Below are 71,563 nucleotides of genomic sequence, written 5' to 3'. Positions count from 1 at the left end.
GATTAGATCCTGATATCAGTAAACAGAAGAGTAAGACATGCTGTACGTTTACAATGGGAGTGAGTGTTTACTGGGAGTGTGTGTTTACTGGGAGTGAGTGTTTACTGGCAGTGTGTGTTTACCTGTCACGGTACAGCGGGCCCCCTACTGGTCACCATATTATCATCTGTCTTACAGATATAAGAATATACTCTAGTGCCCCCATACTCAACACCTGTTGTGGTGTTTTGTGCGTCCCTCAGGTGGGCGGAGCCCGCGATCCGTCTCACCTGAGGGTCGTTTGTTTGCCTATATATGTCTTGTCTTTGTACCAGTTGACCACTGGTCATTATATCCTTTATTTGGATCATGTGTCATGTGCACTTTTCTATTAAACCATCCTTTTTCCCTGAGACTTGGCGTGATCGCTTCCATTTTATTTTACTCACCCTGCCCATCACATTACCCTGCAACAACAGCTCCAGCAGGACAGAGTAGCGTAATGTGTGACCTTATAAACCATTTGTTAAAAAAATTCTGAAAAAAGAGAAAATCTACCAAGAAAAATTGTCAATTGAAGTGGGATTTCAAATCAATACTTGCAGAACACACACTGGAACTCTCTAGTGCTGGAAAATTTGTAAGAAATCCATATGACCATGAAATTAGGAATTATATACAGTGGGGAAAATAAGTATTTAGTCAGTCACCAATTGTGCAAGTTCTCCCACTTAAAAATATGAGAGAGGCCTGTAATTGACATCATAGGTAGACCTCAACTATGAGAGACAAAATGTGAAAAAAAATTGAGAGAATCATTTTGTCTGACTTTTAAAGAATTTATTTGCAAATAATGGTGGAAAATATGTATTTGGTCACCTACAAACAAGCAAGATTCCTGGCTGTCACAGACCTGTAACTTCTTTTTTAAGAGGCTCCTCTTTCCCCCACTCATTACCTGTATTAATGGCACCTGTTTGAAGTCGTTAACAGTATAAAAGACACCTGCCCACAACCTCAAACAGTCACACTCCAAACTCCACTATGGTGAAGACGAAAGAGCTGTCGAAGGACACCAGAAACCAAATTGTAGACCTGCACCAGGCTGGGAAGACTGAATCTGCAATAGGCAAGCAGCTTGGTGTGAAGAAATCTACTGTGGGAGCAATAATCAGAAAATGGAAGACCTACAAGACCACTACTAATCTCCCTCGATCTGGGGCTCCACGCAAGATCTCAGCCCGTGGGGTCAAAATGATCACAAGAACGGTGAGGAAAAATCCCAGAACCACAAGGGGGGATCTAGTGAATGACCTGCAGAAAGCTGGGGCCAACATTACAAAGGCTACCATCAGCAACACACTACGACGCCAGGGACTCAGATCTTGCAGTGCCAGACGTGTCCCCCTGCTTAAGCCAGTCCATATCCAGGCACGTCTGAAGTTTGCTAGAGAGCATTTGGATGTTCCAGAAGAGTATTGGGAGAATGTCATATGGTCAGATGAAACCAAAGTAGAACTATTTGGTAAAAACACAACTCGTCATGTTTGGAGGACAGTGAATGCTGAGTTGCATCCAAGAACACCATACCAACTGTCAAGCATGGGGGTGGCAACATCATGCTTTGGGGCTGTTTCTCTGCAAAGGGACCAGGACGACTGGTCCGTGTACATGAAAGAATGAATGGGGCCATGTATTGTGAGATTTTGGGTGCAAACCTCCTTTCATCAGCAAGGGCAATGAAGATGAAATGTGGCTGGGTCTTTCAGCATGACAATGATCCCAAGCACACTGCCAGGGCAACAAAGGAGTGGCTTCGTAAGAAACATTTCAAAGTCCTGGAGTGGCCTAGCCAGTCTCCTGATCTCAACCCCATCGAAAACCTTTGGAGGGAGTTAAAAGTCCGTGTTGCCCGCCGACAGTCCCAAAACATCACTGCTCTAGAGATCTGCATGGAGGAATGGGCCAACATACCAGCAACAGTGTGTGCCAACCTTGTGAAGACTTACAGAAAACATTTGACCTCTGTCATTGCCAACAGAGGATATACAACAAAGTATTGAGATGAACTTTTGTTATTGACCAAATACTTATTTTCCACCATTATTTGCAAATAAATTCTTTAAAAGTCAGACAAAATGATTTTCTCAAATTTTTTCACATTTTGTCTCTCATAGTTGAGGTCTACCTATGATGTCAATTACCGGCCTCTCTCATCTTTTTAAGTGGGAGAACTTGCACAATTGGTGACTGACTAAATACTTATTTTCCCCACTGTACATCATACAGATTATTCACAGGTAAACCATAATCCATCAGATTGACCCCCATGTCCGTGGTGCTTCTCCTGCTCCGGTGGCTCAGACTGACCTGTATGAGCTCCACCATGCTGGTATGTTTGTTCTCCTCCCACGGCGATGCACTCCTCACGCAGAGCTGAGAAAGAGGAGGCTGTGCAGGTGAGCAGCTTGTAGCAGAAGGGAAGAAGATCTCCTACCATAGCAGAGTGAAAGATGAGCCAGCATACTATTGTAATGAGTGTGATGTGAGTGCTCCAGAGAAACCTGCTCATCACGTTACATCCTTCACTGCCTGGCCTGGTCTGTCCAAGCCACTTCATCCAAGCTCATGCAGAACCTTCAAGTTCACAACAGTCCTGTGAAAATGTCCATAATTTGACTTGGCAAATGTATATTGCGGGCATATGGTCTTAACTTGTGCATGCATGTTTCCCCATTGTAAAGGTGGAGGTCTTCAACCTGCTGTTTGTGACGAGTGAGAACGAAAGCAAAAAGATTTTAGTTTTATTTTAGTCTTTATTTTTTCCTACATTTGCATTTTTAAGTACTACTACTACTGCTAATATTTTTGAACAGCCAATCATAAACCAGTTTACTTAGGATTGTTTACAATACCAATCAGCCAATAAGACTCCAGTTTACTCTCAGCAACCCAACATACCAACCTCTGATTGGAGGGACTTGCAATGAAACGCAGTTTGTGCTGTTATAGTACTGGCAGTAAAATGTATATAAAAATGGCATCTCTGGTGGTGCTATTTTTGATGGTATTTTTTTTTCTCCTTCATTTTATTTCTTGGATCATTCTGTTTCTGTGTTGAATACTGAAATGTGTAAATGCTGTTTGTACTTTTTATTGGTGCTGTTTTTTTATTTATTTATTTTCAAAACTAGAAAAGCCTGGCTATATACCACATTGGCCTTGTGACTTGTATTTAGGGAAGATATAAATGAAAAACACTAATAATAGATATATGAACATTTTTCTAAAGCAATAAGAATAAAAAAATGCATTTGTTTGGAATTGTTCAAAATATACGGGTTTAAAATACTTTTTCAATTTTAGATACTGTCACTGAGAATCATTTTTGTGTTTATGTCATGATATTTCCATGGGAAGAGAGAACCATTGTCATGCCAAAATCATTTTAGGATTGTATTGGGTTTTTTTCCATTAACGTTTCATTCATTTCTGTGAGAATACAATTTGTTATGAATTTGTTTAGAGTTGTGTTTTACCTTTTTGCTTAATTTACAGATTTATTATCTTGTTTTTATTGTACATTTTTATTTAACTTCTTTCTTCTATTTATTCGGTATAAAACCTCTCCCTTGTCTTTTTTAGGGTTATCAGAGATGTCTATGGTTTCTGTTGTTCTTATTGCTCTGTATGGTTTTGTTTTGTTTTTTAAGGAGATTCATAAGAAATTTGTCCCTTAAACTCTCCAACTGGGCTATATATTAGTTCTTTAAATTATATTAACAAGCATTAAACAAAAAAAATGGGGGGCGGTACCTCGGGTCTACACCATGTAACGTTGCGAACTTTATAAGAAGTGGGCCCGAATTCCTTAAACCCCAGCGAAGAAGAGGATGCTTCAAATACATGGTCCTCAAACAAGCAGCCGCTCTCTATACAGGTCCACTTGAGTATCTCGTAGTCTTGATCGAGGTATTGGACCGCGCACGCGCTGGTGCCTATGCCTTTGGACCGTGCGCGAACGTGCTGGAGAGTTGTCGCGATTCCGGACATTATTCCCAGAACTACAGCCTGCGCGGAAGGCACTTAACTCTTTATATCCGTGTAAGAAGGGGACGTCAGATATTTCCAGAATTTGTATTGTTGCATTACACATTTTGGATAAAGCACCAGAAGACCAACATTTTTCTGATAACTTTTATTTCTGCCAATAGCATTTTCATTAGTAAATTATTAGTGTCATGGGAAACTGGAACTCTGGAACAGCAGGGCATAGATCCCATAATTTCAGTTAATAATGTAATCTTAAAAGTTGCAGAACTGTCTTATCCAGAGGAAGGAACTCTGGGTTCAACTTAGAGCCAAGCAAAGCCACTGGAACACACACACACACACACACACACACACACACACACACACACACACACACGTTGAACTAAAATACAGTGTTTCATTAATAAAGTCAATTAGATATGAACATAAAAGTACCTGCAGAATATCCAGCTCAATCTTCCCTGTGTTGTTCTTATCAAACGTCTGGAACATTTCTGAGCAAAGTAGAAAAAATAAGTAGATAAGAAATCTGACTACTTATAAAATCTGAAAAAACCTGCCAAGTCTGTAAGCACTGACTCCTGCTCACTGACACTCAGTGCAGAATTGTGGTAATCGGGAGACATAATTTCAGTCTACTAATGGGTAAGGTTTCAGGAATATAACACTCGGGCTGCCTGCCTAATCCCTGGTTAGTTTGCTTGAATCAACTCATGGAAGAGCATCTCCAGACGGATCAGGCAGCCCACGAAGCAGTCAAAGTCGATGGCACTCTGCTGGTCAGCATAGTGTGAGATGATCACCTGGAGTACAGGAGTGTTTATTTGGAAACCTGAGAAAGCACAAATATTTAATAAGGTTATCAACAAGTTATCAACTTACAGTCAACAGGTATTACTATAATACAACAATCAAAACTATCTTGTTAACAAGGGACTCCAGTTGCTATCAGGAAACTATGAAGTTCTTTAGTAGGTATTTCAGAGTAGGGCTGAAGGCTGAGCTGACGTTGGAGAACTGTGCTCTAAACCAGGGGCGGATCTACGGGCGGGCCTGGGTGGGCCAGGCCCACCCTGATTGGCAGCTGGGCCCACCTAATCACAAGGTCAGAATACAGTTTTCCGTATGAAAATAAACTATAATTGCTGCAGGATGGCGCCTATAGCGCGCGAGTCATTTAATGACCATGCACCCCGCCCACCCCGAACAACTTTCGTTCGCCACCCCCCACCCCCCACCCCACCCCCAAACAACAAATTACGTTCGCCAACCCCCCCACCCCCCCCCCGTCAACAACATGCTTGCCCACCCCAATTACACTTTGGCCCGTCCAAAAATTGCCGGCTGCATCCGCCACTGCTCTAAACACTCCTTACCTGCTTCAGCCAGTGCTTCTCGCATCTCATGGGAGCTCATAGTGCCCGAACGGTCTGTATCGCGGTGATTAAAGATCTCCTGATGAGGTAACGAGAGCATATGTACCACACAGCTATGAAGCTCATAGCTAATTCGGCAAAATCAACCAGTGCCTATGACTGAAACTCCTTGGCCCTTGGCCCGGGGTAAGGTATTTTGCTTAGGGGGTGCTGAAAGGGGGGGGGGGGGTAGTGTTGCGCTTTACAACGTCACAGCAAATATGCAAATACAAGCCCTACACTCTGAGTTTGACAGCAAGTACAGCACACAAGATACATATACACCAGCTATTTAACAGAGAAATGCACTCTGCACAGCGGCAGGACAAACCACTGTCCTACCTCAGGGTTGCCAACTCTCACGCATTTGACCGTCTTCACACGCTCTCACGTCACACTTCCGATATCTCACGCCGAAAAAAAAATCTAGTTTATTTACCTCTGATCCATATCTATGATTCAATGAGTTACTAGTTCGCTCTGGCGCCAACCACCAGCGATCGATAGATCGCGATATAACACTTAATTTGTGTCCATTTTACGTTCACCCCCCCCCCCCCCCCCCCCCCCGTCGACAACTTACGTTCGCCACCCCCCCCCCCCCCACCCCACCCCTCAAAAATTTACACTCGCCACCGCCTACAGGTTCAAATCTCACTCCAAGCGAACGTTCTCTCAGATGAAGCGGCTGAGACAGGAAGGCTGAGGCAAAGCTTTATAAAGTTTTCAGCTTGTTGGAAAACACTTCGTGTTTGAGGATGGAGCTTAGATATGCTTGTTGCTATGTCCTGCACGCTGTTGCACTGTGAACCTTGAATGACATCATCAAGCATTTTTAATTGAAGTTCCAGGCGCACTCGGTCACCATTTAGCTGCTGTGGATGAAGAAAGGACTGTAACCAGATTATTATTATTATTAGAAGTAGTAGTAGTAGTAACAATTTGATTTTTTTTTTTATTTGTTTTATTCATTTTTATTTTTTGGTATCTATCGTTTTTCTTTAGTTACAGATGTTTGAAGTTATACTCGTAGTGCCCACAGGGGGTGCTGCAGCACCCCCAGCACCCCTACTTCCCGCGGTTATGCCTTGGACACTGCAGGAGAGACAGTTTAACCCCCAGAGCAATGGAGGGTTCTCCTGGTTCTTAGACTACTATAGCACCAATGCCAAACTCATGGGAAAAGCCAAACTGGGAATTGCTGTAGCTCTACAGGAAGTGCCTGCTGTAATGTGTGTGCATGTACCAGGTATTTCTGCAGCTTCATCCAGAGGGTGTGAAACTCCAGGAGTCCAAGTCTTCCACTGCCGCCTTTCTGGGTGCTGTCAAGGCCAAAACCTCTACGCCTGACTGAGCACATGTTACTGGCCAAATTGAGCACATGTTACTGATGCAAATTTTCAAGTGAGTTACTGATGCATATTTGTTCCCATGTGCAGATTTTTGCATAGTCCTACCACCTCCTCCACCAATGTACATCAAAGCACAACCACAAAATTATATTGAGAATATTGTATTGCTGTGGGACTCTTATCTAAAGCCACTAAAGCAGGGCTAGAAATTTTGAGGCTGGTGGTCTAGCTCAGCCTTGCACATGGTTCCAGTGGTAGACTGAAGTTGACTGGGAAATCAGGGTATCTGCACATTTTAAAATCGCAAATTCAATGACTTAAGACCTTTTTAATACCTCTCACAAGAAAAAACAATACTATTACAGTGGTAAAAAAAGACAAACTAGGTAATAGTATACAAAACGTTTTACTGAACTGAAATAAATAATACCATCCACCTTAGGGAACAAAAAAATAATTTAAAATAACTATCAAATAAATATAATAGTGCACTGTTAAGAGAACTCAGCAAAACAGCTTTTACAGCCTTAAAGGGAACCCCGGCTGATAACATATGTAAGCCTTAATATTGTGTAATTACTCTAAATTATTAAGACACGTAAAAAATCACAAAAAGTAGCAGATTTATTAGATTTTCGGTAAATTCCCGCTGCACGTAGGTCGCCATTTTTATAACTGCTGACGGGCGCGCCGCGCAGCAGGTAGTGCCGTCAAATGGTTGCAGTGACTGGCCATAACTTTACATTCTTTTTATAGTCTTTTCAAAGGCTTATATATTATATTATATTATATTACATGATATAATATTACATTACTATATTTACTGTATTACACTTTGAAAGGTTTAAACGTTAGCGGTAAACGAGGGAGAAGCAGTAAACGTTAGCGGTAAACGTTGTTGCCGGGACGCCAGGAGAGAATCCAGTGCATGTTTATGTTCACGTTTCTTTGTGTGGTTCTCGCTCCACATTCTGGGGCTTTTGGACTTTCTGTGTGGGAAAACTGTGGGCACTGCACTGTGTTTTAGTCTACGTTTAAAACCAACAGCATCCGTCAACTCTCTCACCAGTCAGGCTCTACTGAATGACTCAAACGCATCGGGACTGAAGAGAGCAAAACCGCGGGTCTTTTGGTAGCTGTGTTCGTCCACACGCTGCTTCACAAATTTTTATCTTTGGGAAAACTGTGAAGACTAATATCAGTCTTCCCACTGCCTTTTGACTGGAAATAACATCCAACGGCAACACAGTGTGGCATGGTTTTCTTTAAGGTAGCTGAGCTAACTAACATTAACTCCTTCCAACCGCAGTCAAGTTTAGCGCACTGGACCTTTTGAGCGCGGGGCGTGCCAAGATGGACAAGTGAGCACACGCTTTCACCGAGCGCTGCAAAGTTTCAGTCTTTATTAACAGTGGAGTTATAGTTTGCTCTTTAATAAACTGTCACTGCCTTGACACTCTTATACCACGGATAGAGAAGAGAATTTGAACATGTCTGTAAAACGCAATAGGAGCCGAACTTTGGAAGGTTCAAAAGCCTCGCCGCCTGGAGCTAATGCTAATGCTGGCAATATGCTAATCGATAGCCTGTATAGCTACGCTGCTCCTGTGATTCTTCCTGTAGTTGAGGACGATCTGGAAGACTTCCCTTCCTTTCCTGTCACTCCGAGCAAATCGCCAGCCCCAAAGAAGGTGATGTATACTCGTGATAACTCCAATCAAGCCAACGCTGATGACATAGTTGCCTCGCTGTCTGCACTAATAAATACCAGGTCTGACAACATTGAGAAAATGGTCGGTACAAATGTGTTGAAAATTGAAGGCTTAAAGAAGACCATTGATTTTGCCTGTGCTGAAATTAAGGACATAAAAGAAAAAGTATTTACACTTGAAAAGCGAGTTTCTCACGAGGAAAGACTGGTAGAGGACAGTCGGCTAAGGATTTCTGAACTGGAAAGATACTCACGGAAATGGAACTTACGACTTTATGGAGTAAAAGAGCTGGAGAAGGAAGATGTACGGCAGAAGACAGTTGAGATTTGTCTGGATGTCCTCCCAGAATGGAAGACCAAGCTCGCTGATGCAATCGATACAGTGCATCGTCTCGGCGCCAAGCGACCAACTGGCTCCAAGCCTAGAGGAATAATCCTACAGTTCTCTTCACGAGTCTGCAGAGATGCTGTATGGAAAGCTGCTAAGACATCCCATTTTTTACGAGACAAGGGCCTGAGATTTGCAGAGGATCTCACTAAAGAGGACAGAGATCGCAGGAACAAATTGTGGCCCCTAGTCGAGAAGGCCAGAAAAGAGGGTAAAACAGCACATTTTGTTGGAGGTCGGGCCTTCATTAATGGATCAGAGATTAATCCCCCTTCCTGAAGACTTTGGTAACAGCTGTAGCTTAGCTCTGATTTGTGTTTCTTTCACCTCATTCTCATCTTTAACAATGTGACTAAAAAACAACAACAACAAAAAACACAACTGTCTGATGCTGGCCTGTATAGGCAATGTGTTCAGTTGACCTGTTGTTTGGTTTAACTCTGCTAGCATTTCTTGTTAATAATGCAGCTCTCGGTTCCCTTTAAGTGATATTTGTATGGAGCAGTTAGTTTTCATTAGATAGTTTTTTTTTCCTTTTTCTATTCACTTTGTCTTTATAGTTTCTCTTAATGCCAGGGGTTTAAGACATACCTTTCAAGTTTTGTATTTAAAAATACGGGACATTTCTCGTATATGACGTCATCGCCTAATTTCCATAATCAGTTATTTGCATATAGCTGCAATCGAGGCTGTAGGAGAAACGAAAACATCTTTGGAGTGGCAAAAAGTGAAGAAAAAACACCCCAAATATGTTTTGAACTACAAATGAATAAAAAAATTAATTTTCTAGTGGTATTTCTAGCTACAAATGGGGACATCTCGCGTTTGTGCTTGGCAGATTGTGAAGAAAAAAAAGTGAAGAAAAAACACCCCAAATATGTTTTGAACTACAAATGAATAAAAAAATTAATTTTCTAGTGGTATTTCTAGCTACAAATGGGGACATCTCGCGTTTGTGCTTGGCAGATTGTTCGTGCTGTCGGACATCGTTCCTTCCCTCATGAGAGGCACTAAAATCACAGCTACATATCTTACAGAATAAGTAGCTATGCCCCTTCATGCTCCACTTTAGGAAAGTAAATTCCCTGTCCCATTCGTCAAGGTATTCACACGTACGCTAAGCTTTTTAGGCAGGACTGCCTTCTCTTGTTAAATCCATCTCTGATTTGTTGTTCCAGGTTTGCTCCCACTGTCGACACTAAACCCGCAAGTTTTAATTATTATTATTTTTTTTAAAGCATTCATGTGTCGCTCCAAACAGAATTCTGTCACTAGCCTCGCGAGAACTGTCATCTGCAGTAGTCTGGGTGGCAGTTCTCGCGAGGCTAGTGACAGAATTCTGTTTGGAGCGGCCCATGAATGCTTTAAAAAAATAAAAATTGAAAACTGAAAATACGGGACAAATACGGGAAAATAAAAATACGGGACGACGCCGGGACAGAGCGGTAAAATACGGGACTGTCCCGGCCAAAACGGGACACTTGACAGGTATGGTTTAAGACAGAACTACAAACGTAAAGCTTTATTTCTGTTTGCCAAACAACTTAATACAGATTTCCATTCCTTATCTGATGATGCCTTACTCAGGGCATCATCACGTTGATCTCTAAGTCTGACAAGGATGTACTTTTAATTGATAACTGGAGACCCATTTCTCTCCTCAATAATGATTACAAGATCTTTGCCAATATGCTTGCTAAGAGACTTAAAGTAGTCTTGGACACAGTTATTGGCGAAACACAGTCAGGCTTTATGAGAAATCGTCACATCTCAACATCAGACTTGTACTGGATGTGCTTGATTACTCTGACTTGATAGCTGATAACAGCTTCATTCTCTTCCTGGATTTCTATAAGGCCTTTGACACAATAGAACATCAATTTATCTTTCGTTCTCTAGAAAAGTTTGGCTTTGGTACTTACTTTGGTAAGGCCATTCAAACCCTGTATGCTAACAGCAATAGCTCTATCAAATTAAAACATGGTATGACCCCCAGATTCAACCTCAAACGAGGTATCCGGCAAGGATGTCCACTTTCTCCCTATCTATTTTTACTTTCTACACAAATTCTCGCAACTCATATTATTAACAGTAATATTCAAGGAATCTCCATAGCTGGCAGGGATATTTTTATTAGTCAATTGGCCGATGATACTACACTCTTTCTAAAAGATGTAAATCAAATACCCATTGCTCTCAATATCATCAAAGGCTTCTGGTTTATGTTTAAATATTAAAAAATGTGAACTGCTACCAGTCAAAAACTGTGATGTTCAGTTTATCTGCAATATTATGGTAAGAGAGGAGATTAAATATTTGGGCCTTGTGATCACCAAGAATCAAAAATTAGGATCTTCCTTAAATTTTACTCCAATCATTCAGAAAACTTAAAAGAAGCTTAATCAGTGGTTACAGAGGGATTTGTCTTTGTGGGGCAGAATATTATTAACTAAAGCAGAGGGACTTTCCAGACTATCTTATGCTGCAGTTTCACTACAGCTAGATGGTAAAATTAGTACAACTATCGATCAAATGCTCTTCAACTTCCTTTGGAGGAATTGTACACATTATATAAGGAAAAGTGTTGTAATGAATAGATATGAATCTGGAGGACTTATTTTTTTGGACTTTACTACCATGAATAACACATTTAAAATTAATTGGGCTAGAAATTTCATTAAAAATCCTACATCAATTTGGAACTTTATTCCCCTCTACATTTTTTCCCGTTTTGGTGGCCTACACTTCCTTCTGAGGTGTAACTATAATGTAGATAAACTTCCTGCCAAACTGTCAGTGTTCCATAAACAGGTTCTCCTGGCCTGGAATTTGGTTTATAAGCACAATTATTTCTCACCACATTGTTATATTATATGGAATAATAGAGACATTATCTCTAAAAAATAAATCACTTTTTCTTGAATCTTGGTTTCAGAATGAGATTTAGTTGGTGAGTCAGTTATTTAATGAGGAGGGGTCACTTCTCTGTGTAAGGGTAAGGGTGGCTCTTTAGAAGTTATCAGGAGATATTGACTGAGCGCCCTTGATCTATGGTTCTTTTCAAGGAGGAGGATATGTACCAGTTAGTAAAGGTGGAAAAACATTGCCGGTGTTTATTTTAATAAGAACAAGTGAGAAAACGATTGTCTATTTCAATAGGAAAGGAAAAAAAAACATCAGAGCTCTGAATAAAATGAAACGAAATAAATAAAGTCCATCAATGTTCATCTACCCGGGTAGTTTGGTTTTATGTGTCCCACGTGACCGCGGTCAAGCTATCCGCGCTTTTGCGATTAATCCGTGCTTTAAATCTTATTGCGCCTATATGCTTGATTTTACGGTATTTCGCTGCTCACCGCATACTAAGGCTGTCTAAGCACCGAGAAACACTTTGCTATTATTTAAAGAGCTTTCTCTACATTCATAAATACTTTACTTGATTTAACTAATTTATTTGCAACATTAAACACAATTAGTAATGTATTTCAATTGCTTAATAAACACTGAACAAAATAGTTTTAATGTTTGTATTTAGTCTATTGTAGGGCTCCACTACCAGCAATAATGGACTATTGCAATGCTGCAAATGTTCAGGGCAGGGGGTTACTCCATGACTATACATGTTTTTAATAAATCTAGTCCTTATATTTGTAATGATGTTTAAATGTTTGTTTATTTCTGAGACTGTGGTTTCCTATTTGTCTGAATATTCCCATAATGCCAAAAAAATCCTACTACCACCCAAGAGTGGGTAGCCTTTGCTTATCCCCGGTGCAAATATAGACAGATTCTGCTGTACCATTTTTCAAAAATCCACATTGAAGTCTTAAATGTTGTTAGGGCTTGGAGATAAACTTAAATGACAAGATTTAAAGCACTCATGTCAAATAGGCTCAATTTCTCGGAAATCTCCCATAATGCCAACACAATTCCACTGCTGCATGAGAGTATACACCCTTATCTATCATCACAGTAAGTATGAACAGGTTTCACTGTACCATTTCTTTATAAATCCATTTTAGGTTCACAATGCATTTCGGCGAATTAAAGCACTCATGTCAAATAGGCTGAATTAGGACATCAATTTCTCGGAAATCACCCATAATGCCAACACAATTCCACTGCTGAATGAGAGTATGAACCCTTACCTATCATCACAGTAAGTATTAACAGGTTTCACTGTATCATTTCTTTATAAATCCATTTTAGGTTCACAATGCATTTCGGCGAATTAAAGCACTCATGTCAAATAGGCTGAATTAGGACATCAATTTCTCGGAAATCTCCCATAATGCCAACACAATTCCACTGCTGCATGAGAGTATACACCCTTATCTATCATCACAGTAAGTATGAACAGGTTTCACTGTACCATTTCTTTATAAATCCATTTTAGGTTCACAATGCATTTCGGCGAATTAAAGCACTCATGTCAAATAGGCTGAATTAGGACATCAATTTCTCGGAAATCACCCATAATGCCAACACAATTACACTGCTGAATGAGAGTATGAACCCTTACCTATCATCACAGTAAGTATTAACAGGTTTCACTGTATCATTTCCTCATAAATCCATTTTAGGTTCACAATGCATTTAGGCGAATTAAAGCACTCATGTCAAATAGGCTGAATTAGGACATCAATTTCTCATAATGCCAAAACAATTCCACTGCTGCATGAGAGTATGAACCCTTTTCTATGACCACAGTAAGTATGAACAGGTTTCACTGTACCATTTCTTCATAAATCCATTTTAGGTTCACAATGCATTTAGTCGAATTAAAGCGCTCATGTAAAATAGGCTGAATTAGGACATCAGTTTTTCAGAAATCTCCCATAATGTCAAAACAATTCAAATCAAATAAAATCAAATCAAATTTTATTTATATAGCGCTTTTTACAACAGTTGTTGTCACAAAGCAGCTTTACAAGTGCCGAGTCCTAGCCCCCAGTGAGCAAGCCAAAGGCGACAGTGGCAAGGAAAAACTCCCTAGTTTTTGCATGAGGAAGAAACCTTGAGAGGAACCAAGACTCAGGGGGGGAGCCCATCCTCCTCTGGCCGACACCGGTCACCATGACAACAACAACAATATAGACAGAATGTAGACAGAATGTAAAAGATGCAATAATGTCCATTTAGACAGAATATAAAAGATGTAATAATGTCCATCATGGTGTAGGCATCCGGTTAGGCAGGAGGTGGCCGGCCCAGGATGGATCGCTTGTCTCTCCTCATCTCATTATTCCTCAAGCAGGCGGGCAGCCATGTGGAGAAATGAAACAGGGAAAATTAGCTCTGTATGAGGACATGTACAGGACAGGTAAAATTATAAACATTTCTGGAGTGTGGCAGCAACTCCGGCACTAAGTTAAATTATTACAGCCTAGCTAAAAAAGGCAGGACCAGAAGGTAACATAGGCTTGGGGGCATTCTGAGACAATGGCATCCGTCCACTGCACCGTCAACAAACTTGAGTGACCACGAGCAGTGACAGGATGACAGCACCAGCACCCCAGTCTACCATAAAACCCTTCGTCTATGAACCCCTGGATCTGTACCTTTATCTAAGGGGGATATTAATTATCAAACGCTAGACTAAATAAGTGGGTTTTCAACCTAGATTTAAAGATTGTGACTGTGTCAGAGTCCCGGACACATTTAGGAAGATTATTCCAAAGCTGGGGGGCCTTATAAGAAAAGGCTCTTCCCCCTGCTGTTACCTTGTTAATTTGTGGAACTAATAACAGACCAGCACCCTGTGATCTTAGTTGACGTGGGGGTTCATAGTAGGAAATAAGTTCCTGGAGGTATTCAGGAGCAAGCCCGTGTAGTGCTTTATATGCTAATAATAGAATTTTAAAATCAATACGAAATTTAACTGGGAGCCAATGCAGGGCTGATAGGACTGGTCTAATATGCTGAAATTTTCTAGTTCTGGTCAGAACTCTAGCTGCGGCATTTTGAACTATTTGAAGTTTATTTAGATTCCTATTTGAACATCCTGACAGTAGTGAATTGCAGTAGTCTAGTCTAGAGCTAACAAAGGCGTGCACCAATTTTTCTGCATCATCCTGTGATAATGCATTTCTTAATTTGGCAATATTGCGGAGATGTAGAAAAGCTATCCTAGTAGTATTATCTATATATTTATCAAATGATAGGTCGGAGTCGAGTATGATGCCTAGGTTTTTGGCTACTGTGCCAGGTGTAATGGGATAGTCTGCAAGATTAAGCATTAAATTTGGAATTTTCTGTCTTGCGGCCTTAGGGCCCACAAGGAGAACTTCTGTTTTGTCCTCATTTAATTGTAGGAAGTTTAGAGACATCCAGCATTTAATATCTCTTACACAGGCCTCAATTTTTCCTAAACTGAGTTTGTCATCGGGTTTGTCATCATTCCACTGCTGGATGAGAGTATGTACCCTTACCTATCATCACATTAAGTTTGGACAGATTTCACTGTACCATATTTTCATAAATCCATTTTAGGTTCATAATGCATTTAGGTGAATTAAAGCACTCATGTCAAATAGCCACTAACTAAATAGCCAATAAACTAGCCACTAGGGTGCACACACCAGTGTATTTTAGTGCTGGTCCCAAGCCCGGATAAATAGGGAGGGTTGCGCCAGGAAGGGCTTCCGGTGTAAAAACTGCGGCAAATCAAATGATGCGGATCAAAAATAGAAATTCCATACCGGATCGGTCGAGGCCCGGGTTAACAACGACCTCCACTGGTGCTGTTGTCCAACAGGGCATTAGTGGAAATTGGACTACTGTTGGGACAAGGAGGAGGAGGAGAGGAGGGAAGAGGGTTCTGAAGCTGAAGGAGAGGAGGCAGAGCAGGAGGGTGGAGGTTAGAGTTGGTATGTTGAATGTGGGCTCTATGACAAAAGGAGAGAGCTAGCTGATGCGATGGAGAGGAGGAAGATAGATATACTGTGTGTACAGGAGACCAAGTGGAAGGGGAGCAAGGCCAGGAGCATTGGTGGTGGCTTCAAACTCTTCTATCATGGTGTAGACAGGAAGAGACATGGAGTAGGGGTAATCCTGAAGGATGAGTTTAGTAAGAGTGTAGTGGAGGTAAAGAGAGTAAGTGACAGGGTGATCTGTGTAAAGTTAGCGATTGATTGGGTGATGATGAATGTCATCAGTGGTTATGCTCCTCAGGTAGGTTGTGATGTGGAGGAGAAAGAAGAATTCTGGAGAGAGTTAGATGAAGGTTCCTAAAGAAGAGAGAGTGGTTATTGGAGCAGATTTAAATGGACATGTTGGTGGAGGGAACAGTGGTGATGAGGAGGTGTTGGGTAGATATGGTGTTAATGAAAGGAATACGGAAGGACAAATGGTGGTAGATTTTGCTAAAAGGATAAAGATGGCTGTAGTTAAAACTTAATTTAAGATAAAGGAAGATCACAGGGTAACGTATAAGAGTGGGGGAAGATGCACACAGGTCGACTATATCCTCTGTGGGAGACAAAACCTGAAAGAAGTTAGTGATTGCAAGGTGTTACCAGGGGAGAGTGTAGCTAAACAGCATAGGATGGTGATATGTAGGATGGTTTTGGAGGTGAAGAAGAGGAAGAGAGTGAGAGTGGAACCTAAAATCAGGTGGTGGAAGTTAAAGGATGAGGACTGTGGTGTAAAATTCAGGGATGAGGTGAGGCAGGTACTGGGTAATTGAAGGAATATTATGTCTTTTTATACTCATGATTAACTCAAGACCTTGTGAACATTGTGTCCTTTCTTATGTTCTCTGTGACCCCTGTCACCTTATTTCACCCCCTGTCACATTGTATGTGAAAGGTCCCTTCACCCTGTATGTGAAAGGTCTTTATATGTCAAAGCAGGCTTATCATTTCCTCTCAGGTATTGTGCTTCCTGTCCACTATGCGACATGCAGATGAATTATGCTCAGTCTGCACAAAATGCTTGCATGAGAAGACTGTGATATTTCCATATAGGGTAGGATTTATTACCTATGTTAGAATAGCAATATTGAGCCCACCCTGCTGCTTGCGTGCAAAGGGATGGTCTGTGTATGTATAAATGAGAGGAGCGCCCTCTCATCTTTGAACATTTCAGATACAGCCTGCCTGTGCGAATAAACTCCTCCTGTTTACAAGAGAGTTGTTTGTTCCTCAATTGTTCCGGGAGCTCCCTGCCACACACTTCTCTGCAGAGTGTTACGCTCAATTGAAGATTAGTACCAGGTGATCCTCCGTGACCCTCCGCTCATTGCTGAACACAAGAAGGTGCTTTCTACTGAGAAAGAAACATACCTTTACAGTAATGGTGGTGGTGTTCTGGATACCTGGGATGAGACTTCAAATGCAGTAAGGGATGTGGCTAGGAAGGTACTTGGTGTGACCTCAAGTCAGAGGAAGATAGACAAGGAGTTGTGGTGGTGGAATGAGGAAGTTCAGGAAAGTTTGAGAGGAAAGCGGTTGGCTAAAAAGAATTGGGATTTTCAGCGAGATGAGGAAAGTAGACAGAGGTACAAGGAGATGTGTCGTAAGGCAAAGAGAGCAGTGGCAGAAGCTAAAGAGAAGGCATATAGCAAGCTGTATGAGAAGTTGGACACTAAGGAAGGGGCAAAGGGTCTGTACAGATTGGCCAGACAGAGAAACCGTGATGGGCAGGATGTGCAGCAGGTTATGATGATAAAGGATAAAGGTGGAAATGTGTTGTGTGGTGAGGAGAGTGTCTTGGGAAGGTGGAAGGAGTATTTTGAGGAACTGATGAATCAAGAGAATGAAAGGGAAAGAAGGTTAGAAGAGGTAGAGGTTGTGAATTAGGAAGTGCCCCAGGTGAGCAAGGAGGAAGTAAGGGCTACAATTCGGAGAATGAAGTGTGGTAAGGCAGTTGGACCGGATGATATTCCAGTGGAGGTATGGAAATGTTTGGGAGAGACAGCAGTGGAGTTTTTGACTGGGTTATTTAACAGAATCTTGGAAGTTCAGAAGATGCCTGAGGAGTGCAGACGAAGCATAATGTTGCCAATTTTCAAGAATAAGGGCGACGTTCAGAGCTCTAGTAATTGCAGGGGAATAAGGTTGATCAGTCAACAGTGGGAAAGAGTATTGGAAGCTAGGCTTAGAGGAGAGGTAGAGATCTGTGAGCAGCAGTATGGTTTCATGCCAGCTAAGTGCACCACAGATGCTATGTTTGTTTTGAGAGTTAATGGAGAAGTATAGGGAAGGACAGAAGGAGTTACATTGTGTGTTTGTTGACTTAGAGAAAGCTTATGATAGAGTACCAAGACAGGAGCTGTGGTATTGTATGAGGAAGTCAGGAGTAGAAGAAAAGTATGTGAGGGTGGTGCAGGATATGTATGAGAACAGTGTGATAGCAGTGCGATGTGCGGTAGGAATGACAGACGGGTTTAAAGTGGGGGTAGGACTACATCAGGGATCAGCCCTGAGTCCCTTCCTGTTCACAATTGTCATGGACAGACTGACGAACGAGGTTAGGCAGGAGTCCCCTTGGACTATGACGTTTGCTGATGACATTGTGATCTGTAGTGAGAGTAGGGAGCAGGTGGAGGTGAGCTTGGAAAGATGGAGATATGCTTTGGAGAGCAGGGGAATGAAAGTGAGCAGGAGTAAAACAGAGTACATGTGTGTGAATGATAGGGCAGACGGTGGACAGGTCCAGTTACAAGGAGTTGATTTGGTGAAGGTTGACGAGTTTACCTATTTAGGGTCGAGGGTACAGAGTAATGGAGGAAGTGAAAGAGAGGTAAAGAAGAGAGTGCAGGCAGGGTAGTGTAGAGTGTCTGGGGTGATCTGTGATAGAAGGGTGTCGGCTAGAATGAAAGGAAAGATCTATAGGACAGTAGTGAGACCTGCTATGTTGTATGGACTGGAGACAGTGGCACTGACAAAGAGACAGGTGAGGGAGATGGAGGTGTCTGAGATGAAGATGTTGAGATTCTCATTTGGAGTGACGAGGAAGGATAGGATCAGAAATGATTTTATTAGAGGATCAGCACATGTAGCATGTTTTGAAGATAAAGTTAGAGAAGCGAGATTGAGATGGTTTGGACATGTACAGAGGAGGGAGGAGAGGTATATTCGTAGGAGAGTCTTGAGGATGGAACTTCCAGGCAAGAGGAGGAGAGGTAGAACTAAGAGGAGGTTTATGGATGCAGTGGTAGAGGATATGAGAGTGGCTGGTGTGTCAGTGGAGGACACTCAAGACAGGGCCAGATGGAGGAGTTTGACCCGCTGTGGCAACCCCTAAACAGGAATGGCCGAAAGACGAAGAAGAAGAAGAAGAAGAAGAAGAAAAAGTTAAAATTACAAGAAGTCAAGAGATTACCCCTGACCATTCCACCCCAGTGGAATTGTTTTGGCATTATGGGAGATTTTTGAGAAACTGATTTCCTAATTCAGCCTATCTGACATGAGTGCTTTAATTCACCTAAATGCAGAATGAACCTAAAATGGATTTATGAGGAAATGGTACAGTGAAATCTGTCCACACTTACTGTGATGATAGTTAAAGATTCATACTATCATGCAGCAGTGGAATTGTTTTGGCATTATGGAAGATTTCTGAGAAATTGATGTCCTAATTCAGCCTATTTGACATGAGTGCTTTAATTGGCCTAAAAGTGGTATGAAGATAAAATGGATTTATGAAGAAATGGTACAGTGAAACCTGTCCATACTTACTGTGATGATAGATAAGGGTGTATACTCTCATGCAGCAGTGGAATTGTGTTGGCATTATGGGAGATTTCCGAGAAATTGATGTCCTAATTCAGCCTATTTGACACGAGTGCTTTAATTCGCCTAAATGCATTGTGAACCTAAAATGGATTTATAAAGAAATGGTACAGTGAAACCTGTTCATATTTACTGTGGTCATAGTAAAGGGTTCATACTCTCATGCAGCAGTGGAATTGTTTTGGCATTATGAGAAATTGATGTCCTAATTCAGCCTATTTGACATGAGTGCTTTAATTCGCCTAAATGCATTGTGAACCTAAAATGGATTTATGAGGAAATGATACAGTGAAACCTGTTAATACTTACTGTGATGATAGGTAAGGGTTCATACTCTCATTCAGCAGTGTAATTGTGTTGGCATTATGGGTGATTTCCGAGAAATTGATGTCCTAATTCAGCCTATTTGACATGAGTGCTTTAATTCGCCTAAATGCATTGTGAACCTAAAATGGATTTATAAAGAAATGGTACAGTGAAACCTGTTCATACTTACTGTGGTCATAGTAAAGGGTTCATACTCTCATGCAGCAGTGGAATTGTTTTGGCATTATGGGAAATTGATGTCCTAATTCAGCCTATTTGACATGAGTGCTTAAATGTGGTATGAAGATAAAATGGATTTATGAGGAAATGGTACAGTGAAACCTGTTCATACTTACTGTGATGATGGATAAGGGTGTATTCTCTCATGCAGCAGTGGAATTGTGTTGGCATTATGGGTGATTTCTGAGAAATTGATGTCCTAATTCAGCCTATTTGACATGAGTGCTTTAATTCGCCTAAATGTGGTATGAAGATAAAATGGATTTATGAGGAAATGGTACAGTGAAACCTGTTCATACTTACTGTGATGATAGTTAAGGGTGTATACTCTCATGCAGCAGTGGAATTGTGTTGGCATTATGGCAGATTTCTGAGAAATTGATGTCCTAATTCAGCATATTTTACATGAGTGCTTTAATTCACCTAAATGCATTATGAACCTAAAATGGATTTATGAAGAAATGGTACAGTGAAACCTGTCCATACTTACTGTGATGATAGATAAGGGTGTATACTCTCATGCAGCAGTGGAATTGTGTTGGCATTATGGGTGATTTCTGAGAAATTGATGTCCTATTTCAGCCTATTTGACATGAGTGCTTCAATTCGCCTAAATATGGTATGAAGATAAAATTGATTTATGAAGAAATGGTACAGTGAAACCTGTCCATACTTACTGTGATGATAGATAAGGGTGTATACTCTCATGCAGCAGTGGAATTGTGTTGGCATTATGGGAGATTTCCGAAAAATTGATGTCCTAATTCAGCCTATTTGACATGAGTGCTTTAATTCGCCTAAATGCATTGTGAACCTAAAATGGATTTATGAGGAAATGATACAGTGAAACCTGTTAATACTTACTGTGATGATAGGTAAGGGTTCATACTCTCATTCAGCAGTGGAATTGTGTTGGCATTATGGGTGATTTCCGAGAAATTGATGTCCTAATTCAGCCTATTTGACATGAGTGCTTTAATTCGCCTAAATGCATTGTGAACCTAAAATGGATTTATAAAGAAATGGTACAGTGAAACCTGTTCATACTTACTGTGGTCATAGTAAAGGGTTCATACTCTCATGCAGCAGTGGAATTGTTTTGGCATTATGGGAAATTGATGTCCTAATTCAGCCTATTTGACATGAGTGCTTAAATTCGCCTAAATGTGGTATGAAGATAAAATGGATTTATGAGGAAATGGTACAGTGAAACCTGTTCATACTTACTGTGATGATGGATAAGGGTGTATTCTCTCATGCAGCAGTGGAATTGTGTTGGCATTATGGGTGATTTCTGAGAAACTGATGTCCTAATTCAGCCTATTTGACATGAGTGCTTTAATTCGCCTAAATGTGGTATGAAGATAAAATAGATTTATGAGGAAATGGTACAGTGAAACCTGTTCATACTTACTGTGATGATAGATAAGGGTGTATACTCTCATGCAGCAGTGGAATTGTTTTGGCATTATGGCAGATTTCTGAGAAATTGATGTCCTAATTCAGCCTATTTTACATAAGTGCTTTAATTTGCCTAAATGCTTTATGAACCTAAAATGGATTTATGAAGAAATAGTACAGTGAAACCTGTTCATACTTACTGTGATGATAGATAAGGGTGTATACTCTCATGCAGCAGTGGAATTGTGTTGGCATTATGGGTGATTTCTGAGAAATTGATGTCCTAATTCAGCCTATTTGACATGAGTGCTTTAATTCGCCTAAATGCATTGTGAACCTAAAATGGATTTATGAGGAAATGATACAGTGAAACCTGTTAATACTTACTGTGATGATAGGTAAGGGTGTATACTCTCATGCAGCAGTGGAATTGTGTTGGCATTATGGGAGATTTCCGAGAAATTGAGCCTATTTACATGAGTGCTTTAAATCTTGTCATTTAAGTTTATCTCCAAGCCCTAACAACATTTAAGACTTCAATGTGGATTTTTTAAAAATGGTACAGCAGAATCTGTCTATATTTGCACCGGGGATAAGCAAAGGCTACCCATTCTTGGGTGGTAGTAGGATTTTTTTGGCATTATGGGAATATTCAGACAAATAGGAAACCACAGTCTCAGAATTAAACAAACATTTAAACATCATTACAAATATAAGGACTAGATTTATTAAAAACATGTATAGTCATGGAGTAACCCCCTGCCCTGAACATTTGCAGCATTGCAATAGTCCATTATTGCTGGTAGTGGAGCCCTACAATAGACTAAATACAAACATTAAAACTATTTTGTTCAGTGTTTATTAAGCAATTGAAATACATTACTAATTGTGTTTAATGTTGCAAGTAAATTAGTTAAATCAAGTAAAGTATTTATGAATGTAGAGAAAGCTCTTTAAATAATAGCAAAGTGTTTCTCGGTGCTTAGACAGCCTTAGTATGCGGTGAGCAGCGAAATACCGTAAAATCAAGCATATAGGCGCAATAAGATTTAAAGCACGGATGAATCGCAAAAGCGCGGATAGCTTGACCGCGGTGAAATGTGGCATGTTCCGGCTTGTTCGGCATGTTCTGGCCAGAGCCGTATAGAGAGAGAGTCGCGACAACGGAAGTTCAAAACGCTTGATGGTCACGTGATTCACGGAGACTTCCGATAGTTCCAGGAAGTTCAATTTGAGCGCATAAACACATAGACAGAACTGCGATTTGAGGATTATTGTGAACATATGGCGACCAACTTTAGGCTAATTTTAGAGCACATTGCTGTTTAATGCTTTGATTGTTTTATAATTGTTATATATTACGTTCATTTATATATTTAAAGGGACAGGAAGGGGTGAGAAATTCAGATTAGATTAATCTGTAATCCCATGGTATTGGTGACCTAAGTAATCTAAATGACTAATGTACATTTTCTGACAGAAGGAAAATTTTCTTTGACTTCATTGTGCAGAAATATGCTTTAAAAGGGTACATTAAAACACATTACATTTACATCCAGACAGTATATGACATATACATTGATAAATTATATATATCTTGTCTTTTTAATACACACTTATTTACAGCAATTAATTAATTAAATCTCTAATAATCTCAAATATTAATATCATGTCAAGCAGTTTTTCTGTTTCCTTTCCTCTGTGTTGTTTGTGTAGTGTCCACCATGGTTTGCTGTGTTGCATGGGGATGCTCCAATCGAGCAAAAATGTATGGTTTCCCCACTGATACTGAGAGGAGAAAAAAATGGTTGTCTCAACTAAGCAGGAGCAATCTTACCCTCACTAAAGATTACAACAGCAAATATATATGTGAGGTAATCATCAAACACTGCATTTGCACTTTTCACAATAAACACACTATTGGAAAGCTTAATGCCTGATTTATTAAAATACAGAATAGTGAACAAAAAAAATCAAAGACTCCAGACAGACTCGGGTGCAGGGTGAGGGTGCTATCTAGTTGCAGGCTCCATTGAATCCCCTATGGTTCTTTGGCTTAAAGAGAGAGAGGAGAAAAAGACAGGAGAAAATGATTATTATGAGTATTGATGTGATATGAATATGAACTTGTTGCACATCCTTGGTTGTTTTTTATACGTGTAATGAGTGTATACGTATCCAGTAAGTGTTCTCTAATACTGTGTATTCACCCACTGTGGGATATGTATATGGGTAGACAAAACTGAGTTGTCATGTGTGAGGAGTAAACTCACATCACTCTGCAGGCACATTTTGAGGCAGACCAGTTCATCAAAACCAAACAGGGCAAGACTAGGCTGAGAACAGATGCTGTTCCCACCATTTTTGTACATCGCCCCGCACTCAGAAAGAGGAAGCCCCCTGCACTACGATGCACCACTGGACCTGTAAAGACAGGGCCCATAGCTGCTGATCACAGCTATAGTGTTGACACAGGTATAATAAGTATGAACTCCTAATAATTATATTATTTCTTTAAGTGATAGAATATTTAAAACTTAATCACACTAAATAGTATACGTATTTTATATCCAGCAGTTTCAAAAACTGAGGAAATACGTTAATAAAATAAAATAAAAATAAATAAAACGAAATAAAAAGGAAAATAAAATAAATAAAAGGATAGATAAATAAAATAAAAGGAAATAAAACGTTAGCCGGTACTCCAAAATGGATATCTTCATTTTACCTCCTCGACCCAACACACTCTACAATCACACTCAAATGTTATATTTAACCAATACTAGCTACCCCGCAAAAACATCGCGTTTAGGTGAAATGGCATTAAGAGAGGAATTTACAATTAATAGGCTGTCGGTCGTTAATGTGAAATCTCGCTAACCGTATTCGCGTTGTCTTAGCATAGATTTAGTTCCCTAAATCTGCTTATTAATAGGTGGATAATTCACTAAAATGCTTTAATTCACATTTTAATGCACATGCTAATTTGATTCCGATGTCCTTATAATACACAATCTGATTTTTTAAGCGTACTAACCTGTAAAAGTGTATCACAGATGGTCCACTGCTCCAGTTTGACTGCGCTGCTCGTATTTGCTGCTAACTTCCGGGAACTATTGACAGGCTCCACGATCCGCCATTGCTGTAAAAAAACTGGTCCATTGGAGTGAACGGAGTTGACGCGACTCTCTCTCTATAGGGCTCTGGTTCTGGCATTCTCTGGCATGCTCTGGCAGGGCTGGCCCTTCCATTAGGCAATATTGGCAAATGCTAGGGGCGCCGTCTGTCTAGGGGGGCGCTCGCGTGCATGCATTTTTTTTTTTTTTTTTTTTTTTACAAATGAACAATTAAAAAATGTGAAAACAAGCAAAGTCCACATAATCATAATTTCATTGTTTAATAATATTAGTTAAATTAATAATTATTATAATAACAACACACAACACCTATCACCCGTGCGCCAACCCACCCTCCCCCGCGTGCTCTGCACACCTCGTTACTGTTTCTCTGTGGGGGGAAAAGACACCACAGAGTGAGTGACATCTCCCCAGGGCCAGATTATGGGGGGTCTGGGCCCCGGGGCCAGGAGTTTGCAAAGGGCCCCCCCAACACTCCAACCCCCCCACCCCCGCGCCAACCTACCGTACCTAAGGATTCTACAAAAGTTTCTTTCTGCTCTTCCTTCTTGCAAAGTCGTCCACTAACTCATCAAAGTTGAGCTGTCTAACAAACTCTGATTCTATTGCAAGAAGGGAGAGTGAATTCAACCGATTTTGGCACATTTTCATCCTGAGCTCATTTTTAATTCGAGCCAGTCTGGAGAATGACTGTTCCTCTTCAGTTTGTTATTGGCAAAGTCAAAAAAAAGTCTGAGTGCTATGTAAACATTTGGAAAGTGGACTGTAAATCCAAATTTATCATGGTCTTTAGCATTGTTTTTGGGCATTTTTGTTCTTCTGAAATGAATGATTTGTAATAACTGAACAAGTTCGTCTGCCAAGCTCATGATCAGATCAGTGGGATAAGCTGCAGCAAGAGATTTGGCCCTTAACGTGAGCTCAATGTTGTGTGGTAGGGCTGGACTGTTTGCGAGCTTTTAATCTGTTAATGGAGTTGTCCCACGGCAATTTAATTCTATTTAATATATTCCACAATTTTAATAATATCTATCACGTGATCTGGTGGTGAGGTTAAATGGCCCAGGTGCGAGCGTGTGTGATGTCTGTTTCTGGTCTCCAGGAGTGTCGTGTTTGAATATAGTGTATTACGGAAACCGGTCTCCAGCCGGATTATTTGCGAGTGGCTGCGGTAGACACCTTGAGCATAATTTCCGTCGAATAGAAGGCCACTCCGGTCCGGACGGCTCTCCAACCATTGTGATTTGCTTATAGGCGTTGAGCGTAGCATCCCGATGCTAATATGTAGATTTGTTTCACTATTCGGGAGTTGTGGGGACCAGTCAACCTCACGGTCTAGAGCATGTGAAGCGCAGTGGAATAGCGACGTACCTGGACCACCTCAACAGGCCAAGCGTGCACCTTTCCCAGGTGTTTTAATTGGTAGGTTTTCTGTTTTATGTGTTTTCTTAAACGGGTTACTTGTATTGTTCATGTAAGGATACCTTACTCTCGTAGTGTTTGTTCCTAGAGAAAATAATTCAATTTTCTTCTCTTGTATAAAGGACCAAGGCCGGGCTTGTGCAGGCCACTGTTTTTTTCCCACCATTGTCTTTAAACGCGAACACTAGAGTAGGAGGAACTATTTGTATCTGCTTGAGTAGCATTCATTTTTTAAATATTTTTCTTAATTGTTTTCTGTGTAGTAATACTCAGCTGTTATCCACGGGCACGCGGCATCAGATTACAATACCCTATTGTCAGTCATAGGTGTTTTTATTGCCCAGCTGTGCGTGTTATAAGTTATATGAAGCCTGCAATTTATGCTAGCTTTGGTTTTTCTTTGGTTTGAGTGTTTCACATTGGTTTTTACTGTGTTATCTTTTATTTTGGCTCTAAGCTTTGGTGTTGTGACATTTTTGTGTGTGCACAACTAGTGCAGTAAGCTCATATAGCTACATCATAGGCAAAGCAATTCTATCGACATTACTGACTAGAAATCGGTGGATTTATTTAAATTGCCCACGCATCGGTGTATAATTTTTAGTTCTATGCTTTGTCTTATCTTAGTATTTTAATACTTGTTACTAAATAAAATTATTGACGTGTAGAACAGCTTGCCTAACCCATTTATTTGGGTATTTGTGGTGTGGGAACCTCCACCCGGTCACAATTGGCGCTGCAAGCAGGATAATCGTTATTGGAAGCTGTTCCACTTTTGTACTGTTTTTAGTAAGCGGATCAGGTGGTGTTCCTCAGTATTTTAAGTGTGGTGGGAAAAACAGTGGCCAGCACAGGTTGAAGATATTATTGGAGCCATCGGGACCTACAGAGACGACTGCAAACTTCCAGGAGGGGGCTGCAACTATTTTATTTGTGTTTTTTTGTAAATTAGTATATATTCTGTGTATACTGTGTTGTTGTGTATATTAAGTATTTTTTGTGTGCTTAAGAGTTCTAAATTTTTCTCCTTCTCTTCTGATATTTCCAACATGGCCGATGAAAATATAGCAGAGCAGCTGAGGGCACTTACTGAACTGGTCCAACAACTTCGGGCAGAGAACAGTAAGCTCAGGGAGGAAGCAACTCACCAGCCCACAGCTAGAGAGGTAGGTCATTTAGGAAAAGGTAGCTCTTCAGTGCAGTTCCCCAACCCAAGTGGTGGTCTCGAAAATCAGTCTGTCTCTAATGGGGTAGCAGAGCGCTATGTGTATATGCCCAGGGAAAGGAGATGTCCCCGGTTTTCTGGGGATGTTTCGGTGGACTCTCTATCTGTAGAGGACTGGGTAGAGAAGGTTCGTCGGTCCTTGGTTTTACGTCCCGTGCCTCGTTCCGAGCAAGCTTTGATAGTGTTTGACTTACTAGAGGGAGAAGCAAGAGCTGAGGTTAAGTTCCGTCCTCTCTCTGAAAGGGATGAGGCAGAGAAAAATTTTAGTATTTTATTCAGCATGTATGGGTGTGCTCAGTCCTCCATTAGCCTTCAAACCCAATTCTTCCAACGGCGACAGCGTGAGGGAGAGTCCTTGAGAGTATATTCCCATGCTCTCATGTCCCTAATGGAAGCTGTAAAATGTCGTGACTCTACCTGTTTTGCTAACTCTGATTCTGTTTTACGTGACCAGTTTATTGAGCATGTGCGTGATGGTTTGCTGAGGAGGGAGCTACGGCGTCAGGTTCGTTCACACCTCACTATAGCTTTCTTGGATATCCGCAGTGAAGCTTTTCGCTGGGTAGAAGAAGGTGAAACAGTTGGTAGTCATCGGCCACATGTGCGCTCCTGTAACACTTATGCCGTAACAGAGTGCGAGGCAGGATCCAGTGCTGTTTGTGCACCGGCGTCAGATGAATTGGCAGAGTTAAAGGAAAGTCTTCGACGACAACAGACCCAATTGGATGCTATTCTGAAACGGTTAGAGGCCCCTGTAGTGCCTAATAATTCTAGGGGTGGTCCTTCAAATAGTGACTCACGATACCGGTTCCAAGCCGATGGGAGACCTATATGTTTACGCTGTAGTCAACCTGGTCATATTGCCCGTTTCTGTAGAGCTGAGTTGGGAACTGACACTGGCAGTAGAGGGGCGTCAAACCACACAATCTCTCAGCAGCAGGAAAACTAGATCCCCCCCGACACATGAGCCCAAGTGTCGGGAGGGGAGGGTTTGGGCGTTGATTCAGCCAGTGCAGTCCAACTGATTGGGAAGTGTCCGGTAGTGGAGGTTACGATTGGGGGTGTGGTTTTGCTGTGTTTATTGGACACAGGCTCTATGGTGAGCACTGTAACCTCCCAGTTCTTTGAAGAACACCTTCAAGGCCAACTTCAGCACACTATTCAGTCTTGCCCTTGGTTATGGTTAAAAGTTGCTAACGGTTTAGATATACCCTACTTGGGCTATTTAGAAGTGGATGTATGTATTCTGGGGAGGATTATGCCCAAAATGGGCATATTGATCACCAAGAGCTCTAGTGGTGCTGACACTCACACTCATAACTCTACACCTGGTTTGGTGGGGATGAATATCATTAGCCAATGTTACAATGAGCTTTTTGTACAACATGGGAATGCACTTTTCCACTCTTTAAAGACCCAGCCTGCAGGGCAGGTGTGGCAACGCGTATTCTCTGAATGCCAGCAGTTGGGGCAGACTTTACAGGATGGTAAAGTAGGCATGGGCAGAGTGCAGCGGGGTCCAGCGGTACGAGTACCGGCAAGTACCATGAAAATAGTGTCTGCATCATGTTGTGAGGGGTTGGGATCTGCTCTTTCTTCAGGGTTGTTGGAACCAGTGTCTTTTATGGAGGGAAAGCTGCCTAGTGACCTCCTCATTCCATCTGCTTTTGTATCTGTGGTGCATGGGGTTGTACAGGTACCAGTGGTCAATGTTGGCCCACAAGATAGGTGGCTCCAGCCCAAGGTCGTGCTAGGGGAACTTCATGTGGTCCCGTCTTTTTATAATGGTAGTACCGTACAGGTCTGCAGAGACGAGCAACATCAGGTTGCCACTATCCAGCCTGTTCAGAGGGAAGAGAATGGTCCCAGTGATTTTTCCCAGCTTAGTTTGCCTTCTCTGTCAGCTGAGGAACAGGAGACAGCTTGTGCCCTCTTGGAGAAACACAAGACCGTTTTTAGTCAGTATGATGGAGATCTAGGTTGTACCACGTTGGTCCAACATACCATTCCACTCTTAGACTCTGCCCCAGTGAGGCAGAGATATCGGCGGCTCCCCCCTTCACAATACAATTTGGTTAAAGCTCATATCCAGGAGCTGGTAGACAATAAAATTGAGTCTCAGCACTAGCCCTTATGCTTCCCCTATAGTGGTTGTTCAAAAGAAAGACGGGTCCATACACTTGTGTGTTGATTATCGCCAATTTAATGCCAAGACCCGTAAAGATGCATTCCCCCTGCCTAGGATAGAGGAGTCACTGGATGCCTTGAATGGAGCAAAGTGGTTTAGCACCTTAGATTTAGCCAGCAGCTATAATCAGGTCCCTGTAGCAGAGCAGGACAGGGAAAAGACTGCGTTTTGTACGCCCTTCGGCCTGTTCGAGTTCCACCGGATGCCGTTTGGGTTATGTAATGCGCCCGGCACATTCCAGAGGCTAATGGAACGCATATTTGGGGATCAGAGTTTCCATGCACTACTATTGTACTTGGATGATGTAGTAATTTTCTCCCAGACGTTCCAGCAACACATCCAGTGGTTAGAGATGGTCCTGGGTCGCCTACGGGACTACAACTTGAAATTAAAATTGCAGAAGTGTAATTCCTTTCAAACTAAAGTTAACTATTTGGGTCATGTGATTTCTGCCGCTGGCGTATCCACTGATCCAGAAAAGATTCGGGCAGTTGCTGAGTGGAATCGACCATCCACAGTCAAAGAACTAAGGTCCTTTTTAGGCTTTGCATCATATTACCGGCGGTTTGTGGAAGGGTTTGCTTCCTTGGCAGCACCCCTGCATAAACTAGTGGGTACCCTAGAGGGTTCCCGGAAGCGACCTAGGCTTGGGGGACAGGGCCGTATAGATCACCACTGGGACGAAGCTTGTGAGAGAGGGTTTCTGGCTTTGAAGGGCAGGTTGGTCAGTGCTCCCGTGTTGGGGTATGCTGACTTTACTCTGCCCTTTGTAGTAGAGATTGATGCTAGCCACGCAGGTTTGGGGGCTGTTCTATCCCAGGAACAAGAGGGGCAGCTGCGACCTATTGCGTTTGCTAGTCGTGGCTTGCGACCTAGTGAACGTAACATGTCGAATTACAGCTCCATGAAACTGGAGTTGTTGGCTCTTAAGTGGGCTGTTACGGAGAAGTTTAGAGAGTATCTTTTAGGTCACAAGTTTACAGTCTACACTGACAACAACCCGTTGAGTTACTTGCAGTCGGCAAAGTTGGGTGCGGTGGAGCAGAGGTGGGTGTCCCAGTTAGCTTTGTTTGATTACGATATCAAGTATCGTCCTGGGACAGCCAACCGCAATGCGGATGCCCTGTCACGGCTTCCTACTGTTACAAACTCCTCTTTTGTCGAAGGCATGGCAGGGATCTCCATTCCCTGTGAGTTTCCCACAGCTGGGCCTGTTGCAGAAGGGGACATGCCATGTGTGGCATCTCAGGCTATACATGCTATTCCCATCCGTAGTAAGGCTGACTTAAATGTCCTACAGGCAGCAGATCCATGTATTGCTGCATTTTCAGTGTATTGGAAAAGAGGTCGGGTGCCAACTGCGCTGGAAATAAAGAAAGAAGTGCCAGGGGTGAGGGAGTTGGTAAAGCAATGGAATAGGATTGTGGAGAAGGAAGGAGTCCTGTATAGGAAGTTTCAGCTACCATCAGCCAAAGACGCAATCCTGCAGGTATTGCTGCCAGCAGCCTTACAAGCTGAGATTCTTACAGGGCTGCATGACAACCATGGCCACCAGGGGGTGGATCATACCACTGATCTTGTTCAGCAGAGGTGCTACTGGCCAAAGATGTGGCATGACGTCTGGCAGTGGTGTAGTGAGTGTGTGCGGTGCTCTGTGGCAAAAGCTAACCAACCTAAGGTGAGAACTTTTATGGGTAGCTTGTTGGCTACTAGGCCCCTGGAAATCCTTGCCATCGATTTCACGGTTATGGAACGGGCCAGTAATGGACTGGAGAATGTACTAGTCGTTACGGACATGTTTTCCAAGTTCACCCAAGCTTACCCAGTGGCTGATCAAAAGGCCACTACAATGGTAAAAATACTCACTGAGAAATGATTCTATGTGTATGGGGTTCCGAGAAGGATCCACTCAGATCAGGGCCGTAACTTTGAGGGGGAACTATTAAAAAGCCTTTGAGACCTATGGGGTTGAGAAAAGCAGAACCACGCCCTACCACCCAGAAGGTAATGGTCAGTGCGAAAGATTTAATAGAGCGTGTGCTCATCGGCAATACGTCTCTGGTGGATCGTGAAAGACCTTCAGCAGATGCATTCCAGACCCATCTGGTTGCGTCATGATCGCGCCTGCATCTCGGAGACGCTTATGAGATCTCTCCTAGACTATTTAATACAGTGTTTATTCATCTGCAGTACATCTTTTAAACGTCAGGCTTGGATGCCAAAATGACGTTCATACGCTGCAATCCAGACTCATATGCAGAGCCGGAGTGGCTAATCGGGAGATTCGGGAGGATTCCCGATGGGCCGGCTCATGTCAATCTCTAGTTTGGGCCGATTGGGAGGGAAAAATAATTTTGGGCCGAATTTGGACATGAATCTCCCGGGCTGAAAAAGTGACCCACTCAGACCCTGCTCATATGTACAGTATAGCTAAAATGCAGCATCTGAAAATACCTGAATGCGGCATTTAAAATCAAACCTTCTTAGATTAAATTACATTTAAAGCTAGATTTTATATTCTTCTTCCTCCCCAAGTTAAAGCTATGAAATACATAAACAGCGAGATCGTATGAGCCATTAAGAAGCCTAAAGACTCAAACAGAAATCTACACTGGAAAAATTGATATATTATTTTATGTAACTAATTAATATTATTATTACCCCAAAACAAAATTAAGTCAAAGGGATTTTCCTTTAACATGTTTATTTAACAGAAAATCAACAATAAAAAATGAAAAAATCTATCCTATCGGTCAAACTGACCTACCAGATGTACTGCGCATGCGCATGAAAAATTACGTCATTGTCCAGAGCACGGCGGTAGGACGAATTTACAGATATATCTGTGGATTTGTGCTACCGTAAAAATTTGTCCTACCGTTTCGAAATACTCAACCACAGCGCGTATATACGTTATAATACATTATATGTTACTTTATAAATCCTGTAATTATAACGTGCTTTCGGCGATAATGTAGATGCTCAACCACAGCGCGTATATATGTTAAAATACATTATATATTACTTTATAAATCCTGTAATTATACCGTGCTTTCGACAATCATGTAGGTAGGACTATTTTACCTGTTGTGTAACCTTACTAGTACGTGCTTATAGTGATGATAATGTAGGTAGGATGATTTTACCTGTTGTGTAACCTTACCAGTACGTGCTTATAGTGATGATAATGTAGGTAGGATAATTTTACCTGTTGTCTAACCTTACCAGAACGTGCTTATAGTGAAAATGTAGGTAGGATGATTTTACCTGTTGTGTAACCTTACTAGTACGTAACATGAGACACACTTCATAACATAGCATTATGTTTTGCATTTAGTAATCAGGGTTCTTATTTAAAATCAGTTAATATCTTATTTATTGTATTGACTTAAAGTAAGTGATTAGAAGATTTTTACTAATAATATAAAACTGTATACAATCTTGGCTAAAATATTTGCACTTCTTTTTAGAAAATGTTTAGATATTGACAGATATTCTGCAGAGATATAGAGATAGATAGCTAGATAGAGATAGATAGCTAGCTAGCTAGTCAGTCAAGTCAAATTTATTTATATAGCGCTTTTTACAAAACATGTCACAAAGCAGCTTTACAATCGTATGGGTCCAGTTCCCTAAATAGCAAGCCAAAAGTGACAAGGAAAAACTCCATATGATGGTGGGGATTAGGAAGAAACCTCGGGAGGACCAAGACTCAAAAGGTAATGCATTCTCCATTGGGCGGCCCGTTAGCACAAGTCCATATTTGTGGAGACAGAGAGTTGGTGGTAGCTAGATTTGATTTACAGTTTTTCTCAGTCAATATTCTGTGGTATATCAAATTAAATACTACGTTACACACAAAATACAAAGAACACAAAAGTTACACATGTGGGAGACTGATAGAAAGAAATTGGCCTGGAATCAAGTTTGTATAGCAATATTGTTTGACTGTATTGTTTGCACTGCAATTTGTTGACAAAAACAAATCTGATTGAAACTCAGAAAAGACAGACAGCTGACTGGAAAAACTGCAAAATTAGAAACTTACTCTACACATTCAAAACAACCTGAGCACATACAACCTCCAGAGAAAATACAGAAAATGGAACCTCTGCCACCCCTATGAGCTCATTTTTATGTCCTATATGGTATAAGAATGCAAAAATGCAATACACAAAATTTTATAATGTCAGAATTACTGTAATGTCAGTGTGCAGCATTACAGCAGAATGCACATTTCTGAATTTACATACATTTTCTCTATGAAATGTTTGAACGATTGAACACAGACACAGTTGTTCTTCCAATATTCAGCTGCACCCAGCGACCAGCTTCAGCCATTGTGAGACCATGACTTACATGTAAAACATGGTCCACAATTGTTGCCCTTATTTTACTGTTTTGTCCCTTCAGCCTTACACCACATAGTCTTCGTCCTCTTCTTGGCTGTTCACCCTGTACATGGCCTCGTGTTTCCATTATGAGACTTTGTGATACTGCAATGTTTAGCATCTAAAAATGTTTGCCAATTACAGTAACAGTTCATGAGACGCACCTCTGGCCTGTGGTTGAAATCAAATCAAATCAAATATATTTGTATAGCACTTTTCACAACATATGTTGTCACAAAGCGCTTTACAGGATTTACAAGGTTAACAATACTATGGGTCCAAATCCCAAAAACCATTGAAACTATTGGTTGATCTAAACCTTCACAAATTCCCTTTCTTACTGTAACTGAATGTTCACATGTGAATCATTTAATCAAGTTAGGATAAAATTACCAAAATGTAACAACAAAAAAAAGTAAAATGATGCCTTAGAGATTATGACAACATGTTCAGCACTTTTGCATGCAATGACCAAGGCGATGACCTAAAGACTAAATGTTTTGGAGAGTAAGACAATCCAAACAGACAATCCGTACAATACATTTTAATAAACATAACATAAGCAATTGATAATGTAAAAAACAGACAATTGTCCATGTCCATTTGCAAAATGTACAAAAACATTTGCAAAATGTGAAACACAATGAGAAATGCAATTATGATGTGCACAAGTGATTAGGTGATGTGGAGACTGAATGAACAGTTTTGAGAATTTCAATTCTGATCTGAGAAATGAACCAAATCGACTGAGAAAAACTGTAATGGGAAATCATCTATAAATGAAGTTACCATCCTCTGCTTCAGCCCATTGTCTAACAGTCTTTTCTCTAAATCTTCTAGGGCCTCCATTGAATTTAGTGGAAAAACTTTAATTTCCTCCTCATCCTGGACCTGTTGTGGGGGCAAAATTCGCCAGCCACCCACAAGAAACTCAACAAGTGATGTGAGGTAAGTAATCTTCAGGTCCATCTCTCTCACTGCCTCTAACACTGTTCTGTCTACAGCTGCAAAAATAAGATAGAAGTTATCCTTTTACTCATTGTAAGCAATTTATAAACTACTTTGTCTTAAAGACCAAACTTACATGTGCACTGATTATTGATGAACCGCCTTGAGGGTCCCTGTTGTGCAGTGTGTGCTGTTTACAGTACAAGGTTTATTTAAACATTAATTTTAGTAATCTAAGAAGTGATTGTAAATATGAGTGTTTATTTATACATACTGACAAATATCTATAAAAACTATAACATGCTCCAAAATGGAGCTGATAAAATAGACAGTATACATAGATACAAGGAGGTGCATGTGTGTATATGGCTTGTAAAGTTTTAGGTAAACTCACCATTTGTATGATGAAGAACATCCTGGCCTTGTCTTGTGTCCTGAGATGGCCATGTGTACGTATTGGGCATGTTCCACCTTGTTTGCCCTTGTTGTGGTGTAGGTGCTGTTAACATGGAAATGAGAGAGAGATAGAGATAGACAGAGATATAGAGACATAGAGATATAGAGAGATAGAGATATAGATAGATAGGACACAATGGTTATAGATAGAAAGAGAGATGTAGGTAGATTAATAGGTAGATAGATGGTTAGAGTTGTAGATAGGTTGGTAGATAGGGAATAATTAAGTTAAGCACGTAGTCGTCTGTAACTGCACCAGCCTCAATTTGTCCAATTAGACTGTTTATTTCCTTTTATTCTGTCGTGAAAAGACATTTCTGCTGCTTTCAAGTCCAACTATGAGCGATTGCTTCTGACTGGAGTCTAAGCCCCGCCCCAAATTCAGGCGAGCGTTCCTATTGGACTGTGATTAGATTTCATTCTGGCATGAATACAGCTTCGCAGAGACACACAATAGAATACAATGACGTTCAGTCCATTGTATTTCAGGGTGGCTTCTGGCACGAATTCAGCGTTTCTTTCTTTAAATACAAATCCTGGAGCTTTTACTTTTCATTGTGGCATGTTTTCATCACATCAGTGTTTAAATCAATCTCGTGATCATTACATTTAAAGGAGACATTTATGTCAGAAATACCGTACGGTGAAAAGCAATACCTCGGTGCCGTGATTACATTTCGAGCTGTATTATATTCAATTCTGGCACAAATTCAGCGTTTTGGTTTTGAATGGTAATTCTTGTGTATTGTTTTTCAATAAAGAGATAAAGTGCATTGAAACGTAATGTAATAGTGCTTTTGCATTTCATTGTGGCACGTATTCTGCATGTTTGTATGGAAAAGCAATGCATTTTGTGGATTGCATTTCCATTTTTGCCTAGTAGCGATTACTTTTCGAATAGGCACTGAATTCTCTCCATAAAATATTACGGAGCCCGTAAGGTGACATTATGTAAAAAATATAATAACGCGTGGCCACGACTTACTAACGCATGCGAACAAGATAATTAAGTATTACTTTATATAAAGCCAGGTTTACTTTCCTTGGGCAGTCAGTTCGCGAACATCCCTGGGATCTGCTTGCTTTGCTGTGAAAAAATAAACTTTGTTGCCGCGTGGGTAAGGCGACATTAGTATCTCGTTCCCACGCGTTAGTAAGTCGTGGCCACGCGTTATTATTTTTTTTATACATGATGTCACCTTACGGGCTCCGTAAAATATAGTAAAATCCATTACATTTTTTTTGACTGTCTTGTCAATGGATTTAATGTATGGAGCCAGATCCTTAAGCCTGGTTTATACTTGCGGCGAAAATGACGTAATCGCTGTGGCTCCGCCCGTGCGCGAGGTCGTGCACCTCTTGAAATTTGTAACTTCGTGCGCGCGCCGCGCTTCAGCGCGATGGACAAAGTCATGTTTGCCGGGTTCATACACCTTTACAAGGTGGAATTAAAGCACTTGTTCGTCACTTTAAAGGTCCATTTCAATATTTCCCAGCACGTTAAACTTAATTCAGTTAAATATTTATACATATACTCGAAATGAATCGAAATAATTCGCTTTTTTATCACATTATTTAATGGTTGTTTATTTTCAAAACGCCCAATCTTAACGTCTTCACGTTCTCTCATGTTTCGTCCTGGAATTACAAGAGGCTCGTATTTGTTAACGTATCGTTTCAGACAACACTGCAAAGCCATATTTACGTTTGATGCCTGATGTGTATATATATACGGTCTCTGGTCAGGTAAAAATGTTCTTTCACCGGTTTTGCAGGGGTTTTTTATTCTCCACTGCCACCTATCGTTTCGGAGAACAACGTCTACACCGCTCGTGCAGGGTTGCGCGAGGTGGGCGGAGTCGCGCGCTACGGTCGCTCGCAAAAGTATAAACCAGGCTTTAAATGCGAGAGACCGTTTTCGCCATTCCAGATGGCTCAGTCAAAACCATTACGCCTTAATGAACCAATAAATACATCAGCAGCGAAAATGAGTGTAAAAATACCAGGGTTCACGTGTTTTTATTTTCTAACATGGGCTAAAGCACAGGGTAGACTCAAACGACAAGCGTTTAAGTTGAAGTTTCAAGTTTATTTGTCATTTGCACTCCATGGGACATGTGTACATTGAAATTCTTATGGTGAGAGTTAGGGATACACTCTACAATAATGAAGCTTAATAATATAATAGTGAAAAGAGAGAAGAAAGATAACATAGAGAATCAAATTTGTACAATATATATACAGACATATTATATGCAATTATATACACATCAGTACACAAAACAAAACTAAAATTGCACAAGATGTATTAAAGTGACTGTGATCTTTTAAAGTGACTGTTGCATTGATAGAGGTAGTGGCTCAGTGAGTGAAAAAAAAAGTTCGTAAGACGATTGCAGTGCAGAATTTATATTAATTATTGTCTTTATTTGCCCACTTTGTTTAGAAGCCTGATAGCCTGTGGGTAGAAACTGTTTATTGACAGCGTCGTTTTGGCCTGAATGCTGCGGTACCTCCTGTCTGATGGCAGTAAGGTGAACAGTCCATGTGCTGGGTGAGTGCTGTCCTTCTGGATTCTGTGGATCTTCCTTGAACAGCGAGACTGGTGTATGGCAGGTAGTTTATTCCCGATAATGTGTTCTGCTGTCCTCACCACCCTCTTCAGCACCTACCAGTGCTTAGAGTCAGAGTAGAGGAGAAGCTGTTTCCTACTCTCACCACCTGGGGTCTGCTCGTCAGGAAGTCCAGTATCCAGTTACATAGCTGTGTGCTGATACCCAGTTCTATGAGTTTGGCTGGAATGATGGTGTTGAACGCTGAGCTGTAATCTATGAACAGCATTCTAACATATGTGTTCTTTTTGTCCAGGTGTGTGAGAGCGTTGTGGACAGTCAGTGAAATGACGTTGTCTGTGGATCTGTTGGGTCGGTAAGCGAACTGTTGAGGGTCTATGGTGGAGGGAAGAATAGAGCAGATGTGTGATTTTATGAGCCGTTCGAAGCACTTCATGGCTGCTGATGTAAGTGCGACAGGACGGTAGTCGTTTAGACAGGTGACGGCTGGTTTCTTTGGAACTGGGACAATCGTTGTTTTCTTGAAGCATGTGGGAATCACTGACAGACTTAGGGAGAGGTTAAAGATGTTGGTGAAGACCCCAGCAAGCTGGCTGGCACATGCTCTGAGAACTCGGCTGTGGACGCCATCAGGACCCGGAGCTTTGCGTGGGTTTAAGGACATAAAGGATCTGGCCACCTCGGACACATAGATGGTAAAAGGGTGGTTCTCCTGATCGAGTTTGGCAGCAGGGGAGGTGTTGTCTGCCTCAAAGCGAGCATAATGGGGTCATTATCATTATAAAGTGCCTTTCAAGGTCCCAGTCAGAATCACACATTTATTTTCCATTTAATGTAAAATAATGATGTTTTGAGTTTTTATTACGAATGTATAATCATTAACACATATATATCTATACTATATTTACCATCTTGGGAGTTATTTTTTATTAATTTGTACTATTTTCTTTAAGTATGTGTAGGCAATTTTGCCATGTCCCTCTCACAATAGTGGGAGCAGCTATGAGTATAATAAGTCATTAAATTAAACAAAATTAAAATAATTTTTTTGTGGTCTTATTATTATTGACAAGAACTTTCATGAATGGGTAATTCTAGTAGTTTCCAACAGATATTTAATATAAATATTAAGTATTTAATGCATGTCCCTCAAATCAGTGTCCACCCTGTCATTATGTTGTAACTGGCCCTTTAATGCGGTAGCTGATGTCATCTGTGACATCACGACCACCAATTTGATGATCTTCAGTGATGGCTGACACATATGACCCCTTATCAGTAAGTATTTACACCTTAATTTCACAATTTTCTTCATATTGTCTTTCTTGTTGCATGGTGTCGAGCTTAACATGTCCACCCTATCATGGAGAAATATTTAAAAATATTATTTTTCAAAATTTTTAAATATTGTCATATTTATTTTGAGGTCACCTTCACTACTGCTAACTCTGCTAGCTGAGGGGCCCCCATGTGCTTAGCAATTGCAAATTTTAGCTGAAAATGTCCACCCTATCGTTGTCCACCCTGTCATTAATACTTCCCTGATAGGGTGGACATGATGCATGACAGGGGGGACAGGTGGATAGTTTTGTGACAATAATGACAATAATAACGTAATAAAATAACATTATACACACCTCTTGTTAACAATAACAATTAAAGTCAGACTGCTGGTTTAAGGGTGTCCTGCATCTGTTTTAGTTATAAGTCAAAGAGGAGCTGAAATAGCAAAACGTCAGACGTGATGCTGACCCTGACAGAAGAAGACAGTATCTTGAAAAAGAGAGGGCCAGGTGGAAGAAGGACAGAGACACTAGAAAGAAAAAGGGCAAAAAGAAAGAAGTGGAGAGAGGCAAAAAAAAGCAGCCAGAGCAAAGTCCAGGGCCATAGTTTTGCTTTTGTCAGAGACACCACCCAGCACTCCTGAAACTCAGCCCCAGCCAGGGCCCTCCAGGTTAGAAGTTGTTAAGTTAGTAAGAGATTAAGGATTTTTCATTACATCTCAAATATAATGAGAGGAAGGTGGGAGGGGAGAGTACAGAAGGGAACAGGTGCAGAGATGGAAAACTGGCTCCTTGGCCAATGCTGCGTGTGGGCAACTTGTGTGAACATTTGCCCAAAAGTGGGTGTAAGGCACATTAACTCTTATGGCGCATTTCCATTAGGGCCTGCTTGGCGCGGTACGGTTCGATACAGGTCGATTCGCAACGGAACGGTACGGTCGCGTTGTGTTTCCATTACAATGGTGGACCACCACAATGTGGGTGGAGTCGCTGTTGGCGCGCGGGTTGTAGTGTCGTGACATCATTTGTATGCGACCACAACACCGGTCGATGCCCCTTAACACATAGCATTATTGTATCTTATTTATCTTTATCTTCATTATTGTATGTGGTTGCTCTAATTATTGATAATAATTTGGTATTACTCAAACAGGCTGAACACACCCTGCATAAAAAGCATCAGTCATACAATCAAATGAAATCAAACTTTATTATGAAATATAGATATTTAAAGTACAACATATGTAAATAATATAGTTATAGCTAAAAAAAGTGCAAAAAGCAAATATATACGTATAGCTTTATATGAAATAAATATTTATAGTACTACAAGCAACATTTTGTGTGCTTTTACTGGCGTCTGTCTTGCATGGTGTTCACAAGTTCGCCAAGCACCCCGAGGAAAGCCCGGTTAAAGGAAACATTTTCCGCCAACTCCGCTCGCCTCGTCAGTGGAAGGGGAATCTTGAACGTAAAAAATAACAAATATTAAACACAAGCATTCCCGTGAAAGCAACAACAATATAGCGTAACTGCACAAAATGTGTAGCACGTCATCGCTGCTCATGCTGTGTTTATGGCTACAGCTAAATAGCAACTAGCAAGGCTAAGAGCTAGCTATTGTACAGTAGTGACTGTGGTGGTAACATTAACTACAAACAGCTCTAAACGCGCCCTACCGTATTCAGGGCCTCCCTCGGGAGCGACGCCCTCGGGACCACAGCCGGTCCCCCCCCAAACACACATTTAAGGGGAGGAGCATGCGTGGAATTACACATTTAACAGTTGACAACACGCTAGGACAAAACATGCACACAAAGACTAGACAAACAGAACTTAGTGTGCAGACACTGAACGAACGGGACCGATACTTGTGTGCACTACACATAAACGACAGTGACGCGCCGCTCAGAGTCGCAGTCGCTCCCCACATAAAACACACGACACACGGGGAGCGAGGCGACAGTGACGAGCGGCGACCGCGTCACACACACAAAACACTTAACATATAACAAACGCGCACGCACACAGATCCTCACGTCCGTTCACCTGGACACACTAACACCACACAAGACGAAGAGCTTACCAGGGAGACTGCCCTGGTCCTCGCCGTGCCACAAACACAACACGAGCACGGCGGAGCTCTTCCAACAAACAAACGACAAACACGAAGAGTTTTCCCAGGGCAGACAGCCCTGGTCCTCGCCGTGCCACAAACACAACACATAAGCACGACGGAACACTTCACAAAACACCACGCAGACAAACACTTACCACGAGACATGACCACGAACGAAGGAGAAAGAAAAAGAGACTGGCGGCTTCCGAAGGGTGGCTGGTCATTCTGTGACGGGCAGGGGTGAGCAACTAAAAGGAAGCGATCACACCAAGTCTCAGGGGAAAAAGGATGGTTTAATAGAAAGTGTGCAAACCAAAACCCGTGCAAAAGATCCAAATTAAGGATATAATGACCAGCGGTCAACTGGTACAAAGACAAGACATATATAGGCAAACAAACGACCCTCAGGTAAGACGGATCACGGGCTCCGCCCACCTGAGGGACGCACATGACGTCACCAAACAACAACAACAGCCGCTGTGGACGGAGGCGGCCAGTAGGGGGCACACCTCACTGTGACATCTACATGTCTGTGGTGGGGCTGGGGGTCTTGGGGCAGAAGGAATTTGTTTTTTCATAGGTGGCATTTCATCTTTGTCCGATGAAGAGTATACTTTTCTTCTACAAGTAAAAGTATGTTAATAACTGGTTCTATCACAGAATTGTTTTAAAACATTAATTGTATAGAATGCACAGCTTACTTGCTGACTCTCTTTCCTAGAACCTCTGTGTCAGAGTTAACATCTGATGTATAGCACGACTTTTTCCATTTAGAAAAAAACCTTATCAAATGATTCTGGGGGGAAATAATGACAGCCATGAAAAAGAACCATCTGTCATGCTATGATAAGGTCCTAATAATATTTTGTATTGTATATGTTAACATATGCATGTCTTTATTACCTGATTCATAAAGGATTCGCACACTGTGTTTTTTCCACCCTTTATCTGGCTGGGGAACCTCAGCTTTTTTAACACTTTTTAAAAAGTCGGCTTTGATCTTTATAGGGAGGCCACCAGGAGAACCCATCCATGTACCAGGACTTTGCCACTGGTCCAGTTTGCCCCTCCTTAATAAACTCCACTATGAGGTACTAGGGGTGGGCGATATAATATCGTTCACAAAAATACCGGTACATTTCTTTATTCGATAGGATTTCGCAATATCGCGACATTATGACGCAAGGACGCAGGTTGTGCGTGCAGCGCGCAAAATAAACATGGCCAACAGCGGAGAGAGCAGCAGTGCTCACACTGTGAATGATTTAGTTCCTAAACGAGGAGCTACATCAGTAGTGTGGAAGTATTTCATGAACAGTTCACGTTCAAAGTTCACAATTTTAATTATGAAATAGTTCAAAGTTCAGTTAATTTTACTTTTTTTCGTGAGATATTCAAATACTTTTTTCACGATTTGGCTGTTGCGCAATCAAGGGGCGGACACAAATGCGAAGCAGATAGTACAATCTCATTAGATTTTATTTCACATCTTACAGTTGCAGACGACACGCGAGTGGACCACGAATGACGTGGCATGATGAATAGAGAAATAACGCTTAATACACTGAAAGGCAGCGGAAATGACAAGGGCACAAAACTAGACCAAACACAAGAGTACAACTAATTGTTACATACACTGACATGAACAAACACACGGGAAGCAAGTAACGGCCATACATGAACACGAAGTCTAACAGAACATACATGTATTGCCAGGCACGATATCACGTTAGAGAACACGGAGACCAAACATGAACTGAAAACCTAAAACACTACGAACCTGAAAATGGAACAGAGACTTTAACCATACACAAACACGAAGCTAATCAAAACCACGAATCACAGATAAGGCGTGAATACCGTGCACATCCAACTAGGAAATAAAGAAACGACAATGATCCCCGAAGGTATAGTCTGGACATAGGCTATATATACACACCAACTAGGAGCTAAAGAAACGACAATGATCCCTGAAGGTATAGTCTGGACATATACACACCAACTAGGAGCTAAAGAAACGACAATGATCCCTGAAGGTATAGTCTGGACATATACACACCAACTAGGAGCTAAAGAAACGACAATGATCCCTCAAGGTATAGTCTGGACATAGGCAATACACACACACACACACTTGTAAAACTAAGACAAGCTAACACGGAACAGCTGAAACAGAGGGGCGTAACAAGAACAAGGAAAACATAAAAACGACAAGACTAGAAGGGGGCGGAGCCAGACGTGACAACTACAAGCTAGAAATCACTATACGTTCTTATAAGTGCTATGCCTACCCCGCTCTGCTGCAATTCATCACGGGTAAGGTCGTGCGGAAGCCAGTATGTTATTAACTAGCCAGTATGTTAACTATTCTCATGCGGACACTACGTTGCCCACAATGCATTGCGCACACAACGTCAAAACCATTTCTGTCTGGTGATGCATGATTTAAGCGGCACCAGCGAGAATACAGAAGGGAGGAACTTTCTCTCGTTGCGTTTCAAAAGAAAAAACAGATGTCACTCAGTTTTCAATGGAAACAAATTCCAACGTTCATTTACAGTGATGTCTACCGTTCATGACACAATGTGAACTAATTCACATTCAAGTTATTTAAAAATGTGTTTCGTTCAGTTCAACGTTCACGAAAAAATGAGCGTGTTCAATGAATGCGTTCTTTTGAACTCGGTCACGCACAACACTGTGAATAGTGAATTTACTTGAGTTTCTCTTTTAACAACTTCCGCCCTGTCCTGCCTCTCTTCTTCGCGCAACTCATTTGGGACGTAGATTTGACTTATTACTGCCTCTTTGTTATTACCTTTTGGGAAGAAAAAATATCGAGATATATATCGTATATCGCCATTCAGCTAAAAAATATCGAGATATTATTTTTGCTCCATATCGCCCAGCCTTATGAGGTACATTGTAAGCTGTACTGTGAAGCCAGACCCCAGACCCGAAAATTAAATGTGTTCTGTCGGATAATACCTAAATAAATAATCTTCCATCTAGACAGCCATTCAAAAGCTTGAAATCAATGTTTTCATTAAAAAAATGGATGTTATAGATAATCATTATTCTTGATGCTCTACATCTCACGGTATGGGCCCTCTGTACCATGACATGTAGCGCATCAAGAATAATGATTATCTATAACATCAATTTTTCATTATCAGATATTGCGGCATAAAATTAGGTAATACGAAAATTAGATTTATGATCTAATAAATTATTTTTGATCTCATTGTTGATCACAAAATATTAAAAGTATATTACTATTTTAGAACATATCCGAACCTTTTGATGTGTAGCTTGCAGTACTATCTACAAATAACCTTAAAAAAATATATATGGCTGTTGGCTTGGTCAAGTTTGATAGTGAAGAGTGAGGTTGCCAGTTCTTTGTACTGTGTTGCACCACAGGAAGGTGGTGAAAGAGGACCAGAGGTATGTTCTTTTGTCACCCTTGTCTTTTTCTCCATGCTGTCACTCCATGGTTTCTGGGATAGTCTCTTTACAATCTGACTCAGAGGACAGCTAGGTTTCCTAATGAGCTTTTTAATTTTATTCAGGTTGTTTTCATATTGGAAAGCACTGAAGCTGTCGAGAGCACCATGTTTTTTACATCTTGTGCAAGATGCACTAAATTGTGAACATTGTAGAAGACAAATTTAGGGCCATACAGCTCTCCAAAATGAGACACAAAAAGACCCTATATGTAATTGGCGTAGCCCAAGTAGTCCTCGATCAGGCTATTATTGCTAAGTATGAAATTTCCCACAAACAGAAGCAGAAAATGTTCATACACTGCGGTGTGCAGTACATCTTTGAGCAGAACAGGACCCGTGTACAATAAAAATTGCCTAAATTCTGTGGCTTTCCATCTGTCAATTTCTCTGAGAGACCTTGGTCTACGTGCAAACTCTAGAGGCACGCAGCTCTGAGCACCCAGCAGTCGTTCTGTTAATAGATTTTGCTGAAACCCAGACAGCCTGCAAGTGAGAGGACCTAACTTAATACACAAGGTGGACCTAATACACAAGGTGCTTATAATCAAGAGGGAACCCAGATACCATTCCTGAAGATGTTCTTTCTAAAGGTGAAATGCCAAGGTGGTGATCTGAATCTGTCTTATTTTTGAAACTTTCATCGGTTCTGAGTGGCATGTCCGTTCTTGGATATGTCATTCTGTTGTCCATGTAAACTTCGTCCTGTGTGCATTTCTCACACCCATGGTACCCTGTGTGACCTTTTACACACTTAACAAAAGCACGTGCCGGTGCATCGCAAACCACAGAGGAGACCTTTAAGCATAGCCTGATTCCCTCAAAGTCAAACCCATCTTCCAGTTTAACTATCTCTGATACGAGGTCATCCAGAAACTCACTTGCAGAATCAGGCTTTCTTGCACCACAGAACAGTCCAATTGTGACAGGCTCATGGTGTGGTAAGTTTACAACAGTTACAAGAATCGGCCATAGTTGTGTTGGTGAACTTTTGAAAAGTGGCAGCCCATCAATGTTGATTTGAAGTTTCAAATGTTTGGTAACCTCTTGTTTTTTTTGTAGAATGTGCAAGATTGAGTGAAGCACACCAAAGTAGCAGTACTGACCACCAGCTTTCTCCTGAATTGCAAACTCACCTGACCTCACTGTACCTAATAGTGTCCTAGCATCTCTAGGTAAAGTTGGGTGATGCTTGCCAAGGACAGATAGCAGGGCATTTACGGCATTGTGCGTAATGTGGTGCTCAGCTGCCCATTTCGCAAGTTCATCCTGTAAAAAGTCACACTCCGTTTCAGAGTCAGATCCAGAATTAAACTCAGATAAATCATTAGTACAGGAACCATAGTCACTGTCTCACACACAGTACTTTGGCAGTCCATGAATTCCATGTTATCATCGCCATCTAGACCTATTGTATTGTTTTCTTTTTCTAAATTTTGCTCTGCCCCCACTCTGTTGCCTGAATTGACTGTATGTCTCTATCAACCCATTCTTTCGCTCTTCGTTTAATTGTCCAATAAGATGGTTTTCTGCAAGACATACTACACAATAAAGCAACATACAAAACATTGTCATATTCAGTCTGTTTTGTCATAACCATTTAAAGGAACTTTTGCATTTTCAATTCATACCTTTTTTGGATGAAGGCGGCACCTGTCTTGCAAGTCAACCTGCACAAAAAGAGACAATTATTGAGTGTTAGAAAAAAGTACTTTGGGACTTGTAGTTAATAATCTTGCCATGTTAGACTTGGTGATTACTTTAACTTTGACAAAGAAATAATAGGTTTTATGCATCTTGATCTTCATTCTGAACATTGTTAGTCACTATACCATGAAATGTTTGGAGTCAATTGTCATATGCTACTTGTGATAATCTTGTTTATAGCTGTATTTTGAGAGGGATCCAGAATATTTATGGGAGAGACATAAACTATATATATTTGATCATATACTTTTGTCATATCAGTTTGTCTGCCTCAAGATTTAATATATGGCATTCTAGATAATGAACTTTTATATATTTAATCATCTTTGATTGTTGACTACCTGACTGGCAAACCAAAGTATGTACGTCTGCAACACTGTGTGTCAGACAGAGTGGTCAGCAACACGGGAGCCCCACAAAGAACTGTTCTGTTTCCCTTCCTCTTCACTCTCTACACCACTGACTTCAACTACTGCACAGAGACCTGCCACCTCCAGAAGTTTTCTGATGATTCTCCACTAGTTGGATGTATCAGCAGGGGTGATGAAGATGAGTACAGGGCGACGGTGAACGACTTTGTTACATGGTGTGAGCTGAACCATCTACAGCTCAACGTGACGAAGACAAAGGAGCTGGTGGTAGACCTGAGGAGGGACAAAATGCAGGTGACCCCTGTTTCCATCAGAGGGGTCAGTGTGGACATTGTGGAGGACTATAAATATCTGGGCGTACACATCGACAACAGACTGGACTGGACTAAGAACACCGACGCCCTCTACAAGAAGGGCCAAAGTTGTCTCTATTTTCTGAGGCGGCTGAGGTCCTTCAATATCTGCAGGACCATGCTGAGGATCTTTTATGAGCCTGTAGTGGCCAGTACCATCCTATACATGGTGGCATGCTGGGGCAGCAGGCTGAGGGTGGCAGATGCCAATAGACTCAAGAAACTGATCCGAAGAGCCAGTGATGTTGTGGGTGTGGAGCTAGACTCTCTGACGGCAGTGTCTGAGAGGAGGACACTGTCCAAGCTGCGGACCATCATGAACAATGGCTTCCACCCTCTTCATCACACAGTGATGAGCCATAGGAGCACATTCAGTGCAAGACTCATTCAGCCTAGATGCACTACAGAACGCCACAGGAGGTCTTTCCTACCAGTGGCTATCAGACTTTACAATTCCTCTATTATCACATGACACCGCCCACATGTACAGTCATATTTTATTGTATAATATAATTTTATATATTATATTTTGCTTTGTATTATAAGTCCTTGTATCTTTAGATATGCATATTGCAATTTTCTTTATTGCTGTAAATTATTTCTTGGGAGTGCTTATACCTATATAGGTTGCTGCTGTAACAAGTGCAATTTCCCCCTGGGATCAATAGAGTATTTCTGATTCTGATTTATACTTGCTGGATTGTTTTAGGTCATCTGCATTGCTGTTCATTATTGTGAATACATGAGCTGCAATGCAGATTACCTAAAACCCAAAAAGTTGTGTAAAGATTAAATATATAATAGTTCATTAAAGACATGACATAAATGACCCTGTCGGGGTCGCTATAGTACCCAAAAACCTAAATTATAAAAACTCATGCTGCAATCCTGTTGTGCAGAATACAGACAAGTAATGGGTCTTGTATGATTGAGATCAATGAGGTCAATAACTTTCCAATTACATCTCATAACAAAAAGTGCACTGCCTGACTAGAAATGAACCTTTTCATTCACTAAAATGTCTTTTGTCACTATAATATCTGTATGGTAATACTTGGCCTCCATCTACTGGCAAACTGACTGAAAACCTTACATGAAAGAACGAGGCTGAAGTTGGTTCCTTATTCGCCGGTGTCTTATTCACACTTTCCATTCCAAATAATGGTGGAAAATAAGTATTTGGTCACCTACAAACAAGCAAGATTTCTGGCTGTCACAGATCTGTAACTTCTTTTTTAAGAGGCTCCTCTTTCCCCCACTCATTACCTGTATTAATGGCACCTTTTTGAAGTTGTTAACAGTATACAGAATGCTGAGTTGCATCCAAAGAACACCATACCAACTGTGAACCATGGGGGTGGCAACATCATGCTTTGGGGCTTCAACCTTGTGAAGACCTACAGAAAACGTTTGACCTCTGTCATTACCAACAGAGGATATACAACAAAGTATTGAGATGAACTTTTGTTATTGACCAAATACTTATTTTCCACCATTATTTGCAAATAAATTCTTTAAAAGTCAGACAAAATGATTTTCTCAATTTTTTTTCCACATTTTGTCTCTCATAGTCTGCCTATGATGTCAATTATCGGCCTCTCATCTTTTAAAGTGGGAGAACTTGCACAATTGGTGACTGACTAAATACTTAATTTCCCCACTGTACCGCCATTAACCTGAACGGAACTGTAAAGTTAGAGTGAGGCGGAGCTAAGAAAAAAAAAACAAAAAAAAAACACGAATATTCGAATACCAAAATTAAAAACCGAATACCTACTCAATGACCGAATATCCGGGTCCAGCCCTAGTCACTTATGTGGTCAACTAAACCTGCTTGTCAGATCTCTGAGACGATGTAAGAATCAGGAGATACAGCCATACAAACTAAGACCAATGCACTATATGCACAGTACATTCTATCGCCTGACATGCCAACTTCACAGGTCAATAAAAAAATATATTCTACAGTAAAAAACCTTCTTCTTCTGGATTTATACAGTCACTTATGTGGTCAACTAAACCTGCTTGTCAGATCTCTGAGATGATGTAAGAATCAGGAGATACAGCCATAGAAACTAAGACCAATGCACTGTATGCACATTACATTCTATCGCCTGACATGCCAATTTCACGGGATGATTGTAAAAATATTCTACAGTAAAAAACCTTCTTCTTCTGGATTTATACAGTCACTTATGTGGTCAACCAAACCAGCTTGTCAGATCCCGGAGACGATGTAAGAATCAGGAGATACAGCCATAGAAATGTACAATACATTCTATCGCGGCGACATAATGAAACTACCGCATTATTTTTTAAGGTGGGAAAGTGCGAATAAGACACTGGCGAATAAGGAACAAATTTCAGCCTCGTCATGAAAGACCACACACACAAAGCTAATCTCAGCATGTGATTTAGTTCTATGATCTAAATCATTTTGCCAATACAATTAATTTTGATCATTTTGGCCCTTTAGTGCCTCAATTGATTCTGCATATTTGTATTCACGGCTGTTCAAACTTATTCACAACAGGCCAAGACAAGCCAAGTGTGTTTCCTAGCGTTAGCCAAAGCTAAAATGAGGCTAGGTTAATGGCTAGCCGGCGATAACCATTCTTAAGGCAATATGCTAACAGTGACGCTAACGTTGTTAGCGGTAAACGGCAGCCAGTTAATGCTAAATTAATAATATAATTGTATTTGTTAGTATGAATTGACAAGTTTCTAGCTATGAATATAAAAAAACTGCTCCTAAAAACGAACGGTAGTGTTCTTCAGGAAATTTGGCCACAGACAGTAAATGTTAGCCAGTTAGCAAAGTTACTTACTTTTGTAAACGGTGAACAGGTCAGGAGTAGTCGGTGTCATCGGCTATAGCTCACAAAACAGTTGAGTGTCCGTTAATTGGTTAGCTCGCGCTAGCTCTTTAAACTCGCCACGGAGATTCCAACAATCTTGTTGAGGTGTTTCGCTGCTACAATACGAAAGTAGGCGGCGTGGTTAAATTGGTTAAATTCAAAATGGAACACGATGTTACGACCTTTTCCAGATGTATTGGAGATGTAAGTGTGCTAGCTGTCAAATTGCAGATCAGGTGAAGATGTAAGGAAGACGTATATGCGTAGACGTCTGCAACACGATGATAATAAGACCAATGTAAGATCAATCCAAATGGAACAGACGCATTTAAGATGTTACGACCTTTTCCAGACGTATTGGAGACGTATATGTGCTATCAGGGATTCCACGACAGGACCGACTGTTAACTTGAGAACATGGTTTGAATTTAACTTACCTTTAACTATAAAATTTTCAGAGACACGACGAATTTCGCGTCGCATATTTTTATCACAACTCGGTTTGAATAAACCGTGGGAGATATACTCCTTTAACTCGCCATAAAATCTAAAATCCTTCATTTTTTCACAATGACACACTCCGTTTACTACTTCGCATCCAGTAGTGTCGTAAAGTGTTAACGCATGCGCAAAATATCTGCCCGTGTCGTTAACGCATGCGCAAAATATCTGCCCGATACGTCCCTGGGCCAATCGCACATGTTCTCGCGCATGCTCGGTACGGATCGGGCAGAGTGTACGGATCGGGGAGTCACGTACGGTCTCTGGTTACTAAGTAACGCGTTACTGACAACACTGGTGACGTCACAGTCAAAGTGACTATAAAAGGAGCGGCCGCTGTTTAAAACGACGGACGACGTTTTTGATGATTGCGGAGCAATGTTTCATGGGATATACGTAATCAATTGGGCCGTGAGGAAACTGATGAGCGTAAGTTCAAATTCGTTTGAGATGGTACCTTAATTCCTAGCTCCTCGGTTACATTTTAACTATTTATAGTAGGTCTAATTACAATTCAGGTTGTTGCAAAATAGAATGTGTAAATGATTTATCCAAAATGACTATCATGAAGTAAGCGGCACTGTTTTACGTCAGGGGCGGAGACAGGTAATTTTATGGGGAATATGTCTTTAGCTTTTGTCTTTGACCTCCCCAGGCCACCGCGCAGGTGAACCCGGCTCCCCGTGACGCCACGCGGGCAAACCCGGCTCGCCATGACATGGCCGCACGTACCGCCGCCGCCCGTGACGAGGCCGGTGACGAGGCCGGTGACGTGGCCCGTGACGCATCCGCACGTGACGCAGCCGCCCATGCCCACCGCCCGCGGCTGCACCCCGTGTCCCCGGGGCCGCCACCCATGGTCCGGAGGACGCCCTCGTTACAATTGCATCTGATGACCGTAAGTTCAAGTTCCTTTGAGATGGTATCCTAGCTCCTCGGTTATATTTTAACTATTTATAGTAGGTCTAATTACAATTCAGGTTGTTGCTAAATAGACTGTGTAAATGATTTTTCCAAAATGACTATCATGAAGTAAGCTGCACTGTTTTACGTCAGGGGCAGAGACAGGTCTATGACCCGGCCCGTGACGCAGCCGCCCGTAACGCGGCCCGTGCCTTTGTCGCCCTTCACGAATGCTTCGATTTCCTCCAGTACGGGTGGTCGCCCCGTGTCCAGAGGGTGCCGGTCATGATATTACAAATGCGTCTGGAGCGCGTAAGTTCAAGTTCCTTTGAGATGGTATCCTAGCTCCTCGGTTACATTTTAACTATTTATAGTAGGTCTAATTACAATTCAGGTTGTTGCAAAATAGAATGTGTAAATGATTTATCCAAAATGACTATCATGAAGTAAGCGGCACTGTTTTACGTCAGGGGCGGAGACAGGTAATTTTATGGGGAATATGTCTTTACCTTTTGTCTTTGACCTCCCCAGGCCGCCGCGCGGGTGAACCCGGCTCGCCATGACATCGCTGCACGTACCGCCGCCGTGGTCCGGAGGACGCCCTCGTTACAATTGCATCTGATGACCGTAAGTTCAAGTTCCTTTGAGATGGTATCCTAGCTCTTCGGTTACATTTTAACTATTTGTAGTAGGGGCGGAGACAGGTAATTTTATGGGGAATATGTCTTTAGCTTTTGTGTTCGACCTCCCCAGGCCGCCACGCAGGTGAACCCGGCTCCCCGTGATGCCACGCGGGCAAACCCGGCTCGCCGTGACCTCGCCACCCCTGATGACGCTGCACGTGCCACCGCTGCACGTGCTGCCGCTGCTGCACGTGCCGCCGCTGCACGTGCCGGCGTTGCACGTGCCGCCGCTGCCGGCTATGAAGCCGCCGCCGCCCGTGAAGCCGCCGCCCGTGAAGCCGCCGCCCGTGAAGCCGCCGCCCGTGAAGCCGCCGCCCGTGAAGCCGCCGCCCGTGAAGCCGCCGCACATGCCGCGTCTCGTGCCGCGGCCCGAGACGCGGCCCGAGACGCGGCCCGAGACGCGGCCCGAGACGCGGCCCGAGACGCCGCCCGAGACGCCGCCCGAGACGCCGCCCGAGACGCCGCCCGAGACGCCGCCCGAGACGCCGCCCGAGACGCCGCCGCCCGTCCCTCAGACGCCGGTGACACCCGAACACTGCCCCCAGTGTTCCCGAGGCCGCCGCCCCCGTAGTGGCCGCCCGTGGCCACCGCCCCGTGCCGCCCATGACGGCGACCCTGGCTTCCATGACAAAGTACGTGACAACGCGTGAATTTACTTTGAAATTCATATTAAAAGCACAATATAGGCCTCTCTAACATAATTATCTGTAATTTCTGAAGTGATGTGTCAGATTGTCTGCTGAGTGATTTTAAACTATTGTGTGGTCATTTCTGTTCAGAAAGCGAAGACACGGTCGTGAAAGGACTGGGTTTGTGCCACGTCGTGCCTTACACGGGTGCTGGTCTGAAGAATGTTTGAGTGTGCAGCTGTGTTCTGCACATGCATCTTCATCCACAATATCTGCTCTGCACAGTGACCAGTGACTGTATATATAATGGACAGTACGTCGCCGTTGACTCCCATTGTGAACTTTTGAAGCCACCAAGATGGCCGCCGGACACATATAAAATATAATTGCTCAAAAAACTTATTTTACGTGTAATAAAAATTCAAAGTTTCTTGTCCGGCCCGTTCACTTACATGGGAATGGGCGGGGTTAAAAGTTGTACTGCAGCCAGCCACTAGAGGGCAGCTGACTCACGGAGGCTTCACTTTTCACTCGTGTCGTCCAGTCCACTGTATCTGATAGTGACGCACAGGCAGCGGACGTGGGGCTCGAGTGTCTTAAGGAAGAAAATGGATGAGGCTATTAATAGTATCGAAAAGTCATTTTTGCCAGGTAAATTAAAGTTATGGTGTTTGCAGTTTGGATTGTTGCCTCGTCTAAAGTGGCCACTAACAGTGTATGATATTCTGATGACTAAAGTTGAGAGGCTAGAAAGGATTGTTAATAAGGCTGTAAGTAAATGGCTTGGGGTTCCACATTGTCTTAGTAGTGTGGCATGGTTTGGGAGAGGAGTGCTAGAACTGCCACTAACAAGCTTAGTTGAGGAGTTTAAATGTGCCAAGGTAGGCCAAGAAATTTTTTTTAATTTTATTTAACCTTTATTTAACCAGGAATTCCCATTGAGATTCAAAATCTTTTACAAGAGAGACCTGGCCAAGGTAGCAGCCAAACCACAGATACAATATAAAAATACAAAATACAATATAAAAATACAAAAGGTCTCAAGAAGAACAAGCACAAGTCTCCATCATTACATTCTTTAAGGCAGCTTTAAATCTATTTAAGGACATGAGTGTTTCTATTTTAAGCACTTTTTGTAGATTATTCCATCCCCAATTTTCCTAATTCAGTTGACACTCGTGGTACATTAAAAAGCAACCACTTGTTAGAGTGAAGCTGATATGGACCAGAGCTAACAGACAGAAGATTACAAAGGTATATTGGAAGTTTGCCAAGTATTGCTTTATAGATAAAGATATACCAATGTTGTTGTCTACGAATGTTGTTAATAGAGTCGAAAGATGCACTGATCAAAGCAGCGGCACCAGTGACTCATACAGGAAGAAAGTGGAATTCCCAAGAGGCAACTCAGGCAGCAAAGAGGGCATTGGAGCATAGAGATGTTGTAGAGCAGGTGCAAAATGAGAGGGAAGGACTAGGGTCAGGTGATACATGGAGGGCATTCAGCAAGGCCACATCACCTAAGAGAAGGCGAATGGTGACTGGTTTATTCGAGAGCAGGAGGAGGAAGTAAGACGGGCAAAAGCTGCAGGACAGTGGATGAAATGGGACAGTGTGGAGAAGAGAATCACCTGGGGAGAGTTATGGGCATTGGATGCAAGCCGTATAAAATTTCTTGTGGGAGCTACCTATGATGTGCTTCCAACTCCACAAAACCTTGGGCAGTGGTTAGGTGAGGATCCAACTTGTAAGCTATGTGCAGGAAGTGGTACATTGAAGCACATCCTGTCGGCATGTAAGGTGAGTTTGTCACAGGGACGTTACACATGGAGGCATAATCAGGTACTCAAATCATTGGCAGGTGCACTGGATAAGAAGCGGTTGGAAGTTAATGGCATGCCAGTTGCTAGTTCCAATAGAGTAATTAGGTTTGTGTGTGAGGGGCAGCATAGTAAGGAGCCAGCAGTCTTCAAAAGTTGGCGGTAAGTGGGCCGATGCAAGAGATTGGAAACTGTTGGTTGATGTAGGCTGTAAAGTAGCTACAGGTCCCAGAGTGTATTGTAGTCACAACCTTGAGGCCAGATGTTGTGTTGTAAGCGGATAGTGTATTTCATAGTGTTAACTGTTCCATTTGAAGATGAAGTTGATGCAGCATATGAAAGGAAAAGGTTGAAGTATGCAGATTTGGTGGCTGAGGTAAGAGAGCGGGGCTGGCAAGCATATATTAGACCTGTAGAGGTAGGGGCTAGGGGTTTTGTGGCGAAGTCTGCCACAAGACTGCTGGCTGAGTTTGGATTTAGAGGCTGTGTGATGAGAGCATTGATGAGGAGTTGTTCAGCAGTAGCTGAGAGATCTAGTCAGTGGGTGTGGCTAAGAAGGGCTGATGTTAGGTGGGGTAAGGATAGTACTTGAAGAGAAGTTGTTTGGTGTGTGTGATGTTGGGATATGGATATGGGTAGCAAGGTTGTATATTTATTTGTTTATTTATTTATTCACAAATGAACAATTCATAAATATGAAAACAAGCAAAGTCCACATAATCACAACTTCATTGTTTAATAATTAGTCAAATTAATAATTATAATAGCACACGATATCCATCACCAGCGCAGGACCCTCAACCTGTTTGCTCTGCGCACCACGTTACTGTTTCTCTGTGGGGAAAAAACAACATCAGAGTGAGTGACATCTCTCCGGAAAGATGCCAAAAAGACCGAAGTTCTCTGGTGCCCAGAGGAGAAAAATGAGAAAAGAGGAGGAAGAAACCAAAGGTAATATAATATGGTGAATTACACTATACTGTATGTTGTTGAAGGGAGCTTCGTTTTAATATGAGAATGCATGTTGATGTGTTTCCATCTTTGGCGGAGAATTTTTATAAGCAGATCTTACACACTGACTCATATAGGTTTACTGACTCTCCCTTTTAATTTGAAACAAATCCAAAATGTTGCTGTAGCAGTGGTGTTTTTCTTTGAAACCAGTTCGCTTCACTCATAACTAGCACTCGTCGTCATTATGGCTTTTTCCCCTCTGTATGATCCTAGTGAAAACCGCCACTCCACAACCAATCAGTGAACTCCAACTGCTGACCCCGCCCACAGATATTTTTAATGAATGCGCCAAATTTTTCAAAGTACAGATTTGGCACGTTGCGTCACGTCACGTGGTTAATATACTGCCACAATTTTACAATACTGTCATCATACTGCCCAATCCTAGTAGGTGCTACTATTAGCTTAGCTCAGCAAGTTTTTTTTAATAAATATATATTAAAACACATATTTACTCCTCTGTTCCTTTCAGATGCACTTTTGAAATATATTTAAATCCTGTTTCTACACATCCTGGTCCACCAGAAGACACATTCTCAACCTTATCACGTTCCAGTGAGGCAGCATTACACCATCATATCCCTCCACCTCACTACACCAATATTTATTTATTATTAATATTTACACCATCATATCCCTCCACCTCACTACACCAATATTTATTTATTATTATTTAGAAGTTGTTCTCTGCACTACTTTATCTAAAATAGTTTTTAAATATTTTTTGAGCAATATATTTAGTTATACTGTAATATTTATAATTCATCTGGTTTTTATTTGTTCCTTTAATACTTATTTTACTGTTTTCGTTCTAAAATAAAAATTTGCGGTGTCTGTGTGAGTGTAAAAACCTGATGATTGATGATGCAGGGGGCGCCACAGGAAAATGTAGTTTTGCATAATGTACAAAAACGATGGTTTCAGCGATGTGATTACCAAAAGGTAGTGACTTTAATATGCCAACGTTTACTAAGTAATGTTTTGATTGATTGATAGCATCAACAACAGCTGCAATGAAGGCATGGATAGGTATGTCCTGTGTTCGACACATACTGGGTTGTATGTGAGTGCTGTGCTTGTTTGTCTGTTAGAAAAACCATGTACTGACGAGGCCTGACAGCAGTGGATCCTGTTATACACTGCTCAAAAAAATAAAGGTAACACTCAAATAACACATCCTAGATCTGAATGAATGAAATATTCTCATTGAATACTTTGTTCTGTACAAAGTTAAATGTGCTGACAAAATCACACAAAAATCATCAATGGAAATCAAATTTATTAACCAATGGAGGCCTGGACGTTGGTGGATGGAGCGAGACATGATGTCCCAGATGTGCTCAATCGGATTCAGGTCTGGGGAACGGGCGGGCCAGTCTATAGCTTCAATGCCTTCATCTTGCAGGAACTGCTGACACACTCCAGCCACATGAGGTCTAGCGTTGTCCTGCATTAGGAGGAACCCAGGGCCAACTGCACCAACATATGGTCTCACAAGGTGTCTGAGGATCTCATCTCTGTACCTAATGGCAGTCAGGCTACCTCTGGTGAGCACATGGAGGGCTGTGCGGCCCTCCAAAGAAATGCCACCCCACACCATTACTGACCCACTGCCAAACCAGGTCATGCTGAAGGATGTTGCAGGCAGCAGATCGCTCTCCATGGCGTCTCCAGACTCTGTCACGTCTGTCACATGTGCTCAGTGTGAACCTGCTTTCATCTGTGAAGAGCACAAGGCGCTAGTGGCGAATTTGCCAATCCTGGTGTTCTCTGGCAAATGCCAAGCGTCCTGCACGGTGTTGGGCTGTGAGCACAACCCCCATCTGTGGACGTCGGGCCCTCATACCATCCTCATGGAGTCGGTTTCTAACCGTTTGTGCAGACACATGCACATTTGTGGCCTGCTGGAGGTCATTTTGCAGGGCTCTGGCACTGCTCCTCCTGTTCCTTCTTGCACAAAGGCGGAGGTAGCAGTCCTGCTGCTGGGTTGTTGCCCTCCTACGGCCTCCTCCACGTCTCCTGGTGTACTGGCCTGTCTCCTGGTAGCGCCTCCAGCCTCTGGACACTACGCTGACAGACACAGCAAACCTTCTTGCCACAGCTCGCATTGATGTGCCATCCTGGATGAGCTGCACTACCTGAGCCACTTGTGTGGGTTGTAGAGTCCGTCTCATGCTACCACGAGTGTGAAAGGACCACCAACATTCAAAAGTGACCAAAACATCAGCCAGAAAGCATAGGTACTGAGAAGTGGTCTGTGGTCCCTACCTGCAGAACCACTCCTTTATAGGGGGGGTCTTGCTAATTGCCTCTCATTTCTACCTGTTGTCTATTCCATTTACACAACAGCAGGTGAAATTGATTCACAATCATTGTTGCTTCCTAACTGAACAGGTTGGTTTCACAGAAGTGTGGTTGACTTGGAGTTATATTGTGTTGTTTAAGTGTTCCCTTTATTTTTTTGAGCAGTGTATTTAATACTGAGATATAATTATAAAATTATTATTCTGTATTTTCTAACTGACATGCATATACATTTTATATTAAAGTTATGGTGTTGCATCTGTAAAGCTGGTTGGTTGTGTCTATATGGCTACAATTATTTTGAGCTAGAATCAACAACATTCAAACAAAAAGTGAGAGCTATAAGGGGGTGCTATTTACGGCAGGCCACCTGCCGTAAAAGACACCCCCCCCCCCCAATTTGGCTACAGTGGTGCTACATGCATGAAACTCATAGAATCAACAAGAATTGGTCTTAACTATGTAACTCTAAAGTGAATTTGACCTACCATCAACAAAGACCGAGTTACAAGGGGGTGCTTTTTACGGCAGGCTACCTGCCTCTATACCTCTACTGTACCTTCTCTCTATGCCTGGAAATTCTTAGAACGTTTTCGCGGCAAATCCCTAGGTAATACCCGCAATCGTATCATTATCTATAAAAAAAAAAAACTCAAGCAGGGTCCCACACTGTAAGAAAACCATGCTGAAGTCTTCTGAGCTTGTAAAAAAACACGATATGAAGTAGTATCCTAGAAATAAAGATTCACACGGTCTGTGGGACTGGCTGCCGAGCGCGTCAGAGGAGCTGGTACACGCGCTGGTTCCGAGAAACGCCGTCGCTGGAATTCAGTCGAACTGAACAAGCCAAACCCTACCGTGTTGGGGTTTAGGATATTAACTGGCGTGACACCTTTCATTTGCCCAAACCATGTATGCTGCCGATTCATGCAGTTTAGATCCTTTTGTAATTATTTAAAGCGTCCTTTTATAACGTGGGTCATTTTCACAAGGGAGTTGACAGCGTGGTACCGAGGATCGTTTAGGCGTGAAGAAGAAACGCGGTCGTAGTGAATTTTGAACTAACGGCAACAACAGCCACAATAACTTTGAAATCGTTTAGGAATCAGATTGTAGGCTCGATTCTCACGATGATTCTCTGCGTCCAGGGGTGAGTACATCTGTATTTTACGTTTGAATGGAAAGATATGAGAAGCCTAGTTAAATTTTAAATGTAATAATTACTAAAGCCACATGGCAGCACATTCTGTTATCTTGATGCATCAGGTACAAACCCTTGACATGCTCAGGCAAACACCAGATCGTTTTAAAATTCATACAAGCGAGGACATTTACAGCTAGATGTACATGTTGTTGGGCTGGACACTTCTTTGAACCACTTTAGCCCAGCGTGTTCGTTGATGCAGAGGAGGATGTCAGGAACAACAGACCAAATTTATAGCAATATCAAAAGGCCTTTATTATAACTAAGATATATCTCAGGAGATCTCACACACACCAAACATGTACACCAGAGAGATCTGAAAGTTACTAGTAACATGTAAGTTATATATGGTATGGCTCCACCCCCTCAGTGCTCTTCCATGGTCCCAGTGTCTCAGCCTGATAAGGTGTCATTACAGGCAATTGTTGCTATTCACCTTCTGTGGAGCTTATCAGTGTAGAACATATTTCACAGACACTTCACAAGAGTCTAACACTTGTCTTAGACCATTGAATTTTCTGATGCAACTAAAAGCTGAATTGCCCTTCTCAAAATGTATAGCTTTAAAACATATCATGCAGCAATCATATCTAATTTTAATATCACACATACTAATGAGCAAAATATACTATTGCTAATATTATTGCTAAGCAAAAAACTTATTTTCTCAACAATGTGTTAAGAAACAATGGCACAGCACACATATGAGTGTTATGAGTGTTATCTAGAGTCTAGAATACAATCGCATCACACAACCAGCAGAGACATGGAAATTGAATGGTGAAAGATCGCCATTACTGTTTAACATAATTCGTGTTCTCTCCTTCAGTACTAGTGATTAATGGTTACACTTTTTTTTCTTTTTCCCAGGATGGTACTGGGGTGCCATCACTGCTGGTGAGGCCCATTCCGTCCTGCAGGGGGCACCAGAGGGCACATTCCTTGTTCGGGACAGCAGTCACCCGCTCTACATGCTGACCCTGTCCGTCAAAACAGTCCGCGGACCCACCAATGTCCGCATTGAGTACAGCCGCGGGCGCTTCCGCCTGGACTCCAGCTCTCCGGCCAGGCCACGGCTCCACTCTTTCCCCAACGTGCCCAGCCTCGTGCAGCACTATGTGGGCTCCGGGAAGGGCAAGGAGGGGGCGGGCGAGGACGAGAGCGACGCCACGGCCCCACCGGCGCCTCCGGACTGCAGCGTATTTCTCAAGCTCAAACGCCCACTGAACAGGCCTCAAGCCTTTCCCTCCTTACAGCATCTTACACGACTGGCCATCAACAGAGCCACCAAGTGCCCCAAAATGCTGCCTCTACCAAACCCACTCCTCGAGTATCTGCAGAACTACCCTTTCCATCTGTGAAAGCACCATGGAACGCACAGCCGGGTCAAAGGAACAGGATGATGACCTCACTCAGGAAGCAAAGCAGCCATGGGAATATCGGCGGTGCTTATTTCCATAGAAACTGGACTTTTGCATAAAGTCCAGTGATGGCTACTATAAAAAGCTGTTGAATATGGGTGGACAAGCGCAGTGCTGGTGATCTGCTGCCCTGTAGAATTCAGTTCCAACTCTAATCCAACACACCTGATGCAGGTTATAAAGTCCTTCAGTAGCTTCTCAGTATCAGAAGCAGGTGTGCTAGTTCAGGGTTGTAACAAAACTGTGCAACTCTCCAGGGCTTGGAAACCCCTGCTAAGTACCTTAGTTATCATAGCTTCAAAGTATAAATTTTTTTTTATGCATTTGCATCGTCTAGTACCCTTCATGATAAAAAAAGTAACATGGAGTCACATGGCTGGTCTGCAATTTCACTGTAAAATTGTAGAATTACAATCTGCACCATTCTCAGCTCTAGAATGATCAGTACTGGGGGGGGGGGGGGGGGGGGGGGGGGTGCATGCCTTGGACCCCAGCAGAAGGCCAGTAAAACAAATCCTCAGAGTCCATCCAGACAGGCATATCAGCTCTCCTCCGCGGTGTGCGTCATCTCCCCTGCTCTTTCAGCCTGGACTTCACTCTTACACAGTCTATAGCTCTAACCCCGAAGCGACCACTCAGACACCCGGCCTTCAACAGACTACCTAGTATTCTTCTTTAGGACACAGAACCGTGGCCTAGAAAAACAACAACAACAACAACAACACAGAATCAATGCAGTGGTGCTCATCCGTACAGTTAGACACTGGAGAATATTATCTAATAATGTTATGAGAAAACCAGGAATTTGGAAGGGAGTTGTTTTTGCGTAGAAATAATAATAATTCTATTTATTGGCTGGTGGATTTAAATAAACCATGTGTGGTGTAAAGGTGTACGTTATTGCATCATTCTGCAGGTGTTTCTAGGAGTCACTGAGACCTCTGCAAGATGGTGCGTCTCAAGGGTGCTAATCTAAGGAGCTGTCACACAAAACTGGCCTCATATGACACTTGTGCAGAGTCATGGGCAGCACACAGCACAACCAAACATTTCTCAAAAATGTTAGTTGGGAAACACTACCAGAAAGGATGGTGCAAATATTTAACACTAGTTGATGAAGATGTTTTCAAATGTCTGGTTTGGCTGCAGTAACATAATGCAACATAACATAGTTTCAGGATAAATATACCTATATACTCAATACACACACCTATTATTACATTAAAAGTGTGATTTTTAGTCATTCTGACCTGGTGGTAAGATCATAGCTTGTTCCCACATACTGCAGTCCTTCTATCTGTTCCTCTACAAGGCTCTTTATGAGAGGGGGATGGCGTGGGTCTACCTCCAAAAACACCCGACTGAGAGGGAGGCAGAGACAGACAAAAGAGTGAAGAAACGACACCCGAAAAAATTCATGTTTGAGGTTGATTTTTTTTTTATCAGAAAGAAGGTCTTAAATACAATATGGGGTCAAAATCAGAGGAATTAAGTATGATGGCTTTTTGGTTAAATTATATAGAAGACACAACACGAATGAAAAGTAGATCTTAGAAGCTTAAGCGAATTAACTAGTCCACAGTAATAAATGTATACTAGGTCATACACACAAAGAAATGTTTGAAAAGTACCACAGAGAACATGACACTTCTGCACACGTTCAAATACTTTCTCCTCAACACAAGTGTTCCAAGCTTATTACACCTCCAACGGGGGGTTAGCCCCTCTTTAAAATTCTCAATGTCATCGGAACAGAAGATGTGTTTCACAAGCCTTGCTTTTTAACTGTCAAAGTCTACTGAAAACTCTTCATCATTGTGTTTGCCGTAGGGGGAATTAGTGAGAAAGACTCCCGGTCCCTGGAATACTCTGTGAGTGGTACCGGATTCCCTGAAGTGTTTTAGAAGTGCTGGGAAAGCTCCTTAGCGAGATTTGAGCATGCTATTTATACACCACTGCTCTTCGAGGCCACAGACACAAGCTCATGTTCATTGTGTAACAGACCTACCAGAAGGCTCGTTTAAAAACCACACACACACACAAACGCATCCCACCTGAACACACACACACACACACAGATACATTCTTACCCATCAGTGGTTAGGAGTTGTGGTGCTACAGCTAGAATCTGTCTGATTATTGACATTCCATCCAAACCACCGTCCAACGCTGAGTGGTCTTCAAACCTGTACAGAGGATCACAGAGGCTCATTTATGTAGGCACTGGAAGTACATCTGAATGTTTATGTATCAGTCACTAAATGTCTTAGTCCATATACGTGTGGTCCATTGTGTGTATACCTAAGTATCTCTGCTTCCAGAGACGTCATATCCTCAGTGAACAGGTAGGGTGGATTACTAACAAGCACGTCAACAGGACTGTAGTCCCTCACCATCAACCCCGCATCTGCGAATAGGACACATACACCCACACACATTGAAACACAGTATTTTCAAAGCTGGCAGTGTTAATGCACAGAACAGACATGCCAACAGGCTCTGGTCACTGCAACAGTGTGACCACTCAAATGCATCCAGGACAGTGGTCAGGCGGGACAGTGGTCAGGCGGGACAGTGGTCAGGTGGGACAGTGGTCCTTTTACTTCAAGAAAACATCCTAGCAAGTGAAATCAGGCATGTAACCGGTATATCTAATACTTCCATTATAAGATTATTCAAGTGTCTTATCAATTTCTATTTTAAAATAAAGAAAAAATAAAATAATATAATAAATTATATTATTGAATAATATAATTTCAAAGAAGTGAAATGATATATTGACTACATCTTTTTTTTCACATGTTAATATTATAAATAGTTAAATACGAGAACCGTAGTGTCTGAAAGACCAGACAAAAGTCTGTTATATGAGAACCATGGAAAAAAGAAATGCTTCCTTGATCCTATCTGCTAAAATAGAGCCTTTGTCTTTCAGTGGTTAGTGACAGGAATTACCGATAGGATTAGTAGCAGGAAAGAGGAAAGGAATCCAACCTTTCATCACAGTCTACACAAATGCAACAGCATGTCATGTACTTAATCCACTTACCACTCATAATATCTAATTTACAAACTTCCAGTCTGTCCTGAAGACCCAATCTGTTACAAAAAAACCAAGAAAAAAACACACACAGTATATTTTCATCAGTGAAACCTTATCACATGCATGTACTCACCCCCACATCCAGAGGTTATAACCACCTGTTCGCATTTTCTTCTGTTAAACACACTGCTTCATGACTTCTGTCCAACGCAATGGCCTTGAGCTTAGAGAAAGTACATTAAAGAATTAATATTTTTCATACAACCATTAAATACAACCACAATTATGGTGATAAAAAAGTATGCTTTTTATTACATTTTTTATTATGTATTCGTTTTTATTACTATGTATTAGCTTTATTATTATTATGTATTTGTTTTATTCTTACGTTTCTCTCTAATACAAGTACAGGAAACATATGCCACAACTTTAACACACATCATGAATGTGGAATGAAATATTTCAATATATCTTTATCACATCAAGAGGCAAAAGGATACTAGGATCCTGAAGGGTGGTGGACCCAACCTGAGGGGCAGCGTGGAGCAGACTCAGAGTGATGGCACCTGACCCACAGCCCACCTCCAGGACAGCAGCCTCCCCCCCCGCCTTCATCTGCTCTGACTGGAGATGTTCCAGGACCAAGCCAACCAGCTCCTGCACACAAGCCCGACACATGGACATGCACACCGTGTGTACGTGCGTGTTTCTCCTCTTCATGTCCCGCAGTGTCCTGGGTTTATTTCTAGTTCATTTACATGTGAAAATCCTTGGTTGGATGACACCATGAAGGGAACTGCAGGATGCCGGGAATTGAGTCGGGGATGGATCAAGACTGTGTGGATGGATGAAGAGTGTGTGTGGAAGGCAGGACCTCTGTCTCGGGACGTGGGATGAACACTGGAGGTCTCATCTTCAGAGTCAGGTCCCTGAAGTCCCACTCCTCAATCACGTACTGTACAGGCATTCTGAAGCACAGTTCAGCATGTCAGCCCCCACACACAACCCCCGACACACACGCACGCACACACACACACACACACACACACACACACACACACACACACACACAGAAAAAATGAAACCCACAAGATTTAAGACAAGATTTTCCACTCTTTCCAATCCACTCTTCAAGATCCTATAATGTAATTATCAGTATGTGTCTGTACTCAGGCCCGTTGACAGTCTTGCTGGGGCCCGGGACAAGAAAGATTCAGCGCAATGAACAGTCATGTTTGTAGGGTTCATAAACCTTTATAAGGTGGAATTAAAGCACGTGTACGTCACTTTAAAGGTCCATTTCAATATTTTCCAGCACGTTAAACTTACTTAAGTTAAATATTTATACATATACTCGAAATGATTCGAAATAATTCGCTTTTTATCACATTATTTAATGGTTGTTTATTTTCAAAACGCCCAATCTTAACGTCTTCACGAGAACTGTTCAGTCAGACAGCTATTTGTTGTGAAACGAAGTAGTTACAATTTCAAGCATTTTCAAGTACTTTACCCTAAGTTCCAGCACTTTTCAAACCTGGAACACAATGCAACTTTAAAATTCGTCAGGTAAATGTTTTTCCTTTCTTTTCTGCGCTCCAGATTTCTGTATTTACTTTAACTACCCACCACTGTATTTCCCGCTGTTGGGCGGATACCGGCCGGCTACAGTCGGTGCTGGATCAAACCATTTTCCAGTGGGAGGCGGGGGTGTATGCACTTAATGGAAAATATGCAGATAGATAAAAAACATATATATTTGAGCCATCGAGCTTATTATGAGTACATAATTTTATATTAATGAAAGATGTCAAGATTATTTAAAAATTATAGACTTTAAATAAAAAATAAATTGCTGGGCTCTTTGATGGGCCCCCCTGGCCCTAGGGCCCGGGACAACAGACCCGGTTGTCCCCCCCTGTCGACGGGGCTGTCTGTACTACACTACCAGGGTACACACAGAAACATCCAGAACAGCAATGGTGGTACCTCGTGAGACGTCTGGAACATAATCTCCAAACACTCTCTCTCTCCTTATCAGTCAGAGTTTCCTTCAGTCTTCTTCTCTCCACACACTCCAGCTTCCATAGACAGATAAACAAAGAGATACAGGGAGGGAGGGAGGAAGGGAGAGAGAGAGAACAAATTAGGAAAACAAAGCACTGGGACTGGTGGAAAACATAATTTGATTCCTAGAAGTTTCCAAGCAAACAGGCAGTAATTGTGCCTGACTAGGTCACAGTATGTTTGCTGGAAAGAGTACATGCATATGTGTCCTCCCAATGGATAAATACAGAAAGATAACATACACAGTGAATCACTCATCTAAACTATAAAAATGAAAAAGTGACTCAGACAGGCAAACCAATTAAATTTAAGCCTTAAGTTTATACATAAAGCCTGAGGTTTCATGCATACAGTCTGAGGTTTTATTAATAAAACCTGAGGTTCTATGCATAAAGTATGTTTGTACACAGACTCCTCCACAATAAAATACATTGTTAATGTTTAAAAATGTTTACAAGCTAGAAATAGAATAAGCATCAGTTGCTTAATAGATTAGTCATATGCTGATTAGACTAGACCAAACTTAGAGCATGTTGTCTTGTTAATAAGTGTACATTTCATTCTATTATTATTATTATTATTATTATATTCACATACAATCTGTGTCTGGAGTGTCCACAAGTAATTGAACAGTAAAATGATTGCTTTTTGACTCCATATTACATCACATTGTGTCAGTGAAACATCCATGGTTTTGATTTTCAAAATATTCGCTTTCAATCAATGTAATTTATATCTGTATTGTTAAGCCACGTAGACGCCAAGCAATGTCTACATTTCAAAGGTACCCTGTAGATTCATACATGCATGGCATCTCTGACCAATAATCAATTTAAAATTCAGAAAAATGAACAGAAAATTTAAGGAGCTGTTTATTTACACTAAGAAACTTCCCCTGAGTGTATTCACTGGTGTGGCTGATATAAAAGGCTTCTGTGTCATTTTGTATTTTGCCCTGCTACTGGTGTCAAAAACAAGTAAGTCAGTTCCTCTTACACCCACACATGCTTGGGCCACCGTGTCTCAAATCATGTGACATAGGTTTGACCATGAACAGTTCCCCACCTACACACCTTCCACATTCCTTCACTCTGGTATGAGATGTTCATCTCAGCTGTACATAAGATTTTGCCCCAGAAATCTACAGTTGTTTTTATGTACTATCTGCCAGACTGTAGCAAACACGCTGCTTTTGATCTTCACTTGAACAATTAACTGAGCTAACATCAAAGTAGCAATGAATAACAATTAATAAAAATGCAGAACTTCCAAAGAGCTGCATTTTAAACATAGTAACACCATGCTATAAGATATAATCAAATATCCTTTCCCATTAGAGCTTTGAAGAGGACTTCACTAGTGTCATGTAGGACTTAGCTCACTACCTTCATACTAGAATCTACTACAAGCTCTTCATAGAAGTCAACGGGTAGGCAAACTCCCTTTGTTGAAGTTTTGCTGAATTAAGCCCACAACACCTCCAGAAGGGTCAGCCATGAGGCCAGGCATCCCAGAACCCAACACATCCAGAAGGCTCAGCCATGAGCTCTGGTGTCCCAGAACCCAACATGTCCAGAAAACTCAGCCGTGAGGTCTGGCCTCCCAATACCCAACACGTCCAGGAAACTCAGCTGTGAGATCTGGCGTCCCAAAACCCAAAATGTCCAGAAGGCTTAGCTGTGAGGTATGGTGTAACAGAACCCAACACGTCCAGAAGGCTCAGCCGTGAGGTCTGGCGTCCCAGAACCCAACACGTCCAGAAGGCTCAGCCGTGAGGTCTGGTGTCCCAGAACCCAACATGTCCAGAACGCTCAGCCGTGAGGTCTGGTGTCCCAGAACCCAACATGTCCAGAACGCTCAGCCGTGAGGTCTGGTGTCCCAGAACCCAACATGTCCAGAAGGCTCAGCCGTGAGGTCTGGTGTCCCAGACCAGCCCCTTCCACATTTAGGGCTGGAACTTTAATTCCAAAACACAGGTGCAACTTCATTTACAATTGCAATATGAGTCAGAAAAATGTGTTCGATATCAGCTCTTGATTTACAACTGATTTGACCCACTGAGTTTAGCCAGTGCATTCTTTGCTTTTTTGATCTCTACCTACATTTTGCATAGAATTCTTTATCTGCTCAGCAGGTTTTTCTTCATGACTGAAAGCATTTGTCATTCATTCAGTGGTGGATGCAAAGCAGTGACAACAGTTTCAATGTGGTTACTGAATAATTAACAGAATTTACTGAATAATATACCTTACTAACTACCTTACCAACCAAATAAAGAAAAATAATTTTAAACAAGAAGTTCATATTTAAGAGATTAGCAAACCTAATGTTTAGTTATGCCTTTGATTAATTATTCTAGCATTTGAATTAGCCTGCTTTACTGACTTTATTTATCATTCTTTTTGTCCATGTGCTAAAAGACAACAGCAACAGTCTCCAAATGCTACAAATCAACGCCAGACCTTGTGTTCGCTCTTATGATGCACAGGCGCTGCTGGCCAGAAACAAGAGAGCAGTAAATGCTCTTATTATTTATGGTCTTCTAAAAGTGAAGTGGAGTGCAGGGAGAGAGCAGAAAGGCAAATTATTTCTGTAGAGTTTACCCAAACAAATACAAACAAATCAGAGTTGACCTTCTGACCTTACGATCGTAGTCACTGCTTCATTTCACATCCAGTGTGCTGGGGGTTAGGGTTAGGGTCGAGATCCAAAAAAAACAATAAACCCACGCCACTGCACGGGCACTCGTGGGGAAATGCATGAGGGAGACTCACTGTTTTATTTCCAAGTACATGAGCGATGATGTAGTGACTGGAGAGGAGAGGCTCAGAGACTCCATGCTGCAGGAAGTGCTGAGACCACAGACTCACTGCCTCCTCTCCTGTAACACCGTCGTCTGCACGAGGGACAACAGCGCCACCTACAGCTCGACAGGATAATTTGACCAAAGCCTGCAAAAGTACAGATAATAAAAATAGTGATTGCTTATCAAATCAAGAAGCAGCTTTTTGCATTTATGTCCCAAATGCGAACTTCACGTTAAACAAATACTGTGCTACTATACCTTGATTTCACATCTGAAAAGTACTCTGATCTGCATTTTTAAATGTATGAAATCTTTCTATGCGCATTATTGAGAGAATATTGCTATACATTAAAAAATGCTAGGGCCAGCACATCTACACACAGAGATAGATGTGTAAAGTCTAAAATCCAAACGTATTTTGTTATATAATGAATTATACTACACTTTGTTGTATGACAAAAAATAAATAATTCCGTAAAAAATATATCATCGTGTAGCAGAAAAGTTTATTTGTACTGTTTATTAATTGGTTGTTCCCAGCAAGACAATGCAAGTTACACTCTGCTCATAACTGATATCTTACCTCTTGCTTGGTAATTTCCCTTCTTAGTTGATTTATAGCAAGTTTAAGAATGCCATTCATTTTCGGGCACATATACGTTAATGTCTTGCTTATTCAGATAATACCTGGTAGTGGCTACAGATAATTTGTCGCAGTGTATGGCGGTTACCTGAACAGTTGCTAAAAATATCAATATTTCAAAATAACACTATTATTAGTCCACTAAAGGACGCACACTTTCTACTGTTATCTCCATGTTGTTTGGTGACTTTTCAATACGGAAGTAGTGTGACCCAACCAAATTTCAAAATAAAAGCGTCTGTAGAACTGTTACGTTCAAATATGATCAATTTAGAAGCCATTACGAGAATGTCAATAGTCAGTTCTTTCAAATAACAGTGATTCTAAATAACAAATGAATAACAGTATATAAAGTACAAATTATCTTATAATCTAAGGGCCTGAAATAACTCCCAAAATATTGATAATTTTGTTTTTCAATGTTTTTCTTGAAAGAAGGGGGCGCCAATGCACTACCACATTTAATCTCCATCGTCGTTTCCGCGATTTCATCTAGTAATGTTAACTAAAACGCACTAATGTTAACTATCTACCTGACAAAATGCAGAATCTAGGTATTCAGCTATAAAAATCTCGATGTGAACTCTGTTCTCTACTTGTTTTTTTTCTGTTTCTGCTTCTTTGTCTTTATGTTTTGTTTTGTGTTGTTTGCTTTGTTTTGGTTTTGTGATTACTGTATTCCTAAATTATTGACAAGACAGAGCTTGGTAACTTCAGCATATATATAACTTGAGCTATAGGCCAGATGGAGGTGAATGTTAATGTGTATTTGAGGGGATGCAGAGTTCAGTCTGGGTTTGTCTGAGAGTTACCATGATTCCTCCTATTGCTCTGTGTTTATCCTGAAACACAGCAGCCAGTCACAGCCTGTGCAGGTACACACACACACGCGCGCGCGCGCGCACACACACACACACACACACACACACACACACACACACACACACACACACACACACACACACACACGCACACAAACACACACATGTCTTAGAAAGGGGGCATGGAAGAGATCTAGAACTCAATTCAACTTTCAACTTTATTGTCATATTGTCACAAAGAAAAATTAAGAAATGCAAAAAGAACCAGCATAAAACTTTGCATTTATTTGACACGCATGTATGCATTTCTCCCAGAGGCCATGCCTGTGTTTAATAGCTTGCAGTGTGTTTGCAATTACACAGAGAAACTGGCCAACACACTCGAGCTAGTGAACTTGCACTGGTAGGTTACAACACAGAACTTGCAAACCCGTAATTCACTGTTTAAAAGAAACGGCAGCCCCTTTTTCAGAAGGTGACACTGCTTTCCTTTTGCTAATTACACTGATTGTATTGTGAACGATTAAGCAGAAAATCGGGCAAAACAAAAGCATGAAGAAATCATCCACAATATAACAAATGATAATATAAACACTGTACATATCTTAAGCATAACACTGCTGGTGGTACTTAGTGTCTTATGATACTTACGGGATTACTAGGTATTTGCTATTGTAGTAGATAGAAGTCTCTGAATTCAATTATGCCTCTGTGCAGTCTTTACATTCTGTCATCATGGTAAACCATGATAAGCCTTAGAGATGTTGAGAGGGTGCTTAACAATTTTCTGTATTTTTTCTCTCCTGTGTGTCCCTACATCTTGGCAGAAACAGAGACTAATTGACAGAAAGTGTCTGCTTTAATGGCTTGTCTTTCCTAAATGAAACAGACATCCACTGGCATTTTTAAAAACAAATACACAAGCACTGAAATATTCAGTAAAAGAGCAATACTGCAACCAAATAAAGTTTAATCAAGCACCAGAAGCAAACATGGACGCTTCCACTTCAAAGACAAATGTAATTCCTCTGTGACAGAAGCTGAGTGAATCTGTTTGATGCCAAGGGTGAGGTGCGTGCCCACACACTGGGGTACGGATCACTATGACTGATAATATCTGTGAGTTACAACTGCAGAGAGCTTCTTTAAATTCTACCATGAGAAAGAGCAAAAACATGATTGCTGATTGAAACTGCATTGCTTACATAATTTTCATTGTCTACAGCGTGAAAATATCAGAAGGCATATGACCGCCATGCAGAGGCAACGCAACGTGTCAACTGTCTAAAGGTAGATCTGATTACATCATGTTGGAAACATGCAGGAAAAAAACATTAAAACATGATACCAGGTCATTAGAAGACAAAGCCTATTTCCAACTAAATACACCAAATAATTTGTTTATCAGAGCAGATAACTGCCCTCCTGCTCTATAGCTGTGCTTATATGCTAATAATCTTTTTTCAGACAATGCTACGCTCTCTTAAGTTAGTTAACTGATGGTTTTATTATTTGCTGTTATGCCATGTCTCAAGAATGGAATATTTTGCAAACAGCAAAGTGATGTCTGAAAATCATTTTACATG

General features: G+C 41.6%; 5 protein-coding genes and 2 long non-coding RNA genes across 13 annotated transcripts in view; 3 read left to right on the top strand and 4 right to left on the bottom strand.

Annotated features, from left to right (window-relative positions):
• Positions 1–276, top strand: part of LOC143521497 (kelch-like protein 10) — a 9,075-nt gene extending 8,799 nt beyond the window's left edge. Inside the window, exon 8 of the mRNA XM_077014407.1 lies at positions 1–276. This exon is cut by the window's left edge and continues 333 nt beyond it. The gene's annotated coding sequence lies outside the window, so the exon portion shown is untranslated.
• Positions 277–23,505: 23,229 nt separating this feature from the next.
• On the bottom strand, positions 23,506–24,786 carry LOC143521504 (uncharacterized). Its single transcript, XR_013132786.1, has 3 exons — positions 24,619–24,786; positions 23,855–24,039; positions 23,506–23,636 (listed from the first exon to the last, which is right to left on the bottom strand). It is a non-coding gene; the product is annotated as an uncharacterized LOC143521504 (long non-coding RNA).
• A 9,818-nt stretch (positions 24,787–34,604) lies between these two features.
• On the bottom strand, positions 34,605–36,289 carry LOC143521505 (uncharacterized). The gene is made up of 3 exons (XR_013132787.1): positions 35,287–36,289; positions 35,029–35,082; positions 34,605–34,948 (listed from the first exon to the last, which is right to left on the bottom strand). It is a non-coding gene; the product is annotated as an uncharacterized LOC143521505 (long non-coding RNA).
• A 3,782-nt stretch (positions 36,290–40,071) lies between these two features.
• On the bottom strand, positions 40,072–50,840 carry LOC143521495 (uncharacterized). Of its 7 annotated transcripts, XM_077014405.1 has the most exons (6): positions 50,556–50,840; positions 50,089–50,234; positions 47,021–47,208; positions 46,461–46,499; positions 45,966–46,098; positions 40,072–40,668 (listed from the first exon to the last, which is right to left on the bottom strand). In XM_077014405.1, exons 2-6 carry the CDS (start codon positions 50,126–50,128, stop codon positions 40,616–40,618), a joined length of 453 nt encoding a protein of 150 aa, XP_076870520.1. In that variant the 5' UTR covers positions 50,129–50,234; positions 50,556–50,840; the 3' UTR covers positions 40,072–40,615. The 7 variants fall into 7 exon arrangements, 3 of the variants coding, with proteins under 3 accessions (XP_076870520.1, XP_076870521.1, XP_076870519.1); XM_077014406.1 differs by lacking the exon at positions 45,966–46,098; XM_077014404.1 differs by lacking the exon at positions 40,072–40,668 and having other exon boundaries at positions 44,015–46,098.
• A 156-nt stretch (positions 50,841–50,996) lies between these two features.
• Positions 50,997–52,541, top strand: LOC143522235 (uncharacterized). The gene is made up of 7 exons (XM_077016041.1): positions 50,997–51,048; positions 51,275–51,517; positions 51,676–51,834; positions 52,054–52,149; positions 52,276–52,407; positions 52,451–52,482; positions 52,529–52,541. Exons 1-7 carry the CDS (start codon positions 50,998–51,000, stop codon positions 52,539–52,541), a joined length of 726 nt encoding a protein of 241 aa, XP_076872156.1. The 5' UTR covers position 50,997.
• A 6,338-nt stretch (positions 52,542–58,879) lies between these two features.
• Positions 58,880–69,353, bottom strand: LOC143521493 (MTRF1L release factor glutamine methyltransferase-like). The gene is made up of 11 exons (XM_077014402.1): positions 69,097–69,353; positions 68,482–68,658; positions 65,630–65,721; positions 64,515–64,608; positions 64,169–64,297; positions 63,799–63,863; positions 63,647–63,696; positions 62,899–63,004; positions 62,688–62,783; positions 61,848–61,958; positions 58,880–61,292 (listed from the first exon to the last, which is right to left on the bottom strand). The coding sequence occupies exons 1-11, from the start codon at positions 69,166–69,168 to the stop codon at positions 61,256–61,258; spliced, it is 1,029 nt and encodes a 342-aa protein (XP_076870517.1). The 5' UTR covers positions 69,169–69,353; the 3' UTR covers positions 58,880–61,255.
• LOC143521494 (cytokine-inducible SH2-containing protein-like) lies at positions 59,213–60,822 on the top strand. The gene is made up of 2 exons (XM_077014403.1): positions 59,213–59,238; positions 60,047–60,822. Exon 2 carries the CDS (start codon positions 60,148–60,150, stop codon positions 60,535–60,537), a length of 390 nt encoding a protein of 129 aa, XP_076870518.1. The 5' UTR covers positions 59,213–59,238; positions 60,047–60,147; the 3' UTR covers positions 60,538–60,822.
• Positions 69,354–71,563: the final 2,210 nt, after the last annotated feature.

The sequence above is a fragment of the Brachyhypopomus gauderio genome, chromosome 8 (assembly GCF_052324685.1).
Source record: "Brachyhypopomus gauderio isolate BG-103 chromosome 8, BGAUD_0.2, whole genome shotgun sequence".
NCBI classification, from domain to species: Eukaryota; Metazoa; Chordata; class Actinopteri; order Gymnotiformes; family Hypopomidae; genus Brachyhypopomus; species Brachyhypopomus gauderio.
Note: the sequence above shows the minus strand (reverse complement) of the source record. Positions and strands in the feature narration are given on the sequence as shown.

Bases quoted from the DNA above. Each gene is read 5' to 3' on its own strand.
- LOC143521495 (XM_077014404.1), bottom strand. From the start codon at position 50,128: ATGACACCGACTACTCCTGACCTGTTCACCGTTTACAAAA. The intron at 46,500-47,020 runs GTCTCTGTGCAG...CTTTTTGTGCAG, and splicing joins AAAACTTCTGGAGGTGGCAG to GTTGACTTGCAAGACAGGTG. The intron at 46,099-46,460 runs GTATGAATTGAA...GACTTTTTACAG, and splicing joins GCCGCCTTCATCCAAAAAAG to GATGAACTTGCGAAATGGGC.
- LOC143521493 (XM_077014402.1), bottom strand. From the start codon at position 69,168: ATGTGCCCGAAAATGAATGGCATTCTTAAACTTGCTATAAATCAACTA. The intron at 64,298-64,514 runs GTCCTGCCTTCC...GCTTGTGTGCAG, and splicing joins TCCCACGTCCCGAGACAGAG to GAGCTGGTTGGCTTGGTCCT. The intron at 63,697-63,798 runs GTGGTTATAACC...TTTTTGTAACAG, and splicing joins ACAGAAGAAAATGCGAACAG to ATTGGGTCTTCAGGACAGAC.
- LOC143522235 (XM_077016041.1), top strand. From the start codon at position 50,998: ATGTTTCATGGGATATACGTAATCAATTGGGCCGTGAGGAAACTGATG. The intron at 51,049-51,274 runs GTAAGTTCAAAT...TGACCTCCCCAG, and splicing joins CCGTGAGGAAACTGATGAGC to GCCACCGCGCAGGTGAACCC. The intron at 52,408-52,450 runs GCACGTGCCGGC...CCGGCTATGAAG, and splicing joins CTGCTGCACGTGCCGCCGCT to CCGCCGCCGCCCGTGAAGCC.
- LOC143521494 (XM_077014403.1), top strand. From the start codon at position 60,148: ATGCTGACCCTGTCCGTCAAAACAGTCCGCGGACCCACCAATGTCCGC.